We start from the raw sequence: 72,089 nt of genomic DNA, 5'->3' as shown, positions 1-72,089 counted from the left end.
AGAGAGAGAGAGAGAGAGAGAGAGAGAGAGAGAGAACAATAATACCACCCCGACATGATAAGGTCAAGGTCAAGGTCAAAGGGTTTTACGTGCACGTTCAGAGCAAGCTGTTGTAGCGCACGCCTGTCGTGGGCACAGGTGCCGGCCTTGGCCGGCCTCTTTGTCCAAGACAGGAAAGGCCGACATGATAACAATATTCACCCTTATATAACCCAAAATACTTCCGTAAAATCACACAAAGACGGCCCTGATATGATAGAAGGTTTTCCATTCTAATAGGTCACAAAGACCATCCCGATATGATAAAAAGGTTCACCCTGATATAACCCAAAAACCATTCTTATAGGACACAAATTGAGAAAGACCGTTCTGATATTACAAACACTGTCCATATCATATGTTATTTCTAAAGAAAGTGGTGTGTGGAAAGGTGATTTAAAAAACAATAACTATAGAGCACATATCCAACAATTAGCAAAAAATAGGTAAAAAAAAAATTAAAATTAAAATACAGATTTTAAAAGTTGCACCTGTATTGAGATAACTTCTTTTTGCGTATTTTATTTTTTTGATTAAAAATTCAAGTCTCCCTGCTGGTGAAAACTTCGCCCTCTCTAAAGATTGAGAGAGAAGTGACTTCGCTCAATGATTTTGACCTCGCGTGAGGCCTTCATATTTAAAAAAGACAATTCGGAATAACGTAAAAATCACCCACACTGTAAACAACACACGTTTTGATTTGACACAAACATCATCGTGACATATAAAGAAAATCCCGCCTCTACACAAAATTACAAAGATATAATACAAATTTGAAAAAAAAAACCAAAAACCTGACATGATACAAAGGCCACCTTAATATGACATACGGATCGCACTGTCATGATAAAAGACCACCTCTGGTATGTGAAAATGATATCCGTATACCATCACATTTAGTCATTCTCTCTTGAAACAAGTTTAGACAGTTCACTAAACCAGCTTAGACAGTCAACTAAACAAATTTAGACCGTCCACTGTATATCTAATTCAAATCTGAAATCAGAATTGCACCTTCGTTATTATCCAAGTGCAAGGTGCACTTACAAAACTCTATTAGCAAAGGTTAGATTACCGTGTGAACAGTAACTGGTGTGTAAAACAGTTAATGGGTTTTCTCACAGTCGATTTATTGAAGGCGTATCTTCATTTTTTAGAGATACAATATTCCAACAAAAAAACATCTTGAACGAGCTATGCGCAAGACTTTACACAAACATTTACTTAGTTGGCGATGATGATGATGATGATGATGATGATGATGATCACTTATGTTCGTGTTTATATATAATTAATATCCAAGCACGCTGTCTTGGGCAATCGCTTCGTTAACTGGTTAGTTTTACAGGTGAAATATGCTATTTTTTTATTTATCTTTTAGTGGCAAAAGGTATTTTAATACAAATGGACAGTTTTCAGTGTAAAATTGCTATTGAAATGTTTTTATTTGATGACTATGAATGCATACATCAATTATGGAATGTCACCCTAGTATGTTTGCTTAGATATCAATAAACCTAGTGCCGTGACCTCGATTAATTTACATCTAATTTGCAAAGTTATGAAATTCTTAAAGTATGTAATCTGAAAAATATCTCATATTTTGATTGCACTGAAAATGTAAGATATTCTCTCTCTCTCTCTCTCTCTCTCTCTCTCTCTCTCTCTCTCTCTCTCTCTCTCTCTCTCTCTCTCTCTCTCTCTCTCTCTCTCTCTCTCTCTCGTCGATGTCCCTTTGTCTTTTCCCCACAGTACTTCAGAAGATGAAGTCCAGATTTTAAATAAAAATCCACTGCCCAAAGCAAACAATTTGAATGTCATGACCGTTCTGTCTGGGAACAAAAGCACTCGAACACTAACCGTCCTTGTTGTCTTTCCTCTTTGTCTTTGTAGAATTAATTAAGTAGTCCAGAAATAAACTTTACAGCCTAAAATGTCAGCCCTTGCGAAGTTACCCTAACCGACATGGTCGACTGGTACATCAGCTCCGGTGTTAATTGTCCTATCTATGGGAAAAGGTACATGTATATACAAAATATCCTTGCTGGTTTATCGGTAGGAGTAACCCATGTGCCGGTAGCGAGTTTCTACTCTATGTTCTCTCTCGACCAAGTGTCGAAATTACGATATGTTGACATCCAAATAGGCGTAGTGTCAAATGTTTTCTTTTCTATATTCGATTGGTTTGGAGATACAGAAACATGGAAATGAATTTCGTAAATTCCAAAAGTAAATTCTTTCAAATCAGTTTTAAGATTGATATTAGATATATGCAACATGGAACCTTGTTAAGACATTGTCATAAATGAAATGCGAGAGAGAGAGAGAGAGAGAGAGAGAGAGAGAGAGAGAGAGAGAGAGAGAGAGAAGAGAGAGGGGGGGGGGAGAGAGAGAAAAGTGGAGAGAGAGATGGGAGAAGAGAGAGAGAGAGAGAGAGAGAGAGAGAGAGAGAGAGAGAGAGGAGGGAGAGGGAAGAGAGAGGAGAGAGAGAGAGAGAGAGAGAGAGAGAGAGAGAAAGAAGGGGAGAGAGAGATATAAGGGGAGAGAGAGAGAGAGAGAGAGAGAGAGAGAGAGAGAGAGAGAGAGAGAGAGAGAGAAAGAGAGAGCTGAATAAGCAAGCACCTCTCAAGCGAAAACTCAACTGACTGAGCTAAATCCCGATTCCCATTACAGAGTCAGCCATATGTCGTGGTGTCATCCTTGAATGAATTTTTCATTCGGGTATATTTTAAAACATGGACATGACGTACAGTCAGGCATGTTTCACAGTGCTGACATTGGGTCAGGAATGCACACGTCATAGCTTTGACGTGAGGTTATTGTCAATCAAACTTATGCCATGGTGTTAAAGCAGACATGGGGTTATTCAACAATCAGGCATTTTTCCTTTTTACATAGACCATTGTTCAAAAAGGCATACTCTATAGTGTTGACATGGTGGTTATTGTACATTCAGACATATTTCATAATGTTCACCTGGGGTCGGAGTACAACGAGACATCATTCTGTTGACCAAAAATACGTTTGCAGTCAGGTATCTTTCATAGTTACATGTGTGATCTAGGGTTAATGCACAGAAATGTATATACAATAGCATTAACATGAGGTTGATATACAGTCAAACATCCGTCATAACGTTAGCGCAAACAGATCTGAATAATTGGTATCTTAACAACGATTGGCTTGTCTTGATCTTGACCTACGGAATTTTGAAGTTTTTAATAGTGCCTGCATTGTGGGAACGAATGAGTTTTATATATAACTTGCATAAGAGAACTTGCTAGATAATTCCTTGCATACACACAGAATGGCCAGTACACAATTATGTGACCCCTGGTCGACTTAAGAGAAAGAAAGAATGACAGGTTGTTCACACTGCAGGAATCCATTGGATTTGTCCATTACTAAGTGTTGATACAATTTAAAATCGTGCTTCTTGTAATGACGGCGGCCACTGATTCCGTCCACTAATCGGATTACTCTTCTAAGCCCGGGTCTAATGAGTATTGGAATGGATTTCCCTCTCGTTAAGAAACCCTTTCTCCCAGCGACACCTCCAAACAGCGCGCTGTGACCGACCTGTGCTGTTTGCTTTAGATTAAGGACAAAGATTTAATTAGCAACATTTATATTGCATTATAAATGACCTTTGGTGAGTGTTACGGTAATTCCCCGAGACACTGGAGATATTATGAGTACTGCAATGGATTTAGCGAAAAAAACTAGTATTATCGATGTGTTTTCGGTGTTTGTGTTTTTGGGGTGGGTTTTTTTAAACTATTGGTCTCTCTACACAGATGTCATCTACCATTGAATCGCATGTAAAATTGTTCGACTTCAAATCGACCGGCCTCGGTGGCGTTGTGGTTAAGCCATCGGAGATAAATCTGGTAGGTACAGGGTTCGCAGCCCAGTACCGGCTCCTACCCAGAGCGAGTTTTAACGACTCAATGGGTAGGTGTAAGGCCACTAGACACTTTTCTCTCTCACTAAAGACTAACAATTAACAACTAACCCACTGTTCTAGACAGCCCAGATAGCTGAAGTGTGTGCCCAGCACAGCGTGCTTGAACCTTAATTGGATACAAGCACGAAAAAATCAATTGAAATGAACGAGTTCTGTTTGGCACTAACATGTACCATTTCGACGATATATTGTAGCTGCGTGTAGGTTTACTCCACAATTAAGAACACTGAAGTCTCAGGATTGATTTTTGTCAGCATAATCCCATGTATGTGTGATAGCTCATGCAGAAACCAATTCGTATTGGCCACCTAATCCGCTGTACACTCAAAAGTAAATGCACGATATTACAAAAATATCAAGGGCACAAGTCCCAACTAGGGGACCTACAATTTAAAAGGTTCAGATAATTCAGTTCATCTTCTATTACTAGAAACATTTTGTTTGTTTAACGACACCACTAGAACACATTGATATATTAATAATCGGCTATTGGATGTCACATTTGGTAATGTTGACAAATAATCTTAGAAAGGAAACCCGCTACATTTTTGTTCATTTGCAGCAAGGGATCTTTTATATACATCATCCCACAGACAGGACAGCACATATCACGGCCTTTGATATACCAGTCGTAGTGCTCTGGCTGGAACGAGAAATTTACTAGAAGCCGACATGTGCTCATTTTAAAAACTATCATGGACTTTGGTTAGTGAACTCTGACCCGGAAGTTAACTGTACAGTGAGATCATTGGTTTAGATGACATTATGTGCAAGACGTCTCTGTCTTGCGACCACAGGGTTTAATTTATTCTGCATCTTTTGGTGTTAGACTGATGATTATTAACACATATAGCGGTTAAACAAAACAAGTTTTACTTTACTTTTGGTGTTGACTTAGAATGTTCCGTATAAACTGTTCGCTTTAACTGTCTTAGTTTAAAACAATAATTAGTAACCGAGAGCTGATCCCAGCCAACAAAAACAAATATTGCGTTCAGGCTAACGTGTGAAATGACAAATATCTTTCTTCATCCGTGTCCTAAAAGAAAGTAAACCTCTAAAAATACCAGTAAATAAAGAATCAGCAGAAAGTTAATCAGAAAAAGGAAATTATTTTCGTACATATGTCCAATTAAGGTTCAAGCAGGCTGTCCTGGGCACACACCTCAGCTATCTGGTTTGTCTGTCCAGGACAGTGAATTAATTGTTATTGGTTAGTGAGAGAGGAGAGGGTGTAGTGGTCTTACACCTACCCATTGAGTCGTTAAAACTCGCTCTGGGTGGGAGCCGGTACTGGGTTGCGAACCCAGTACCTACCAGCCTGTAGTCCAATGGCTTAACCACAACACCACCGAGGCCGGAAACAGGAAATAAACAGAGTAGACATTATACTGAGTAAGCGATAGACAGGTGTTCCTAATCGATAGCCCGGACATTCTTCGTTCGTCTACCAAAACCTCCGACAGTTTTCATTCTTAATTTTAATTTGTTTAAGCACGCTATTCAGGACACACATATTAGTTATTAGAATCAGTGGTTAATAGTTAATAACTAAGAAGATGGTAGTGTTTCTTTGAACCTATACAATGTACTTTGTAACATACATTGTTGTTGATAAACATCGCAGACACTAGTTTCAGCTTGTGAAAATGGGCAGTAAAGTTTTGTTCATCTACAAACCTGTAACTCATTTGGATAAAGTTACAATGGAGTGAAACAAGTTTCTGTATATTGAAACGGGAAAATACCCTTTAAAAAGTAGACTAGAACTCGTCTTCATAACCGTTACTTCTCAAAGTAACGTTCGTTTTAAAAAAGAGAGATGTAAAATGCATTTCGTGCAATTAAAAAACATGAAGATGACCCGAAACAAACACCGGATGTACAGAAATGGATAATCTTTATAATAAAATACAAGTAATGTCTCATTTTAATATTATTATCAAGAAGTGTTCTAATAGTGAAAAATACAATACACTGTAGTGTTTAAAAAGAGAGAGAGAGAGAGAGAGAGAGAGAGAGAGAGAGAGAGAGAGAGAGAGAGAGAGAGAGAGAGAGAGAGAGATAGAGAGAGAGAGAGAGAGAGAGCGAGAGAGCGAGAGAGAGGAAAGAAAGAGAGAGGATAGAGGGAGAGAGAAGGCGGGGGGGAGAGAAGAGAGAGAGAGAGAGAGAGAGAGAGAGAGAGAGAGAGGGGGGTATGAGAAGAAAAAGATAATGTGAGAGTTAAGGAGAGAGACAGGAGTGAGGGAGAAAGGGAGAGAAAGAAAGAGGTTAATGGTTAGTGTAGTGGACCTCCACCTGAAGAGCTATCCAGTGAGTGATTACATCTTACTCTGGGGTGTAGCTCTAGTGTCTTCTAGTCGTATTCTGTTTGCATGTGAGACCACAGCTAGAGTGTACTCTATGCAATAAATTGTCAATATCCAACAGCCAAACGGTCGCCATATAATGTGTCTAAAATACACACACCTTATTAGAATCAGTGGTTAATAGTTAATAACTAAGAAGATGGTAGTGTTTCTTTGAACCTATACAATGTACTTTGTAACGTACATTGTTGTTGATAAACATCGCAGACACTAGTTTCAGCTTGTGAAAATGGGCAGTAAAGTTTTGTTCATCTACAAACCTGTAACTCATTTGGATAAAGTTACAATGGAGTGAAACAAGTTTCTGTATATTGAAACGGGAAAATACCCTTTAAAAAGTAGACTAGAACTCGTCTTCATAACCGTTACTTCTCAAAGTAACGTTCGTTTTAAAAAAAAGAGATGTAAAATGCATTTCGTGCAATTAAAAAACATGAAGATGACCCGAAACAAACACCGGATGTACAGGAATGGATAATCTTTATAATAAAATACAAGTAATGTCTCATTTTAATATTACTATCAAGAAGTGTTCTAATAGTGAAAAATACAATACACTGTAGTGTTTAAAGAGAGAGAGAGAGAGAGAGAGAGAGAGAGAGAGAGAGAGAGAGAGAGAGAGAGAGAGAGAGAGAGAGAGAGAGAGAGAGAGAGCGAGCGAAAGAGAGAGAGATAGAGGGAGAGAGAAGGCAGGGGGAGAGAGAGAGAGAGAGAGAGAGAGAGAGAGAGAGAGAGAGAGAGATATAGGGAGATGAGAAGGCAGAGAGGGGAGAGAGAGAGAGAGAGAGAGAGAGAGAGAGAGAGAGAGAGGACGAGGAGAAAAAGAGAGGACAGAGAGAGAGAGAGAGAGAAAGAGAGAGAGATAGAGGGAGAGAGAAGGCAGGGGGAGAGAGAGAGAGAGAGAGAGAGAGAGTATTTTTTAGTTTTACTTAGAGGACCTCCAGAGAGAGAGAGAGAGAAGAGAGAAAAAGAGAGAGAGATAGAGGGAGAGAGAAGGCAGGAGAGAGAGAGAGAGAGAGAGAGAGAGAGAGAGAGAGAGAGTATTTTTAAGTTTTACTTAGAGAGACAGAGAGAGAGAGAGAGAGAGAGAGAGAGAGAGAGAGAGAGAGAGAGAGAGAGAGAGAGAGAGAGAGGGGATATGAGAAGAAAAAGATAATGTGAGAATTAAGGAGAGAGACAGGAGGGAGGGAGTGAGGGAGAAAGGGAGAGAAAGAAAGAGGTTAATGGTTAGTGTAGTGGACCTCCACCTCAAGAGCTATCCAGTGAGTGATTACATCTTACTCTGGGATGTAGCTCTAGTGTCTTCTAGTCGTATTCTGTTTGCATGTGAGACCACAGCTAGAGTGTACTCTGTGCAATAAATTGTCAATATTCAACAGCCAAACGGTCGCCATATAATGTGTCTAAAATACACACACCTTCCTAAATCTGATAATACAGATCTTAAGTGTAATCCGTTACGTGTTTGCTCATAACATAAACTTGTTAGTGATACCGCAAACGCTGTAGTATAAGAAGAAACCCAAACACCACTGTCCGAAACTGGCTCTTTATTTCAGCAAAAATGACGGTTGCTATTAAAAACAATAATTAAATCTCTTAATTAAATCCCCACCCCCATTTTCTTGCATGTAGATTAGATGTGAGGTGTCACACTTTTTATTGCTGTACTTCCTGGGTGTGTTGATATGCAGCTTATATCAGTTTTATCAGTAAAGGTTAACATTATCGGCAATAGGAATCGATTTGGTCTATTAGAACCACTAGAGTGTCTCGAGCTATCTGGATGGGAGCCGATACCGGGATGCGAACCCAGTACCTACCGGCCTTACACTCACTGACCGGACCACCATACAAGCAAGGACAACTGAGTCGGACTTAACCTCTCCGTGTGTTATTCCATTAGATCCTTTCACACGGGCTATTCACTGGTGCTACAGCGATCTTATTGATTCCTATTGGCATCATGTACACTTCCCAAGCTAAACCTAATTAGTAATGGGTTGCACTTAATAGTCATTTTGCTATCCAGATACACCAGCGAAATTAATTACCGGCGTGTGAATGTAGGTAGCAGGTCAGATAAAACCGGGACGTAAGCGAATTAGACGATATTTTGACTGAGGCCGTCGAAATGTTTAAACGCTATCAATCATCGATAAATAACGTGAATGAATGTGAAATCTTATAAACCGTCGACAAACGACGGGTCGCCCGAGGAATCCCAGCTCCCAAGACACATGTTTCGGATCCAATTGGCTCTATCAATATTGCATCCATTTATTGACAGTGTTAGTTGTTATACATGCCGGAGATGAAATGCCAAAAAGAGATTCCTATTTGTGCGCCAGTGTAAACAGTCGGGGTTTTAATGGATGGAGTGGGGAAAGAAAAATCGATTAAATTTTCCTGAATGTACTTTAGTTTTAAAAATACAACGAACAGAGGTCCTCTGTACAAGCAGAAGAGTATAGTTCCAAGTCCCAGTCTCAATAGAATGGGGTTTTTTTTGTTGCCGTGGACAGTTGCTTAATAATTGCAGGGTTGTTCATGCCAAGATGTCCCGACATATCATCTTGGGCAGTAAAGACATTTTGGCCGCTACAGTCCTCCTTTTATGACGTAATCCACAAACATTAAAAAACCGTTAAAGTTTGTTTGTTAACGTCACAACTAGAGCACACTGATATTCAACAGTCCCTCTAAAGCAAGAACATTTTATAGAAAATATTACACGCAATCACCCCCGCCCCTCCTACAGTTCTTAGATTAAATGTATGTTAAAATTCTACATCCGGTTTTAATTGTTCGTTTGCGTAAAGCGAATAATGATATTAAACTGCCCATCCAAAGAAAGAACATTCCAGTGAAATAGTAGTCGCATTCGCAAAGTTCTTAGATTAAAATGTCCTAGTATGTTGAAAATTCCTCAACCGACTGTAAGGGGGCGAGACGTAGCCCAGTGTTAAAGCACCCGTTCGATGCGCGGTCGATCTGGGATCGATCCCCGTCGGTGGGCCCATTGGGCTATTTCTCGCTCCAGCCAGTGCACCACGACTGATATATCAAAGGCCGTGGTATGTGTTATCCCGTCTGTGGGATGGTGCATATAAAAGATCCCTTGCTGCTAATAAAAAAAGTAGCTCCTGAAGTGGCGACAGCGAGTTTCCTGTCTCGATATATGTGTGGTCCTTAACCATATGTCCGACGCCATATAACCGTAAAATAAAATGTGTTGAGTGCCTACTTCCTTCCTTTAACCGGCTGTAATTGCTCGCATTTTTTATTTGCGTAAAACGGATAATGATATTAAACAATGAACATTCCAGTGAAATATTAGTCATTCGCAAAGTTCTTAGATTAAAATGTCCTAGGATGTTAAAATTATTCAATCAGCTGCAATTGCTTGTATGTTTTGTTTGCGTAAAGTGGTTAACGGTTTTAATCTGCAGAGCCCGCTCGACATTGTGGGGGACGGTGTGATAAGTAATGATGGCAGACTGGTCGTGGAGACAAATTGAAGAGAGGCGGACGCGATCCTTTAATCGAATGAAAACAGGATTACAGTCCACATCTCAGACAAGTCAATACCGGCAAGCTGTATGTAAGGCACCGTGTCAGCGGACCTCGGCAGACACCGGCTTCAAAGAACTGTCATTAAGCGCGTCACTTCCAACTTGTCTTCACCGTGAAGAACGACAATGGTACAGAATCAATTAACAAGTAGTGTCGTGGTTAGGCCATCGGACATGAGGCTGGTAAGTACAGGGTTCGCAGCCCGCTATCGGCTCCCACCCAAGAGCGAATTTTAACGACTCAGTGGGTAGGTGTAAGACCACTACACCCTCTTCTCTCTCACTAACCGCCAACCAGCTAACAAGTAACCCACTGTCCTGGACAGACAACCCAGATAGCTGATGTGTGTGTGCCCAGGACAGCATGCTTGAACCTTAACTGGATACAAGCACGAAAATTATTTAAAAGAAAGAAAGAAAGAAAAAAAGAAGAAAGAAACCAAACATGTGGACATTGCACATTAATTTTGGGAAACATACTGCCTAACACTGCAGTGAACCATCGCTTGCTGACGGTTTGACTGCACATGTAAGTTATCTGTGGTTCGTTTCGTGTACATTCATTTCATTTCAACTTAGTTTCGTTCTTATACCCATTTAAGGTTCAAGCACGCTATCTAGGCTGTATGTCCAGGACAGTTGGTTAGTGATTAGTTGTTAATGGTTAGTGAGGGAGAAATCGGTGTAGTGGTCTAACACCTACCCATTGAGTCGTTAAATCTCACTCTGGGTGGGAGCCGGTACCGGGCTGCGAACCCAGTACCTATCAGTCTTATGTATGATGGCTTAACCACGACACCGCCGTGGCCGATTTCTGTGTACACGTATCTCTAGGTTCATTCAAAATCCAGTTGTATATAATACCCTCTTTATTTCCTCAATTTGATTTTTATCGAAATAAATTTATTTAAATTTTATATGTGTGTATGTATGTATGTATGTATGTATGTATGCATGTATGTATGTATGTATGTATGCATGTATACCTTACTATTATATAATAATCAGTGGTCTCTCTAGTATTCAGGAAAGGGATGGAGGGAATTGGTAGAGCTGGTTCCACTTATAGGAAGGGATGGTACCTAAAATTTGCAGGGTACAAGTACTTCGAAAATGTCTTGTAAACAACGATGAACCTGATTACTCTGGTAGTTCAAGACGATGGCATGCCTTGTGATTTTGGATGGCGTCCTAAATAAACGGATCGCTGCCAGTGGATGGCGGGCGTATTGGAAATTAGTCTTAAGAGATGGCGGGCCCGCCATTGCTTATGACATGTAGCGAGACACCTGATTACTAATTATGTAATTGTCGCCATTAGTATTATATCGTATATATATATAGGAGAGGTTCTACAGAGTTGGCAAACCTGTGCCTAATCTGCTTGTTGTTTGTTGTATGCAATGAAATATGCTTTCAATCAAGCTTACTGTGGCATTCCGTATAATGCAAGGGTGCGCAACGCAAAGTCACAAGGCACCGCACCACATTACATTCCAAACACTATACGCACGCACATGTTTTTACAACACACAGCTACACTCACACAGAGGGATGCATACATATTACACTAACACCACGACCAGTGTCACCACGCCATGCGTGTGCTGAACATTAACACAGACGTTACGAATACGACAGCTAGCGTGTTAGTACTGTTATTACCGGCCTAGGTGGTGTCGTGGTTAGGCCATCGGACATAAGGCTGGCAGTTGCAGGGTTCGCAGCCCGCTACCGGTTCCCACCCAGAGCGAGTTTTAATGACCACTACACCCTCTTTTCTCTCTCTCTCTCTCTCTCTCTCTCTCTCTCTCTCTCTCTCTCTCTCTCTCTCTCTCTCTCTCTCTCTCTCTCTCTCTCTCTCACTAACCACTAACAACTGACCCACTGTCCTGGACAGACAGCCCAGATGGCTGAGATGTGTGCCCAGGACAGCGTGCTTGAACCTTAATTGGATATAAGCAAGACAATAAGTTAAAGAAGAAGAAGTACTGTTATTGATGCTTGAGGCATAAAGGAAGGACATTTTTTATTTAACGACGCACTCAACACATATGGTTAAGGACCACAGATACACACTATATCACACAAAAAAACGTGAGCCAACAACAAACCACCAAACTACACCACATTTGACATCCCCCACCCCACTCCCCATCCCGAACAAAGCAGTATACCTCTTCACAAAATATCTGGCATAAGAACATACCACTCAACACCTGGCCCAATACAACACTACACATCTGATCACACAGCACACCCTGTCACCAGGCACGGCGGAGCAGGGGGAGGGTCTGGGGAAGGTGTTTTAGTAGCCTCCCCCCAATAATTCTGAATCAAAAATATTATTGGTAGAAAATCGTAAGGCAGAGATGAATTTTACTTGTAGAATGCAGGGAATTGGATTTCAGGACATCTATATAGTTTTCAACATTTTACGGGGGAGCATACATCGGAACCCACTAGAAACCTTTCTTTGCACCCTCGGTCTCTGTCAGCCCCACCAATGTCCACTTGCTTCCGTCGTGCCTGCATGTCACGCCACATGTGCACCCTACGCAACACGATAGCACATCAGACATCTGTCCAAAAAACACACCACATAACAGAACATCTGCCCAAACAACACACCACATAACAGAACATCTGCCCAAACAACACACCACACAACAGAACATCTGCCCAAACAACACACCACATAACAGAACATCTGCCCAAACAACACACCACATAACAGAACATCTGCCCAAACAACACACCACATAACAGAACATCTGAGCCAAAACTACACCATACTACACGTCGCAGCAAACAAAATGTGACCCACCAACGCACCGCCCCACGCCACACCGTAAGAACAGACTGTCAAACCATGGACAGCCACAAATAAAAACAAAAACCCTCGTGACAAAAATAGGTGCCTGTGCAAGACAGTTCCGTGGATTACGAAAGTCAGACACAGCATCTGAGGCTAACAGTCTAACGGTACATTCTTAATTGGCAGGATTGTCTGCAACAGATAAATGTATTCCCGCATTAAGGCAATCGAATATGCGCCGTCAGTACAAAAGTAGATCTAAGTTGATTGCAAGAGGCGCTAAAGAGTGTAGTTAGCATAATTACGTAAAAGAACACGACACAGGGGACCAGTGTTTTATTGAAAGAAATACTCCTCCTAAGATTGGTTATGATGATGAACGCTTTAAACATTTTAAAATTGAATCCTCACTGTATCTTGCCGGTAATAGCTCGTTCTAATAATCAGCATGAGATGATCACAAGGATGTAAACACGCCAAGAATACATTCCCATACTTTCATAATATTTTAGCAAATTCATTAAAGATAATTTTTTCAAATTGTTGCTGCTGTTATTTGTGGGAGTGGGTGTTATTTGTGTCTAGATATAAATAACAGTGTTTATGAGCTAATACATTGCAATACAGAATTATTTCCTGTATTAGACTTAACTGTCTGGAGAGGTCAGAAGTTATGGCAATGGCAGGTGTGCTTGGAGAGTTCTCTGACCAGAAATTATCCACACTCCCACACACAGTTGACATTTAAAAAACATTGAGTTTTGCCAAGTGACACATGTCGCTATTGCGACTTTAGGTGTGAATGTGAACGCTTGTGTGTGTGTGTGTGTGTGTGTGTGTGTGTATGCATGTGTATGTGTGTGCGTGCGTGAGCGCGCGCGTGTGTATGTGTGCATGCATATAAATTGTTTTGCTTTTCTTTTCTTCTTCTGTTTTGTCCTCTGTGATTTATATATATATATATATATATATATATATATATATATATATATATATATATATATATTTAATGTATATTTTATTTACAATAGTCACGTTCTTTGGCATTGACCTGTCAACGCATCGTACAAAATTACTTGCGTAGGTGCAGACATAATCAGGAGTGCCCGGAGCTATTTTCTGTTCCTTCTAATTCTTTATGAATATGGACATAATTTCCTTGAACCAGCAAACAGCGTGCTTTGTAGTTCTTAGTGACGTGTCAAAAGCCAGCGCTCGCGCACTACCGGAAGTTTTGTCGCTTTCCGTGACAGTAGACAGAAGCGGCGCAAATGAAGCATAGAAAGCGTCTAATGACGAGCAGGATGCGAGAAAGAGAAAACTAAATGCAGCTTGCTAACTGAATAAAAACGCCACGACAAGGGCAGACATACCTCGCGTCTTCTCTTGTCAGTACGGCCGTCAGTTCCCTTTCGTCGCATTCCGTCGATTCGTTCGGCGTGGAAATGATTTTAGCGACGACCATCATAATGAGGACAGTGGCGTGTGCCACATGCAGTTTTATACGGTCGATCAACGTCGGACACTCCTTGGGGGGATAGTCCATCGTTTCAGACATATTGTTGACCAAGACTGCTTCCAGAATTGTGCCTTCATTGAGTTTGATTTGGCAGGACCTACAAGATTAGGCAACGATTTTACTCCAAAAGAACCAATATTGATCGGGGAAAATCCAATTGGTGGCCAGTCCGAGCATTATCCTCGGGTGCTTTAGTGTCCGAGATTGGCGGTTTCTCGCGGAATCTTATCTCCACCAGTCTAAAGATCATCAGAGAGGAAATTGCGAACGGAGAGAATCGTTGCATAGACAGTTAATTCAATAGAAATAGTCGTAATAAGTTAGTAGTGATATCGCCTGTATGGGACTCGTTACTCCGGCAAAAGACGAATGGTCTGTCGATATGATGAGAGATTCTGGACGAATTGACCATGGCGCTGAGCTCTTGAGGTTGTGCTTGGTCAATAGTTAGGGACATGGGCAAGGCGCACAGTCTTCTGTGGGAGATTGGGGTCAGAAAACCAAGAGGCACGAAGAGCGGGCATTTGTGACAGGATGATTCGGGGTTTGCTGATGGCAGAAGAGAGATCAATTTGGAGCAATTTGTCAGATAACTTTCCATTAACAGAGCACATTGTTTGGCTCATCGATCCGATGTCAGTCTGCTAAGCACAACACGCGGAATGCTGAATCCCCGAATCAAACGTTTATGTACAATCGAGACCAGACAAGCCTTGGTCAAGCTGTGATGTATTAGGGGAATAAGTCTCTTTGTACAAATGGCATTCGACTATTAAACGTCTATGTTCAAGATGAAGTATCTGCACAGCCTTTGAACTAACAGTGTCTACTCGTCACAAATCATCGCGGTCCGTCGTCGGCCGGGTTTAACTGGACTGAATAGTGTCAAAGCTGTTGATCTGCATTGTTTCCTGTTTTTACCCCCCCCCCCCCCCATCCCCTCACGCAACGTACGCACAAATAATGCCAAATATGTACGCACACTACTGTATGATGTTTTGAAAACGTAATCTAGTGTTAAGAGAGGATACACGGGCAACTGGCACTTGTTCGAGTAAATAATATATATATATATATATATATATATATATATATATATATATATATATATATATATATATATATATATATATATATATATATAAATCAAGATGGTTAAAGAGTGTTCAATATTTCTTATATATTTATACGGAACTAGGATGTGGGGATCACCACACCTTTGATTTTGTGACTCTTATATATAAGCCTTGCTCCTTAATTCCAAAGGGGTATCAAGTTAAAAAATTTATTAGCTATTATGTGAAAAAAAAGTGATGAAAATGAGAAGCACAAAGCATATCTCTACCATGTGTTAGTATTATTGCATTAGCGAGCTACGCGTGGAGCCTGTGTATCGTTTGTAACATAAACATATTAGGACGTGTAAATTACATTAAAGTACCGGCTACGCAGCTACTGCAGCAGATCACAGAGGAATGCATCATACAACTGGCATTTTATTTCCTATGACGCTCAATTATCTACGATTAGAACGTGTCTTCTGGAGGAGAGGTCACACAAAGCGGCTTAACTTAGCCCCGTTGCTATACCCAAGGCCATACTCAGCCTAAAATAACAAGAAGGGCACTAAAAATAAAAAAAATAGTCTGGAAGTAGGTATACAGGGTGTTCTCTTCTGGCTATAAACAAAGTGGCACCTTTAAACTAAACAGTTAACTTTTTCTATTTTCAAAGACTCGTATTTGAAGAACTGTTGCCAATGGGAGGAACAACCATTAATGTCTACTGACAATGCATAATTAAGATTATGTATGTATATGTGTGACAGTGTGTGTGTGTGTGTGTGTGTGTGAGAGAGAGAGAGAGAGAGAGAGAGAGAGAGAGAGAGAGAGAGAGAGAGAGAGAGAGAGAGAGAGAGAGAGAGATAGAGAGAGAGTATATGTGTGTATGTAAGAGTGTGTGTGTGTGTCTGTCTGTCTGTCTGTGTGTGTGTGTGTCTGTCTGTCTGTCTGTGTTTATGTGTGTGTGTTTGTGTGTGTGTGTGTGTGTGTGTGTGTGTGTGTGTGTGTGTGTGTCTCTCTAGCTGTTTGTGTGTGTATATGTGTGTGTCTGTGTCTGTGTCTGTGTGTGTGTGTGGACGCTATAGGTTATTTTCATTTCCAACCAGCAAACGTAATTCATTTTAGAGACACCCTTCCTATCCAGAATCCATCTAGAATGATCTTTTTTGTTTGTTTTTGCAGAGAAATTATTCTGAGTGTCTGATATAAATATATGCTGCCTTCTAATTAGAGGTACACTTTCATTGAATTTGATTTTCGTGCCGATATCCAATGAAGGTTCAACCATTCAGCCCTTGGCTCAAACCTCAACCATCTGGGCTGTCTAACAGGGGTTAATGAGTAATTGTGAGTAGTGACGGAGAAGTTGATGTGGCGGCCTTACTCCTCCCAGTCGAACCGTTAAAGCTCTATTTAAGATACGGGTACTGGGATTCGAACCCAGCACCTACCAGTAACATTACGTTTTACATTGATTTTGCTGTCTTGTCACCGTGGATTTGTACAGACATTCCCTGAACAGATGGAAGGAAGGAAATGTTTTATTTAATGACGCACTCAACACATTTTATTTACGGTTATATGACGTCGGACATATGGTTAAGGACCACACAGATATCGAGAGAGGAAACCCGCTGCCGCCACTTCATGGACTACTCTTTCGATGAGCAGCAAGGGATCTTTTATATGCACCATCCCACAGACAAAATAGCACATACCACGGCCTTTGATATACCAGTCGTGGTGCACTGGCTGGAACGAGAAATAGCCCAATGAGCCCACCGACGGAGATCGATCCCAGACCGACCGCGCATCAAGCGAACGCTTTACCACCGGGCTACGTCCCGCCCCTGAACAGATGTGTCCTCCTTAATAACTCTGATGGTTCATTTTGTGTCTGGAAGAGAACATCAGTACCAGTATAGGTAGAACCGTATCATATGCAAAGAGTATGGAAATACATTAATGAAGACGGTAATGATCAATAAAAACCACAAGAATATTTAAAGCACTAACGAGCACCTTGATGCCTAATGATGCTGTGGTGACGTAACCGTACAACATTAATTACGTAACAGCAACCATCGAGGTAATGGTGCAATATTACATGTTGGACGCGTTTGGTTCAGTGCTATTCTGTCTGTGGGATGGTGCATATAAAAGATCCCATGCTACTAATGGAAACATGTATCGGGTTTCTTCTCTGTGACTGTATCAAAATGTCCATATGTTTGGCATCCAATAGCCGATGATTAATTAATCAATGTGCTCTAGTGGTGTTGTTAAACAAAACAAACTTTTGGTTCATTTTAGAATTTTAAACAGTGATTAATTGTGTGAGTGCATGCCTTCACAGCTATATGGGGCGGGACGTAGCCCAGAGTTAAAACGTTCGCTTGAAGCGCGGTCGGTCTAGGATCGATACCCGTCGGTGGACCCATTGGGCTATTTCTGGTTCCAACCAGTGCTCCACAACTTGTGTAACAAAGGTCGTGGTGTGTACTATCATGTCTGTGGGATAGTGCATATAAAAGATCCCTTGCTGCTAATCAAAAAGAGTAGCCCATGAAGTGACGATAGCGGGTTTCCTCTCTCAATATCTGTGTGGTGCTTAACCATATGTCTGACGCCATATAACCGTAAATAAAGTGGGTTAAGTGCGTCGTCACAGCTATATTTTAGCATATACTCTGCCATGAGTACATTTTGATTTATTAAACTGGCGAAACATGAAAGATGGATGAAAAGTATCTCATGGGGAGTGGCACTCCTGTAGACGAGGCACCTGATATTGATTCATGGAAGAAATCATGACATTGCCAAAATACCCTTTCGACTCTGACGTGTGCCGAGATACGGTTTTAATTTGTATCTACTTTCAATGGATGTACGTAATTGTTACATGTTTTCATTACGATTGCTGAAATATTTCTTAGCTCGAAAAAGAGAAAAACAAAGGTTCCCAGTGACAAACTATTTGACCAACAGTACCGTTTTGAGGCACCAACTGTAGTTTTTAAACCATTAAAATATGTTCTGCTAATTCAGTCGTTTTATCATTATATTGCCACATTACATATTTATAGGATATTAAACGAATTTCGTATCATGTTTATGTCCTGAGTGAAACCATTTTCAGTTGTCACGAGCTTTAGTGAGTGATAATGAACATTATTTCATGAGGGACATAAACATGATACGAAATGGTAGCGAGTTTAATATCCTATTTATTACCCATAATCGATCTTTATTTTATATCACTCAACTCGTTTGGCAGACGTTCCTGCAAGATTGTAGTGCGCCAATCGATGACGTCACGAAGTGTTACGTCCCACTTGGCGTTCTAGTGGGACGTATCACTTTGATATGTACCAAGATATTTTTAACCATCAGGGTAATAAATCTATTTGCTACAACGTTAACATTTGGCAAAACCAATGCATTCAAGCCGTCCTGGTCTTTGTTCTAAATTAAATTTTATACGAAACAAAAGATACGTTCCTCGGAAACTACAATCACTGATTCTAACTGTTACCTCAACGTGGTGCGGGGGTGTAACATTCTCTTTGAGAATGGCCAATACAGCACAACTCCCCTTTTGGGGGGTCATCACTTCATGTTTGCATTAACCATAGTTTGACACCCAATAGTATTTTTCGTGCTGGGATGTCGTTAAACATTCATTCATTCATTCATTTTCTGTTGGTTTTTTTTTTGTTTTGTTAAAATATTCTATTGTCCCTAGAAACACATGCACACTCAAGGTAGGGGGTCGAGAGGCCACCATTTGATGTTTTGCAATCTTGCAAATTGGATTCCATGTATGGACATATCATAGCTGTCCTTTTTTTTTTTTTGCCCAACAGTAATTTTGGTGGAATGCAATTTCCATTTGAAGAGCAGGATCATTAGCTTTCAGCAGACGACCCCTGGGCTTGTCGGGCTGTTGTGTGCACACACTGGGAGTCACGTAGAGTGGATCCCCCGTCGGAACCATTGCTTTAATATCCGCTGCAATTTCAAGAAACCCTTCAGTGCAATGTCCACAGAAGAAGGGCGTGTTTATTCCCGTGGTTGGAGGCGTCTGGGCAAACATCTTCTGGCAGCAGAAGCACGGACGCTTGCTATCAAGGTATTAAGTGATGGTGCAGGCTTGAGCACTTGGACAAAGGCGAGATTGGGGACTGCGGTGTATTTTTCGGGGGGTGATTACATTAGTGCCGATATCGGAATTCTCGGAAAAAACCTGTAGACGTAAAGTATTCGAACGGGGCGAAGATTTATGTTCGGTAATTTAACGACATGGTGATTTCCTGCTAAAATAGATTGGCTGGTGCATTTGCCTGATTGTTACAGCTGTCTGGCGTTTCGCACTCTTCTTAAAGATACCATATCTCTTCTCTGCGCATGGGGTGGGATGTTGTGCAGTAGTAGAGCGTTCACCTGAGGTGTGATGGGTCGTAGGATCGATCGACCTCGATGGAATCTGGGTTTTGTTTGTTCCCCGTCGCAACCAGTGCCCCATAACTGATACGTCAAATGCAGTGGTGTGTACTGTCTTGTGTATGGGGAAAGTGTCTAAGAAAATTGTGCATAGCTTAAAAAGGGGTGAAGATGGGATATTTCGTGTTCCAGTGTACCACGACTGGTAAATCAAAGGCTGTGGTATGTGCTACCATGTCTGTCGGATGATGTATATAAAAGATCCCATGCTACTAATAGAAAACTGTAGCGGGTTTCCTCTCTAAGCCTGTATGTCAAAATGACCAAATGTTTGACATGCAATAGCCGATGATTAATAAATCAGTATGCTCTAGTGGTGTCGTTAAACAAAACACAATGTGACGGAACATGCTCTTAATTTCTTTTCGCCTGTGGCGATATTAATTGTTTTAGAGGGCCGTGTACAGTCCCAATATGCACTTAGACTAGGTGGGCACTTTGTTACGTAATACCTCCGCGCGACGGTGGTCGAGCTGTTCACAATACACACCCAGACCAGTTACGGAGGCCATGTGGCCAGTAGTTACGTAATACCTCCGCGAGTGCGGTTTTTACGACCGTGATTTTGGCGACTAGGCGACAGTAAGTCTGGCCATCTAAGAGAAAATTGCCGTCTTGGTCTCTGTGGAAATATCACTTGTAGGTATTCGGTACCGCGATGTGCCCCCAGGCGATATTCGGATTTTTATAATAAATAGCTAGGGTTTTAGAGATATCGGGGAGAAACATATTGGAAGGCTGCCAGGGAACGTTAGTCCGTTTGGACTTGGTAAATATTATTTCTGCCCTGTTGTATAACCTTGATGTGATTGATGTGACTTTAAATATTTTAATACTGTATTATACCAATATTATTTAGACAGTGTTTCCGGTAATCTGACGAAGTAAACTGTAGGCTTCACTGTTCTAAAATTATTAAGGCTTAGCCAGTCATCCTAGAGGACCTAGGTAAACTGTAGGTTATTGTCTTTATTGTGATAGGTACCAGTATTAAGTCTGTATTACAAGGTTACTGAATGAGAATTAACCAAGTAGGAATCGAGTTGTAATTCCTTTATTAATTAAGTTCCCCTGGAAGCGTTTCTCAATTATCACACGTGTGGGTGTTGTGTCACGGTGAAGTAATTAGAATATTGTGTAAACTAGACACCTAGTGATTAACTAATTAAGTGATTAGTTCTGGGTTGTTATTATATTGTTGTTGTTAATTAACTACTGCGGCAGTACATTTGTCAGCGTAGTATTAATACAGATTCTAAAGTGTATTGTGTTTTTGTTGTGTTTTCTAGTGAACTAAACGTGCTATAATAACACATATTTATATATAGATCTATCTCTGATTATACCTAGAGACGAGCCACTAGGGTTTTAAACTGCCCGATACAGAGAGATCTAATAGATATACAGTTAGGAGAGATATTTGGATAATCGTGTTTTATTCGGTTACGGGTATTATAGGATCCCCGTGACACACACTTTAAAATAAGCGTACGAGACGAGGGGAGGGGGTGATGGGGGGGTGGGTGGTGGCGGTAGGGGCCACTGTCCTAGTGCTGGAGCAAATCCTCAAATTCGGACAAAAACGATAGAGATATTCGGGCTAAATGAGCAGGGGCCTAATTCACAAAGGTCTCTTAGGCTCTGTTGGGTCGGGACGTAGCCCAGTGGGGGAAAAAGGGAGATCGTACGTCCATGGTTCTGACAAATAAACATTAAAACAAAAACAAACAAACAAACATAAAAAAACAAACAAAAAACAATCAACCAAACACTTACCTCATTTCTTATATCCAGCCCATACAGAATTTCACAGCAGTTAACAGTCGTCATTAGTTAGTATTAGATTTTACATTTATACTCATTACAAAATAAATATGATTATAAATGTTAAAAAGCTATTCCGTGTGCACATTCAAAAGAATGTACGTAGTATCGCTTCAAACATCAATATGCATATTGAACGTCAAAGCATTATGACGTCAGTTTTTTTTTTTTTCACGGTAACGTTTCCGGCAATTTCCTTAACTTAACGGAAAATATCGAAATACCAATGAAATGAGTGTTGTAATCTGGCATATGTTCATAAAATCAGACTACTATCATGGTACAACTTACAAGATAAGAGAGCAAATATAGCTATACCAATTTACATAACCAATTCAACATAAGAGATAACTTTAAAATAGATAAATAATTAAAAACTAAATATTATATATGACATATAGCTTTACAAAGACAGAATTATTCGGTCTAAGGGTGCAATTTAAAAAATCCCCTCCCCCCAAAAAAACCCAACCCACCAAGCCTTGTAAAAAACAACAACAACAACAACAAAACAAACAAAAAACATGGACAAAATACCCCGAACGCCCCCCCCCCCACCCCACCCGAAACCCCCCTTCCCCACCAAAAACATCCCACGAACAAACAAAAAAAAAAACAAACAAACAAACCTAACAAACAAAAACAAAGGAAGAGATAAAAGCACCTACAGTAGTTAAAAGTATGCTAACATGTATTACATAAAACAAAATAGGGGGCGGGACGTAGTCCAGTGGTTAAGCGCTCGCCTGATGCGCGTTTAATCTAGAATCGATCTCCGTTGGTGGGCACATTGGGCTATTTCTCGTTCCAGTCAGTGCGCCACGACTGGTATACCAAAGGCTGTGTATGTGCTACCCTGTCTGTGGGTCGGTGCATAAAAAATATCCCTTGGACTAATGACAAAAATATAGCGTGTTTCCCCTCTAAAACCATATGTTAAAATTACCAAATATTCGCATTCAATAGCAGATGATTAATAAATCAACGCGCTCTAGTGGTGTCGTCAAACAATGTTATGTTATAGATAAAGATAACATTAACTTTTATTCGTGATACTATGATTTAGAGGTACGTACGGAAGCTTTTACTTATTACAAACATAGCGTCAACGGGTAGGGGTGCGGTGGATATATTATATAGCCGGATAAATAAAGTTTTCTTCAAGATAACCCAAATTTATAAATTATCACGTAAAACGTTCTTAGATTAATTTGTAGGTCGCCTGAACGTGTAGGGCATCACGTACCAAATGGTTGGACTAGATCAGAATTGAATTTGCATTATGTAAATACAGAATTATTTTTAGACCCATTATCATATGGGTAGGTTGAGATTCGATCACATAGTCTCGTCACTGAAATGCTGTGTTTAGACCGTGCTAAAAAATTCTTTATATTGTTATTAATATTTATACTTGTGATTGTGATGATCACGAATTATTTAAGTGGGTCATACTGTTGTTCATTAGAATTATCTGACCGGATCCAACAAACGTACATTGCTGCTATCTATGAAGTACGTACGCTCATACACACACACACACACACACACACACACACACACACATACACACACACACACACACACACACGCGCACACACACACTCACATACACACACACACACGCGCGCGCGCGCACACGCACACACACACACACACACACGCACACACATACACAGGCACATGCACACACAGACACATACACAGAGACACACACAGACACATACACAGACACACAGACATACACACATACACACACATACACACACACACACATACACATACACATACACGCACACGCACACAGACACACACACATACACACACAGACACACACACACACACACACACACACCATGTACGCATTTTGTACGTAACGTATCATCAGTATTCCCAAAACTCATCGAGTACGTGCTTACATTAATCTTACATACCAACTGATAGACGTACGAGCTCGCATTTTTGAAGGGGAACAGGCCGATTTTTGCCCGAATTAAATGAAAATGTCGGAATCTGGATAACACCATTTATTTATAGTACTGTAGCATTACTGTCAAACAATAAATAGGGTTGCAAACGAATCACTACACATTTATACATGGATTACAACTAATAATATAGTTAGAATGATGGAAATACATGGTTTCAGGCAAGCTCGTTTTGTCCAAATATCTCTATCATGTTTACCCCAATTTGCGAATTTGTTCTATGGCCAGGGGACAGTTCCCCCATCCCCCCGCCCCCCTTTCGTCTTGTACCATTATGCATACTGAAAAAGTATATTAAATACAGTTAGCAACTGAAAACGTATATATTTATATAAGAAATTAACAGAATTTACGTTTATTGACCTAATTTTATACAATGATTCAACAATATGTCTGGTGCATCGTTGAGATATAAAATATATATTGGAGGGGGGGGGGGGGTGGGGGGTGGGAGGAGGGGGTGCACAATATATTTTAATAGCAGGTATTGTGGGATGGTTATGGGTTGATTTTATAAATTGTAATAGTTTTCAAAAAAAGGTTTGATTGGGGGGGTCCCGCCCCCTTCCCCCCCCCCGCCCCGGCTGCGCCACTGGAGGGGGAAGCGTTGCGGGGGCATCACGGGGCTCCTAGATGCTATATGCGTGTGTTTATATATGTATATGAGTATGCATAGCATAACATAAAATAACAATACAAACAAATATGATGCGCGGTCGGTCTAGGATCGAACGTCGTCGGTGGGCCCATTGGGCTATTTCTCGTTCCAGCCAGTGTACCACGATTGGTATGTCAAAGGCCGTGGTATGTTCTGTAATATCTGTGTGATGATGCATATAAAAGATCCCTTGCTACTAATGAAAAAATGTAGCGGGTTTCTTTTCTATGACTGTCTCAAAATGACCATATGTTTGACATCCAATAGCCGATGATTAATAAATCAATGTGCTCTAGTGGTGTCGTTAAACAAAACAAACTTTAAACGTTTTAACTTTGTAGAAAAATAAAATAAAAATATGTTGCGAAAAAACTAAATAAAAAACTAACAAAAAAAATCTAAACTATCTTACAGTTAATTTAAATCCCAGGACAACATCCTCGAAACGTAATTAGATGTAAAAAATGTATCCTCATCAGTACCTCAATGTCCAAGGGTCAGCGCGGAAAGACAGAAATACCACATCCTGTGTACTAAGTAGAAAGTAAATCCGGGCCGGATGGAAAAAAAAAAGAGTCATTAAGGTACACTTGGGATATATGAAAGAAACCAAATACACCTACATTAGGTAGAAATATTATATTATATGAAATATTAACCAAGGTGTAATTGAGACTGCTGAAAAGAACACAAGAAACACACGCACACACGCACGTACGCGTGCGCGTACACACAAATGTATACGTATATGTATGCTGACGCCATATAACCGTACATAAAATGTGTTGAGTGCATCGTTAAATAAAACATTTCTTTTACGTATATGTATTATGCATATATCTGTATGTTAAATAGAGATTGAGACACAGCAAAAAAACAAGGAGAGTGACACATATACAGATTCGGAAAGACATAATAGAATCAGCCAGCTAGAAGAGAGAGAGAGAGAGAGAGAGAGAGAGAGAGAGAGAGAGAGAGAGAGAGAGAGAGAGAGAGAGAGAGAGAGAGAGAGAGAGAGAGAGAGAGAGAGAGAGAGAGAGAGAGACAGAGAGAGTAAAATGTTTGTTTTTATTTAATGACGCCACTAGAGCACATTGATTTTTTTATCTTATCATCGGCTATTGGACGTCAAACATATGGTCATTCTGACACTGTTTTTAGAGGAAACCCGCTGTCGCCACATAGGCTACTCTTTTTACGACAGGCAGCAAGGGATCTTTTATTTGCGCTTCCCACAGGCAGGATAGCACAAACCATGGCCTTTGTTGAACCAGTTATGGATCACTGGTCGGTGCAAGTGGTTTACACCTACCCATTGAGCCTTGCGGAGCACTCACTCAGGGTTTGGAGTCGGTATCTGGATTAAAAATCCCATGCCTCGACTGGGATCCGAACCCAGTACCTACCAGCCTGTAAACCGATGGCCTGCCACGACGCCACCGAGGCCGGTGAGAGAGAGAGAGATGGAAAAGTTTATTTTTTACACATATAATAGATACAGTCAACCAGCTCAATACAGCGCCTGTATTATATATCATAGGCATTAGGCGTCATTATTGGTGATGTCACGATTAACTGACTTCGCTCGACCCGTGTGACAAATTACTCGAGTGCAGGCCGAGAACAAGACAATTACTGTTCTAGATTTACGTATAGATTTACCGTTACCGGCCTCGGTGGTACAGCGGTTAATGTTTTGGTTTGTTGTTTAACGACACTACTAGAACACAATGATTTATTAATCATCGGCTACTAGATGTCAAACATTTGGTAATTCTGAAATAATATAGTCTTAGATCGAGACGGGAAACCCGCTATATTTTTCCTTTAGTAGCAAGGAATCTTTTATATGCACTTTTCCACAGACAGGACAGGACATACCACGGCCTTTGATATACCAGTCGTCATGCACTGATTGAGACGGGGAAAATAACAATCAGTGAATGGAATTATTTAATCTTGTTATTTTAAGGGTCAACCGAGGGGCCCTCTCTGGGCTGTCTTCGTGAGTCGGCGGGGTGCGTTTCGCTCTTCACGGCAGGCTGGACACGCACAACTTTCAGACGATTCCTCTTCTCAATAACTACACCAAAGTTGGAATCTTTTGTGCGACTTTACTAGTGGCACCAACAATGGAACTATTTTAATTAAGGTGTGACACCATTAATAAAAGTCCTAAAAACCTCTTACTAAAATAGTGAATTGCCATGATTGGATCGAGCTGCGGTTGGACACAGGGGGGGGGTGGGGGGGGGGGGCGGAGAGGGGTACAAGTGGTTAGGGTTTTGGGGGTCATAAGGCGTAGGCGGTTTGGCTTTAGGTTTCTGTGTAGGGTCTGGCCTCTCCTCGTCCCCGGCCTCCATTTGGGCACACCAATGTTCGAAATATGATTGGTAATTTTATTCTTCGAAATTTATTAATCAACTTTTCTGGGGGCTTGGGTCAAACTTCTCATCCTTGATCCGAACCTCTTGGGGTATAAATTATATTTATTTATAGTAAAAATTATATAATATATTTAGACTACCCCGTCAAACTCAGTGGGTATAGATGTAAAACCATTACACTGGCTTCTCTCACACTGACCGCTAACCATTAACAAGTATCCCACTGACCTGGACAGACAGTCTATACACCTGAGATGCGTGTTCAGAACAGCGTGCTTGAACCTTAATTGGTTATAAGGACGAAAATAAGTACAAAGGAAAATGAAATGTTTACCGTTAGATTACATCCAGTTTACGTGTACACTGAATTTAAAGCCTGGTGACGATATGTCCATTTGATCACAAATGGCACGTGGTTTTTAATTAAAATGAGGAAATGAAACATTATTAGAACTATATATAAACATTTAGGTAATACTAAACCAAATAGCTTACGGATGGGTCAAAGTTCGAGGAGCACCCAACTTTTGATAGAGAAGTGAACACCACAAGTCCTGTGATTGGTGATAAATGTGAGTGTGTTGGTTGTAAAAACAAATATAGTTTCACCTGTGTGTAAAACGAATATGCAATTTTAATTCATCCAGTATCACTGTGTCAAGTAGTCTTGTTCTTGAACATGTATGGGGTACCTGTAAAAAAAAGTACTCGAATTTTGTGCGGAACTAGGGTAGCTTGACCCCCCATGTTTTTCTGATTCACTTTAAGGATGAGGGGTGGCAGTATTTATATCCGTGGCGTTTATGTCGATTCATACGCTGCAAGTTGGAGTTTTAGCCACATATGTTACTATTGTCGTCTATGGGATTTGATTTGGTAGTATACACCCTAAAATTATGGGGTTGGGGGGGGGGGGGGGGGGGTTGTATTATTTTATTCTTTATGATTATTAAATATAAATATAGAGAGACTGTACATGGTGTGTTTGGAATAAAAACAGCGAATATTTAGCTTCTCCAAAACACAATGCACATTACTTTTTAATCGATTATTAATATCAATCAGTCATCGAGGGTTTTGTACTGACTATCGATAACACAATTTTATCCGAACAGTAAGTTGTCTTAAAGCTGCATTCTCGAGCATTTCTGTAGTAGATAAGCATTACGAATAGACCATACTCATTGATTTTGATTTTGGCTCATATATATTACATGTTCTATCAATGTATATTAAAAATACAAGAAGAAAAAAATCTGAGGTAATGAAAAGCGAACCACGTTGCCAGCTGTTATCCAATAACTGTGCCACGTCAAAGCTCGCTCATGCTCTTAACAAGAGAACCTGTTCATTGTTCTCTATAATATTGATCGAATAAGAATAAGAATTGTTTTTAATTGCTTTTTTTTTATTTCCACAGATATTCTTTATGGCCCGATTACTAAAAACCGCTACTTGACGTGCGCTACACTTTCCGTTTAATTGGAACAAACAGCCATTCAGGATCGCAAATCGCGGCGTACATAAACTTAAATTAACATTAAACCAGTAATTGGAAATCATGAAACATTATATCCTGCCAACTCGAATACCATGTCATAAATTGGCTGTTTATTTACACGTTAGCCAACGTCAGTTTGGAGCAGTTAGCTCAACGGGCTTCCGAAAAGATTTACCGTCGCTCAGTCATCATTGATTTAATGCGGAGGCCAAAACCCACACCAGTGCGTTAGCTAGAAGCCTTCGATAGCTTAATTGGAGAAAGGAAACAATTACTGGACACGTTGTGATGAATTCTGACTTTGATGGCCATCTGGAGAAGCAGTGGTGTTTGCTGGCTAAAGTGGCCAGCAGCTAATAGCCGATTCTTTCGGAAGGAGATAGTGTTTACGTCTTGTTGCAGGACATCAAACGATGTTTGAAGAGAATCTGATCATAGCCAGCCAGAGGACTAAAGCCATAGCTGGTATTAAAGCCTGATAAATAAGAATCTACTAAACCCATCATCCCACTCAAAACTCAGAAGTCTGTATAAGTCAAAATTCTAATGACATTTCCATCCGTCTTTGACAGAACTCTCTGGCGAATCTCGGGGTTGTGTCCATGACAGGTTTTTTTTTCAGGCGGAAGCATTTCAGACATTATCCAAAAACATATTCTGATAATTTTAACCTGTTGATAGAAAGAACGAAAGAAATGTTTTATTTAACGACGCACTCAACACATTTTATTTACGGTTATATGGCGTCAGACATATGGTTTAGGACCACACAGATGTTGAGAGAGAAACCTGCTGTCGCCACTTCATGGGCTACTCTTCTCGATTAGCAGCAAGGGTTCTTTTATATGCATCATCCCACAGACAGAGTAGTACATACCACGGCCTTTGATATACCAGTCGTGGTGCACTGGCAGGAACGAGAAATACCCCAATGGGCCCACCGACGGGGATCCTATTGATAGATGCAAGATAAAAAAAATTCAAGAATAATCTACGCATTCAAAATCGTACTTCTGTACCAGCAGATTCCAAAAGAATCTTTGATCTGTGAGACAATTGATAGACATGTATCCGACTTTAAAGAATGAACGAAATGGGCGAATTTTCAATGCCTGTTTACAATGCTTAAACGTTTGCAATTAAGAAAAACAGGTTTCGTAAATTCGACTCAGTCTGTGTTTAAAACTAATGCGTATAACTAAAATCAATATTAGCGGGCCAATTGGGGTAGTGAGGGTGGTGGTACATACATACAGATTTTTCTCTCATTAACCACTAAAAACTTACCTTTGACCCCTGTTCTGGACAGAGAGAAAAGGTAGAGTTCGTGTTCAGGACAACGTGATTCAGTTTTATTGAACACAACTGTTTTGCGTTCACATATCGAAAAACGACAAACCCCCGTCCCGCAGTACTTGTCTGCATTTAACTGGATTAACCAGGCACCTACATTTGGATTATGAATATTTGGAAAATGTACACCGAAGATACGAAAATATGGACTTTAAATGAGACTTAAAAATACACATTTTTGCATACGGTTAATTAATGGGGGACAAAAAGAGAAAGTATACGAAGTAGAAAAATATATTGATCAAAACAGTCGTCGGAAACGAACTGACAATGATCTGGGAATGTAGGAACAATCACATCAGAAACTTCAAGACCTTGGCCTACAGCTGTCAACCAACATGTCACCTTCAAATCAACTGTCTGCACATCCATGAAATTTAACAGAACAAAACACATCGAACAATTCCTGTATGTTGCAAAAAAACCACCACCCCCTAAAAAAAAAAAAAAAAAACAAGAACAAAAAAAACAAAAAAAACAACAAACAAACAAAAATCCCCCACCAAAAACAACAATGACAGAATTTAAAATTGGTGACATGTTCAGAATTTATTCAGAATGTTATTAAAATAAGCTCAAAATCGTTACAAAGACAGATATTAAATACCATATAATCATATAAAGAAATCTTTGTTTCATACTCAGTATTTTCCATGTATTTATCTTAAAGAAAATAAAGATGTGAAAAAGACACAATCCAAATGAGAAACCGGTGATCTAGCATATGATGATTACTTTCTTCCTGGTTCGAATTACACGCAGTTTCGTATATCACAAGCTTTGATGGAGGAGACATTGAAACGCTTCCGAATATGATACTCGTGGTACAGATGGTAGTATCGAACACAGCTTGTTAATGGTATGCATGCTCAAAGCGATGCATCTTACGGACAAAAGCTATCACTATTGAAGTATATGGTCATGTAGTAGAAGGAAGTGGAGTCTTTTATACTCGTCAGTTAATGTGCCATCGCATCGTATGCTGTTCTTGTGTACGAACATCTGAAAAGCATTAACCTTTTTAGATTGAAGTCTTCATGTAGAAGTAAACGTAGACGTCGTCATCCACAAAGTGGCATGTCACCTCTCCTCCGTCCGTCCGTCCGTCCGTCCGCCTGTCTGTCTGTCTGTCTTTTTTTCATCTGTCGTTGTCTTCTTTCTGCCTGTTTTCGTAAACTCGCAAACACGTATACCCACAAAGATACGCAAACCACTGAACTTCTGATAATGTTCTCTCCCGAACCCCCCCCCCCCCCCCCCCATCTCTCTTTGCATTCACCAAGACTGTTTGAGTGTTCATGTCCAGTACAGGGTTTAATAATAAGTAGTTAATTGTCAGTAGTTAATGACAAGTGGCGTAGCATCTTTCCAATAAGCTGTGCTCTCTCTCTCTCTCTCTTTCTCTCTCTCTCTCTCTCTCTCTCTCTCTCTCTCTCTCTCTCTCTCTCTCTCTCTCTCTCTCTCTCTCTCTCGTGCTGTCCGGCTACAAAAACATAAAAAACAAATCGAAATTCATTAATTTCAGTGAGAGTGTCTAGACGGGATGCGTTCTTCTGCAAAACGCATGCGGCCAGTCGTAATGAAATAATCGTAAATAGATTATATGTCTAAAATGCTAGCCACAGACGCATCAGACGCAAACGCGTGGACCGCACGCACGCGTAGCATCCAATCTGTTTGAGCCTTTGATGTTGTTTTTCATGGGCGTAGCTTTTGACGCGGCGCGATTTCTGCGCGTAGTTTCCGCACATAGTTAAACACTGCTACTGATAGCCACAGAATCTATTTATTTTGTGCGTCCTTTCTTCGTATTCCGCCCCTCAACAACGCCTGCACAACGCCAAAAAACGCCGCGTACTTGTGGTTCCAAAAGTCAACTCGAGAATAACGTACACCCCGTGTAGACCTAGGTCTCACTACACAGTTCACTTCCGGGTGAGAGCTCATTGATCACGGTCCACTATAGTTCCTAATTGTGACACATGTTGTGGTTCACATATTCATATCTAGGAATTGGGGAAGAATTAAAACAATATGTATTTTAATGGTACGCCTTCTGGCTGTATTTTGCACATATTGTTTTGAAATATTGTGCATGGGACATGGGTGTATAGCGCAAGAGACAACCGGAGTGAATTGGTTAATGAACCACCTGTTCGGACCGGTATTACAGACAGAAGCGGTTATATAGCAAAACAAAAATGAGACGGAAATGTTCTCAATTATGGAGAGAAAGTAAATGCTTATATAATGTATGTTCGCAATGGTGTATGTTGTTAGTGCCAACGAGAACCCGTTCTATTGGCAGTCTTCATTTGAAGTTGGGCAATTTAACATGGGTTTCAATGGCAGATGACATCTGTGTAGTGAGACCCTACCCTATATTACAGAGCACGTAAAATCATCGATGAGAATCATATAGAATTCCCTCTGCTGTAGACCGAACGAAACGTGTTGATCGACACAACACTGATGTGCATATACTTTTCTTCTAGAATCCAATATAAGAACAAGCAAGTTCATTTTGTTCAACAACACAACTAGAGCACATTGATTTATTAATCATCGGCTATTGGATATCAAAGATATGGTCATTTTTGACACAGTAATAGAGAGGAAACCTGCTACATTTGTTTTCATTAGTAGCAAGGAATCTTTTATATGAACCATCCCCCAGACAGGATAGCGCATACCACGGCCTTTGATATACCAGTCGTGGTGCACTGGCCAATGGGCCCACCGTCGGGGATCGATCCTAGACCAACCGCGCATCAGGCGTGCGCTTTACCACTGGGCCCCTAGAACAAAAACGAGAACATTTAATAATGTGTATTACTATGCGTTTAATGCTTAAAATGTTCACTGTCTGATGTTAAATTTCTGCCTTTCAAATATACTGATCTCCAATGAAAACGCACCACCTAATATTTCGCTGTTATTGCTTTCGCTTGATTGAGATTGCTATAAAACACATAATGAACCTACCCCTTAATATACAATTTCTGGTTATTTAATGCCTGCCAGAATACAAAATCAGTTAAATCTATTATTATTAACAACTAAAAATCTGACTGGTGTGTTTTCAGTGGAGATGAGTATATTAAAGGGACAGTCCTGAGTTTATAACCATTGTAAAATATTTTTGATGACGTAACATACAAATTAAATACATTTTCTTATTTAGAATGTCAGTGTCTGTATTTACAAGGTGTTTGTTGTTGTTCTAATGCTTGTAATAGCCCAAACCGGATTTTACCTCCCAATAATTTCGTACGTACGAAAAAATATATATCACGAATTAAAGTAAAACCTGAGTGCTACACACATTAGTATACGACCGCAAACACATTCGATATACAGACACTGGTATTCTAAACAAGAAAATAAATGTATTTAGTATGAAACAGTAGTCGCCAACAAGGCTCTGTTATCGCAAACATCTTACAATGGCTGAAAACTCAGGACAGTCCCTTTAAGGAGAAGTGCAATATGAGGTAATGGTATGCACTCGCACTTCTTTGCATTTGCCAGCTTCCGGCTTTTTTGTTCATCAGTGGCCAGACCAAGCCTGACCACAGAGTTGACCACAGACATAAGGGAGACTACAAACACAGATCAGATAATTAGAGTTTCACGACACGAGTCACATAGCCATGTTGATAAAAACCAGATAAAACGACCGAATGCACGTGGTGGTTACGAACTGGAATCTAAATTTTAAGTCCTTCCCTCGTTATATTTTGATCATTTCAATTAAAAGCTGGGGGGGGGGGGGGGGGGGGGGCGGATCAATTAAAAAGATATGGATGGGTTATGTAGTTGATTTATATTATTTTATTTTTATTTATTATCAGTTCTGTGTTCTATTTTTTAAACTTATTTTTACATTTTGTGGGAATTTTTTCAGGCCTGTAGGAACGCTATCTTAAAGCCGCACACTCTAGTTCCATCCAGCGAAAATAAATTATAATTTGGTTAATCTACAAACCTGTAACACACTTAGATCACGTTTTTATCAAATGGAGTGAAAAAGCATGTTTTATATCGATAAATACCATGGGAATCCCCATGTCCCAATTGCTTGAAATAATTTTGAAAGTTAGTATTCTGATGTCACCGGTAGATGTCGCTCGAAGCACAACAATGCCTACGTCACGACAAATTTCACAGAGAGCGCACAGACTTGGGGTGCGTTCTTTTCACCTCTCCTGGACATATTCCAACTGTTCTGTCCTGGTTGTATCCTCTCTCCAGATATCGTAAGACTTAGAAAAATTATTGGTTTTAAGGGTTTGTAACGTTTTGTATTGAGACACTTACTTGTCTGAACTTTATTGTTACTGAAAATGTTCACGAACTGTGAAGAAAAATCTCACAAATGAACAACAACAAATCGGATGTTGATTGCGCGAACCGTGCACGAGAAAACAAACCGAACCAAAATGATAACGGTCACGTGGTATACCAACGTCTGTGACATTGAAATGGAAATATCCCGTCTAAAAATAAATTAGACCTTGTCTGCTCAACGTTTTTTTCTCAAACATACGTGCGTTTTTAAGAAAAAAAAGAAAGAAGCATTTTATGGTATTACAAAAACAAGGATTACCAGGATTACCAAAAAACACTTCAGGTGAATGGAAATGTATATTCTAAATAATAAACGATAAGTAAAGTGCAATTTTATTTGTGAAAAAATGGGTTTAATAGCGAAAAACAACGCCGTAATGGTTAACAACTAGCCGTAACTAGGGTGTGTCCCTTTAATGTGTGTGTGTTTGTGTGTGTGTGTGTGTGTGTGTGTGTGTGTGTGTGTGTGTGTGTGTGTGTGTGTGTGTGTGTGTGTGTTAATCTCTAGTGGAAGAGGCACAGTCTCTAGTGGGGGAGGGGCGCAAGCCAAATGTTATCATTAATTATACAGAAAACACCAACAACAAAAAACATTAAAAAAAATTCCTTAAGATCCCCCTCCCCCGTCTCCCCCTTCTCCGGCCTCCCGGTTCCTATGGGCCTGTTGGGTTTTTGCGTGCGTATCTTTTGTGTTTTTTCAGTGTTTTTTTTTTCTTTCTGTTATACCGGAATTGATTCCCACTCATAAAGAGTGCAATGTTTTACGGATCCATTGTTCTTCAGTTAAACACACATAACAGCTCTTTAGCACCGTTTGAGATACATGTTATGCCGCTTGCTCGCATCAAATGTGCTATTAAGTCCATTGATGCATCAATAAACTGGAACAAGCGCAGACAGTTGATAATTACATAAACATGTATAAAGAAGACATGTTAGGCTAGACGGCGCATGGCTATGGCAACCGATCATAGCAACGGAATTGGAACCACGCTATTTAGTGGAAAGAGCATATAATAAATAGTCCAGTTGATGCTACCCTTTTTCAGATGTTTAAAAAAAATTTTTTTAATGCAACCGGAAGACATGATCTTGTATGAAAAAAAGGCAATAAAAACGACTGGCTCTACTATTGTCTGCAGTCTCACTCCACCATATTATAATCCAATCTGTAAGTACTACATCGTTGGGTTGGTCCAGATGACATCACCAGACTTTAAAAAAAAACAAAAACCTACAAACAAACCCACCGACGATGACGTTGTATGAATCTCCATTTTGCACGAGTTTCGGCATTGCTTAAAATACCAAATATATCGTTTTAGCTGTTTCACCTGATATCACCACTGTTATGACAGTGATTCATGAGTGCATGTCATCACAGCTGTACTTATTCAAATGAGCTCTGTCAGGTGCTAGGTTTGATTTAGTAAACTAGTCTGGGAGTGGCAATCCTCTTTTTGGCGGCGCCAAAGGGATGAACTCTCCATTAAACGATCTCCTCGGGGCACTAGATAGAGATTCATGGAATCAACCACTCTTTTGCCAAATACCCATTCAACTCTGTATATTACAGAAATACGACCCTGATCTTGTGTTACGGTTTTGTCGTTCAGATTCTGTATGGTTTTAAAACTAATCAAATAACTGTTAATGTTTATTGGGGAAAAAACCCACCACGCAGATATAGCTTTTAAAATGTTAGAATTGTATTATTCCGCTACTGACAACTGCCTCCAAATCCGTTACCCAGACACCATCAGCAACATCGACTTGTGGGAGAGAACACACCAACTGGCTGCTAGAGATGAGATTAGAAGAAGACGATGGGGGTGGATTGGTCATACGCTCCGCAAAACAGCATCGAATATCCCCAGGCAGGCTCTGACATGGAACCCACAATGCAGATGAAAAAGAGGCCACCCAAAGAACACATGACGAAGAGACCTCCAGGTGGACACCAAGAAGACAGGATACACCTGGAGGCAGCTTGAAACCAGAGCCCAGGACAGACAACTCTGGAAAACTGTAGTCAACGGCCTATGCCACAGAAGAGAAGATGGGCATAAGTAAGTAAGTAGGTACTGACGGAAAATGCCGAACAAATGCTCCTTGTGCCGTGTATTAACCCCCTCAAGAAAAAGTTCGAATATTTAATAGTATTTTATACTGATGTAGTAGTTGGAATTATAAAAACTGAACGCGATAATTTGTTGACGTTCATGGAAGTTACTTAGTATGAACCGTAGAACCGCTTTACACTCTGTTTTAACTGATGTGATACTTTAATAAACCATTTTACTTACACACCCGTTGGTTAGAACATTATTAGTTATTTTTGATAAAACATACCTGTTAAAGGGACATTCCTGAGTTTGCTGCATTGTAAGATGTTTCCGACTGATAAAATACTTCTTCGATTAAACTTACAAATTAAATATATTTTCTTGTTGAGAATATCAGTGTCTGTATATTCAATGTGTTTCTGGTCGTCTTAATATTTGTAAGAAGCCCAAACTGGATTTCGTACGTACGAAAAAATTATATTTTAGGAAATAAAATGAAATTTAACCTGGTACAAATATTAGAACGATCAGAAACACGTTTAATATACAGCCACTAATATTTTATGCAAAACAATATATTTAATATGTAATTACAATCGTTTAAAAGTCTCTGTTAGTCGATTACATCTTTAAAATTGCAACAAACTCAAGAATGTCCCTTTAAAACATGTACGTGCTGCCGTTAGATGGTGACCAGGTCACCAATGCCATACCATCCAATGGATTATCACGGTAAAAATCGATCACTAGATGTGACGTACAAGTTAACCTGAAATTGACTTGTCTGTGACGCACACGTTAACTTTAAGCGCTAGGGCCATACATAGGTTTTAGTTTTTAAAAGGCGTTAAAATTTATTTTAAAACTCTTTTCTGAAGATATGTAAGAAATAGAATACTACATTCGTGTCGGTTAGATACCATTTATCTTACAAAACGTTGTTTAAAGGGACATTCCTGAGTTTGCTGCAATTTTTAAGATGTTATCGACTAACAGAGACTTTTTAACGATTGTAATTACATATCAAATATATTTTTCTGCACAATATATTAGTAGCTGTATATTAAACGTGTTTCGGATCGTTCTAATATTTGTACTAGGTTAAATTTCATTTTATTTCCTAAAATATATTGAAGACAAAATCCAGTTTGGGCTTCTTACAAATAATAAGACGACCAGAAAGACATTAAATATACAGACAATGATATTCTAAACAATAAAATATATTTAATATGTAAGTTTAATCGTAGAAATATTTTATTAGTCGGAAACATCTTACAATGGAGCAAACTCAGGAATGTCCCTTTAAAAACGTTTCTTACACTCCCGTTGGTGAGAACACCATGCGTTATGTTTGGTTACACGTGGTTGTTAAAACATGTACGTGTGTTAACAATTTCAAGACATACGACTGGCTGCTCCTGGGAGATGACCAGGTCACCAATGCCATACAACCAATGATAAACTACACGATGGAAATCGATTTGACTGTGATGTATAGTTAACCTGACATTCATGTGTCTGTGGCGCGTAAGTCAGCAACAAGTGCAACGGCTGTAAATAATTTTAGTCGAAAAAGTTCGATATATATCTCGTTAGATATATTTTAAAACAACTCGTTGTGAGATAAATGGTATCTAACGGCCACTCATGTATTATTATTTATATCCAACTCGCTTTTGCTCGTCTCACATGTAACGCGCTATGCTGTTCATACAGTGCATGTAAAGCAGTTATGTGGTTCAAACTGGCATTAACGCCAGAGACTATCAAGTTCAGTTCTTAAATAACATCAATCACTAATGTGCAATACAGACACAAACACAGTCTCAATAAACGTGTTATCGCTGTTGTCGATTATTGTTAGCTGTCTTCACTCAACATGCAAGTCTGTCACCAACATTTCGTACCTTGTAACACCAAACTAGTGTTGGGAATCGGTTTGATATTTAATGATCGATCATCGGTTGTAATCATTTGGCACCAACCGATTAACTTTCTATCACATAATCGTTTAGAATTTTATGAACATTATAAGGATTTGAATTATTATATAATGACCATGTGTGAACCCTTCAAATGGCTAATTTTACTTTTAAAGGGACATTCCGGAGTTTGCTGCATTGTAAGATGTTTCCGACTAATAAAATATTTCTACGATTAAACTTACATATTAAATATATTTTCTTGTTTAATATATTAGTGTCTGTATATGCAATGTGTTTCTGGTCGTCTTAATATTTGTAAGAAGCCCAAACTGGATTTTGTCTTCAAATAATTTCGTACGTACGAAAAAATATATTTTAGGAAATAAATTGAAATTTAACCTAATACAAATATTAGAACGATCAGAAACACGTTTAATATATAGACACTAATATTTTATGCAGAAATAAATATATTCGTTAAAAAGTCTTTGTTAGTCGATAACATCTTGAAAATTGCAGCAAACTCAGGAATGTCCCTTTAATAACTATTAGTATCTTTTTTTATTTATTTATGTACACGAATGAATGAACGTTTAACGACACCCCAGCACAAAATTACACATCGGCTATTGGGTGCAATATGTATGTACACATAAAAACCCAACACCCCCCCAGCCAGCATATTTACATCAATTCTATCATCTAAATATCCCTCTCCCCCACACAGTCAATTGTGGATTTTTATAATTGATCATAACATTGGTAGATCCAAACCGATCAATGTTCGATTATAATAGACCAATGCAATATCGCTACGTAAAACAGTGGAACAGCGCTCCGCTTCTGAATGAAAAAATGCAGAATAATATTTTCATTGCTTTGACAGTGAAACATATCTTGGATATGATTTGCAGGGGCGGATCAAGGATTTTAAGAAGGGGGTGGGTACGTTTAGGCTGTCAAAGTGTAGCAGGTGTTAAAACACCAGCAACCCCCAAAAGACAGAATACCAAGCGCACTTGAGAGAGTTATATTGTATTGTGTGCACCCAGCAAGGAAGGGCCATGAGTTGGTGCCGGTTGAGGGTAGACTCATTGTTTAACTTGACAACTATAGGGGGAAGGGATTAAACCCCCTAACACCCATTGGATCCACCACTGTTTTGTCAATAACATCACATGCATTATCCGATACAAACCGGCCTCGGTGGCGTCGTGGTTAGGCCATCGGTCTACAGGCTGGTAGGCACTGGGTTCGGATCCCAGTCGAGGCATGGGATTTTTAATCCAGTACCGACTCCAAACCCTGAGTGAGTGCTCCGCAAGGCTCAATGGGTAGGTGTAAACTACTTGCACCAACCAGTGATCCATAACTGGTTCAACAAAGGCCATGGTTTGTGCTATCCTGTCTGTAGGAAGCGCAAATAAAAGATCCCTTGCTGCCTGTCGTAAAAGAGTAGCCTATGTGGCGACAGCGGGTTTCCTCTAAAAACGGTGTCAGAATGACCATATGTTTGACGTCCAATAGCCGATGATAAGATAAAAAATCAATATGCTCTAGTGGCGTCATTAAATAAAACAACCTTTACTTTACTTTCTCTCTAATACTAAATGTCAAAATTACCAAATGTTTGACATCCAATAGCCGATGATTAATAAATCAATGTGCTCTAGTGATATCGTTAAACAAAACACTTTTTTCAACAATAACTCGTGTGAGGCGCGACAAGTCCAACGATCGAGCCATCTCGGTGAAAATACCCACATGAACTGGGTTTTTTTTCATCCAGTGCTCTAAGATTTTACGAGAAATGTAGTGGTATGTGCCATCGTGTCTCACTGGGATGACAACTGCTGTTAATCGATAGAGAGAGTAGGCATGTGGAGACAGGTGATAAATTGTTGTATTCCCTAACCAGTGCGTTTACATGTTGTACGTCTAGCGGCTGATGTCTAAACAAGATACACACTAAGTACATGCATAGCGCATAACTATGCACACACAGACAGATACATAGATAGATAAACAGACAGACAGACAGTCATAGATAGATAGATAGATAGATAGATAGATAGATAGATAGATAGATAGATAGATAGATAGAAAGAAATATATTTAGAAAGATAGACACAGAGAGAGAGAGTGAGAGAGAGAGAGAGAGAGAGAGAGAGAGAGAGAGAGAGAGAGAGAGAGAGGAGAGAGAGAGAGAGGAGAGAGAGAGAAGACACACGAGAGAGAGAGACAGAGAGAGGGACAGAGAGAGAGGAGAGAGGAGAGAGAGAGAGGACGAGGAGAGAAAGAGAGAGAGAGAGAGAGAGAGAGAGAGAGAGGAGAGAGAGAGAGGAGAGAGAACGAAATATATTTAGAAGAGACAGACAGACACAGAGAAGTTTTTTTTTTTTTTTTTTTTTTTTTTTTTTTTTTGTTTGTTTTGTTTTGTTTTGTTTTTTTTTTTTTTTTGTTTTTTTAGAGAGAGAGAGAGAGCGAGACGAGAGAGAGAGAGAGAGAGAGAGAGATGGAGAGAGAGAGAGAGAGAGAGAGAGACAGACAGGACAGACAGAAGACAGACAGGACAGACAGACCAGAGAAAATATATGTAGAAAGATAGACACACACAGAGAGAGAGAGAGAGAGAGAGAAAGAGAAAGAGAGAGAGAGAGAGAGAGAGAGAGAGAGAGAGAGAGAGAGAGAGAGAGAGAGAGAGAGAGAGAGAGAGAGAGATGTTGATCGATGGATAAAACATAATAATATATTTTCGAACAGACCTTTTCCCACAGTGATAAGTCCCGTGTGCCTATGTGCATAACAAATATCACAATGTTTCCACTTACTACAGCACGTTAATAATCCCGACAACACGGCGATACCGTTGATTCGGTTCACACCACACACCACCACCATCACACGTAGCAAACAAATACTTAGAACACCGCATGCATATATAATAAAACGAAAGTGCTCTCGTGAATGAATATTCTCACATCATATCGCTTATTTATCACTCAACAACAATAACAACCTAAAAAAAAAAATCGCAGAATAATCCATCATCAAATAATATTACACATATTTTCTGTGTTGAACTAAACGAGAAAAAAACAGAGAAGAAGACTGAAAGTGTTCTACTCACCTGGCCTGTTGCAGAAAGTGACCTGGATATACCTGGCTAAACATTGTTTATAATTCGTACACGTGGAAAGCTAAAACACGGACGCAAACAGTCACGACATATTACCGCGATCATTGTGCGTACAGTAGCATTGATTTGACTTGTACCGTCGAGAATACGGATCGCAATAGGAATGATCCGAATTCACCGACATAACGCTGTTAATAATGTGTGAAAACGCATTTAGCTTGACGTTTCGGACTTAGATTTCAAATCATACAGTAACCATAGAAACAACAGATCTAAGAAAATACACCATGGAAACTATATACGATTGTTGTTTTCTTTTAGACAATAATATACAGGTAATAATGTAAAAAGAAAAGAAAAAAAGTCATGTTTGTAATGTTATACAGAATATGTGTAATTGATAGGTATGTTGTTCCACAAAAGACAAATAAATCACTTCTGCTGGACAAACTGGAAGTCTTAATGATATTTAATTAGACATGTGACTGAAGACAAAACCACACACATAAAACAAAACAAGAATACGACCCCTAATCACCCCAATACAGGAAAAACCCCAGAAACAAACACGCAAAAAAAAAAACCGAGCAAAAACCACCAAAAAACAAAAATAAAAATACCAAAAAAAAATTTAAAAGAAGAAAAAAGAAAAAACCCAAACAAAACAACAAACAAACAAATATAAAAACAAACAATAATAATAATAATATATATATATATATATATATTAAAAAAACCCAACTCACACACAAGCAAACATCAGCCACAAACAGTGGTCTCATTGTTTAATCAATACATTATAATTAAGTCTAACAGTGTGTATTACAATTTTCATAATGGTTTTACAGTCAAACCTGCTCTACCGGCCACCTGTATTGAGCAGACACCTGTGTTGAAACTCTGTACTTTAATTCTCCGAAATCATCTAAAAGAGAAATAAAACAGAAACCCACTCACACAAAACACCTTATAACGTTATAAACGATTTAATGTGCTGCATGGTTTGTAAATTGACTAAACTTAGTGTTAATTTTCACGGGCTGAAACCAGGGTCTGCGCCTTTAACAATGTACTGAGGTGATGTTAAACAAACAGCCCTTGATTCGATACGCCAGGTGGTGGGTTTTTTGTTGCTGTTTTTGTTTTTTAATGAATTACGTAATTAGCAGGTAAAAAAACCCAGGTATTGGATGTTATAATGAACAAAAACCTATTGAAGAATAGCAGATATCAGACGTGTGGTAATAACATATTTCTTTTTGTTATTTACCACTACCAATACTGTTACTATTACTACTAGTACTACTACTACTACTACTACTACTACTACTACTACTACTACTACTACTACAGCTACTGCTGCTGCTACTACTACCACCACCACCACCACCACCACCACTACTACTACTACTACTACTACTACTACTACTACTACTACAGCTACTGCTGCTGTTACTACTACCACCATCACCACCACCACCACCACTACTACTACTACTACTACTTCTACTACTACTACTGCAGCTACTGCTGCTGCTGTTACTACTACTACCACCACCACCACCACTACTACTACTACTTCTACTACTACTACTACTACTACTACTACTACTACTACTATCACCACTGTCAGTACTACTACTACTACTACTACTACTACTACTACTACTACTACTACTATTACTACTACTACTACTACTACCACTGTCAGTACTACTACTACTACTACTACTACTACTACTACTATTACTACTACTACTACTACCACTATCAGTACTACTACTACTACTACTACTACTACTACTACTACTACTATTACTACTACTACTACTACTACTACCACTATCAGTACTACTACTACTACTACTACTACTACTACTACTACTACTACTACTACCACTACTATTACTACTACTACTACTACTACTAACACCACCACTACAATTACTACTACTACTACTACTACTACTACTACTACCACTACTATTACTACTACTACTACTACTACCACTACTACTACTACTACTACTACTAACACCACCACTGTCAGTACTACTACTACTACTACTAACACCACCACTGTCAGTACTACTACTACTACTACTAACACCACCACTACAATTACTATTACTACCACTATTACTACTACTCTGCAGGTAAGATTTAAAAAATTGGGACTATGGAGTTCCCTACAAACAAATTGCAATAATTAGATGTGAAAAAAAGAAAGAAACTGTTTTAGTCAAAAATGCCACACAGTACTGTAAAAAGAATAAGTAACTACCCAAGAAGCGCGAAAAACAATACTTATCGACCCAAGTATTTGATGTTGTAAACAGATCTTAATTAGTAACTGCATAGTCTTCACAAGCTTCCAATGAACTTAACATAAGCTTTATGTTGATAAATATTAATACTAATAATAGTATAGTAGTAGTAGTAGTAGTAGTAGTAGTAGTAGTAGTAGTAGTAGTAGTAGTAGTAGTAGTAGTAGTAGTAGTAGTAGTAGTAATAATAATAATAATAACAACCACACTCCTATTCACGAATAAAACCTAAAAAAAACATTTCCGAAAAACACCACCAAATACAAAATACAAAATAAATACAAAATAAAAATAAAATAAAATAAAATAAAATAAAATACACAAATTAACTTATAATAAAAATAAAATAAAAAACCTAATCGCCGCCAACACCCCCCCCCCCCCCCCCCCCCAAACAACAATGACAGTAAGGTAATATAAACCTTTATTACAACATTGCATTCTGTGGGGGGTTGGAATGGAAGTGTGGATGGGTTAGAGGTTGTAGGTGTGTGATATCTTTCGTTTTTCACAAACGTAAATTAAATTAACTTAAATTAATGCATTGTATGTGTATATAATATTATTCAGTATTCTCACATCATCTTAAAATATAAATTTCGAAACGGTGGGTTGTTTTTGTTGTTTTTTCATTTTAAAGTATATATAACTTTAACAACACACGACAATGAATTATTAATGAAAACAGGCCATGTTTTGCTTCATGTCTCCATCCATGCATTTTGAGGAAAAATGCAGAAATTACAATCATATTATACAATGGCTGGTACTTATTGATTACATTTCCGATATTTTCTGCACTTAGCGAATAAAACTCTTGCAGACGAGGGTTATCATTAACTTGCCAGTAGCTATTGGGTTGAACTCACGTACTCATATTTAACCCTTTATTTAATTTTTTATTTTATTTAATTTTTTATTATTATTATTATTATTATTAATTATTATTATTATTATTATTATAATTTTTTTTTTTTTTTTTTTTTTTTTTTGTAGAATAGCACATCAACTTTAATTTCTTCCTGTGACGTGATACTCTATTCCCCCCCCCCCCCATATACCTTTATTCATTCATTCATACAATTTATTTTCGTGCTTATAGCTAATTAAGGTTGAAGCACGCTGTCCTGGGCACACACCTGGAGCAATCTGATGCATGTTCAGAAGGGCGAGCCATCGCGGCCGCTCGCTTGACTTGTTTTTTTTGTGTCTGGCGTAAGATGAAAGTGATGTGATACAAGACGATGGTACCAGTTAAATTTTTCGAGAGCGCGGGACGGTCTTTAATGGTTTGTTGTTAGTGGTTAGTGAAAGAGAAGTGTCTTTAATGGGTTTATACTTCCCCCAAACAGCCGTTAAACTCATTTCTTGGTGGGAGCCGGTAACGGGGTGCGAACCAAGTACCTATCAACCATAAGGCGTAGCCCAGTGGTAAAACGCTCGCTTGATGCGCGGTCGGTTTGGGGTCGATCCCTGTCGGTGGGCCTATTAGGCTATTTCTCGTTCCAGCCAGTGCACCACGTCTGGTATATCTTAGGATGTGGTATGTACTGTCCTATGTGTGGGATAATGCATATAAAAGGTCCCTTGCTACTAATGGAAAAATGTAGCGGGCTTCTTTCTCTCTAAGACTATATGTCAGAATAACCAAATGTTTGACATCCAATGGCCGATTATTAATAATCAATGTGCTCTAGTGGTGTCGTTAAACAAAGCAAACTTTAACCATAAGGTAGATCTATGTCTTAACCACTGCGGCGTTGAGGCTGGTCTATTCCTTATATTTTGAAGCAGCCTAATTTAGCTAACACAAAAATGCAATATTCGTCATTTCAAAGTTTAAAATGGAAGGACCAGTTTAGACACACTGCAACCAACGTTTACAAATTGATTGCTTCCCAGTGGTAAAGCGCTCGCTTGATGCGGCAGCGCGGTCAGTCTGGGGTCGATTCCCGTCGGTGGACCAACTGGGCTATTTCTCATTCCAGTCAGTGGTCCACAACTTGTGTAACAAAGGCCGTAGTATGTACTATCCTGTCTATGGGATAGTGCATATAAAATATCTCTTTCTGCTAATCGAAAAGAGTAGCCCATGAAGTGGCGACAGCGGGTTTCCTCTCTCAATGTCTATGTGGTCCTTAACCATATGCTCGACGTCATATAACCGTAAATAAAATGTGTTAAGTGCATCGTTAAATAAAACATTTCCTCTGATGACAATGATTAATTAATCAATGTGCTCTAGTGGTGTCGTTAAACGAAACAAACAAAAGAAAGAAAGAAATGTTTTTTATTTAACGACGCACTCAACACATTTTATTTACGGTTATATGGCGTCAGACATATGGTTAAGGACCATACAGATTTTAAGAGGAAACCCGCTGTCGCCACTACATGGGCTACTCTTCCGATTAGCAGCAAGGGATCTTTTATTTGCGCTTCCCACAGGCAGGATAGCACAAACCATGGCCTTTGTTGAACCAGTTATGGATCACTGGTCAGTACAAGTGGTTTACACCTACCCATTGATCCTTGCAGAGCACTCACTCAGGGTTTGGAGTCGGTATCTGGATTAAAAATCCCATGCCTCGACTGGGATCCGAACCCAGTACCTACCAGCCTGTAGACCGATGGCCTACCACGACGCCACCGAGGCCGGTACGAAACAAACAAGCAAACTGGCTGCGGCTTGATGTAGCTCAGTGGTAGAGCGCCCGCCTGAGGAACAGTGGGTCGCAGGATTGATACTTATGGACTCTTCTCCCATCCCAACTGGTGCCCCAGCACTGGTACGTCAAAGGTCGTGGTATGTACTGCCCTGCCTATCGAAAAGTGTAAATAAAAGACTCAATGCTGCTTTATCGGTTGGAGTATGCTATGTGACGGCTATAGGGTTTTTACTCTTTCTTTCTCCTGACAAAATGTCGAAATATTTATGCTTGAAACCCTACCACTGATACACTAAACTTTAAAGTTCGCGGTATGTACTACCCTGCCTATCGGAAAGTGTATATTAAAAAATCAATACTGCTTTAACAGTAGAAGTAGCCTAACAGTAGAAGCAGCCTACGTGAAGACAGCGGATTTCCTCTCGTTCTTTCTATTGATCAAATGTCGAAATATTCATGCTAGAATTTACTGTCCTATTTTTCGGAAAGTGCATATAAGTTCATGCTTCTTTATCGGTAAGAGTATAATATCTGGCGGTTGTGGGTTTCCTATCTTTCTCTAAAAATAATCACGCTAGAATCCAAATAACCATAGTTTAAGATGTGCTGAGGAGTCAATTCATTTAATTTCAACTTATTTTCGTGCTTATATCCAATTAAAGTTCAAGCACGCTGTCCTGGACACACACCTCAGCTATCTGGGCTGTTTGTCCAGGACAGTGGGTTAGTTATTAGTTGTTAGTGGTTAGTGAGAAAGAAGAGGGTGTAGTTGTCTTACACCTACCCACTGAGTCGTTAAAGCTCTTTGTGGGAGCCGATACTGGGCTGCGAACCCAGTACCTACCAGCCTTATGTCCGATGGCTTAAACACGACACCACCGAGCGCGGTGAGGACTCATTAAACAAACCGAATTTACAAAGTCTGTGTATGTCTTACACGTGTTTAACAACATACACTTGCAATGATTAAAACACCTGTGTTTAAGAAAAAAATAATCATCGTAAATACGGCCCATGCTCTTTTCCTTCCGTTCGAATCTGTAACTATAATTTATGTATTAGAAAATGCCCCGTATTCCTTTGATTTAATTACGCGAGATCATCAAAGGTACATGGATTAGCTTTTATCGAGAATACCCATTAAAAACTGGAGATAATACGAATTCGCTGAAACAAAATCTGCCCGTGAACATAATGGTGATGAAATTCGACATTTACCGTCTTCTGTCACACTTTTTCAAACGAGTTTGATTAATTGACTTTGCGCCAGTTAGGAGGACTAATCAAACAAGCTAATATAAAACATCTTTTTCTGTAGAAAAGAAAAGAAAAACGTCTTGATTATTGTTTTTCAATATATTATGCGATGTCACATGAAGAACGTTAAAAATAGTTAATGGAATTTATCCAGCTGTGTGTGTATGTGTGTGTGTGTGTGTGTGTGTGTATGTGTGTGTGTGTGTATGTGTATATATATATATATATATATATATATATATATATATATATATATATATATATATATATATATATATATATATATATATATATATTCAGGTGGATAAATTCCATTAACTAGTTTTAATGTTCTTCATATTTGACATCGCATAATATATTTAAGGCCAGGCGAACGAAATTTATAGAGGGGTCGAGTCATGCTCCCCCGTGAAATGTAGTGAACAAACAAAGAGGAAAATTGCTGGGGGTGGGGGTGAGGTGGGGTGGTGGTAGTGGTGGGGGAGGGTGTCACTGGTCATGATACCTCCAAAAGGAATCTACTGGTATTATTGTTTTGTTTGTTTATAAGTATAATGCATAGTAAACAAAAATATATATAAAAAAAATTGTTTAACGACACCACTAGAGCACATTGATATATTAATCATCGGCTATTGGAATGAATGAATGAATGAATGTTTAACGACACCCCAGCACGAAAAATACATCGGCTATTGGGTGTCAAACTATGGTAATGCAAATAAATAAAGTGATGATCAACATCAATAGAAAAATTCAAGATATAAATAAAAACAGTGTAAAGAACTGTGCAAAAATACAAATACAAATATCACAGACAGATACTGACTTTTATTCTAAACTTCAATTTGTGCTGTATTGGCCATTCTCGTAGAGAATGTTACACCCCTGCACCACGGTGAGGTTACAGCACACGCAGGGGCGGCTATTGGATGTCAAACATTTGATAATTTTGATATATAGTCTTAAAGTGGAAACCCGCTACATTTTTTTCCATTAGTAGCAAGGGATCTTTTTTTATGCACCATCCCACAGACAGGATAGCACATACCACGGCTTTGATATACCAGTCGTGGTGCAATGGCTGCAACGCGAAATAGCCCAATGGGATCGATCCAAGACCGACCGCGCACCAAGCGAGCGCTTTACCACTGGGCTACGTCCCGCTCCCACATAGTAATCGAGTACATGTATATTTCATTCATAAAAATATACACTTTGTTGTAGTTGTACATGTATTATAACAGAAATATTTTAAACAAGCCTATGTTTCGTATCAGTTGTATGCCCTGAGTAAAATACTAATTAAATACTTTGTCGCATGGTTTTTGCTAGCACTTTGTAGCATCACCGTTTCCACGGTGATTCATGAGGGCACGCAAATAAATCTGTCAACTGTCCATTGAACTCTTGTCTTGTTTCGGGTTAATATCTGTTAAACTGGTAGGCCTATTTGAGTGGCGTATGTTTAAGAGACGAAACAGGAAGAATGTATCGTCCTGGGGAGTGGCAGTCATATATGGGAACATCTTTTGAACTCTGCCTTGTACAGATACACGATCTTGCATGTGTTAATGGTTTTGGTCGTTCGAAAATACTGAAGGAGGCGTATTTCACTGGGGGATATAATATGTATTATTACGGGGCAGCCTAACTGAATTACAGCGATCGCGTCCGCAGATGAAGTGAAAAGGTCAATTTTGATTGAAAGTTGCGGCGAATACCGCAATTTTCCGATATACGCCAATGCCTAACATGGAAATTACATGATTTAAAATGATTCTTTCGAAATATTTGGAATATATTCTGATGATTTTCGATTTAATACTAAGAGCACTCCAAAACCAATGTGAAGCAAACTAAAATATGCACTAGTGAAGTTTATGACATGTTTTAATGCATTTTCACTTCAGCATCATTTCATTTCATTTCAACTTATTTTCGTGCTTATATCCAATTAAGGTTCAAGCACGCTGTCTGATACTTTAGCTATCTGGGCTTTCCTGGGCACACACCTCAGCTATCTGGACTGTCTGTCCAGGACTGTGGGTTAGTTGTTAGTTGTTAGTGGTTAGTGAGAGAAAAATGAGGGTGTAGTGGTATTACACCTACCCACTGAGTCGTTAAAACTCTGGGTGGGAGCCGGTACCGGGCTGCGAAACCTGTACCTACTAGTCTTATGTCCGATGGCTTAACCACTACACCACCGAAGCCGGTACTTTAGCTTAGGTCAGGTCAGGTCGTAGGGCTTTACGTGCACATTCAGAGCAAGCTGTTTAGCGCACGCCTGTCTTGGGAACAAGAGCTGGCCTCGGCCAACTCCTCCGTCCAGTACAGGAAAGGTGTGTGTGTGTGTGTGTGTGTGTGTGTGTGTGTGTGTGTGTGGGGGGGGGTTATGGTGCTATGCAATTTTGAATGGAGCAAGAATTATGCCAAAAGAAAAAAGGTGCGCAAGTTTCATTGAGGAATTTGGGCGCAATTTTGAACGGTCGGTCAAAAAGAAAGTTCCGGAGCTAATATAGGTTTTGACATTAGTGAATCGAGAGTAGCTCGTTAATTAGACCTCTATGATGCTGTGGTGTCTCCCTAGGTTGCCCATAGGGCCCTTAAAAGGGCCTGACTGCTTCCGGTCGTTGCATGACAACCCAGGGGAGACTCGTCCAATTGTGTAAACACCGGTAGGCAAGGCGCTGTTGTTCCGGGCGTACTTTAGCTTACTGAAATCCTAACAGTTCATGTCATTGGCGATTTTTTAAGTCTAGGTATCACATTATGATTTCTTTCATCCATGCATCCATCCATCCATCCATCCATACATCCATCCATCCATCTATCTATCCATTCATCTATCCATCCGTCCGTCCGTTCATTTTTTTTGTGTTTATAATACATAAACGATTGTATTTCACTTACTCCTACCTCTGTACACTGTATATATTATCATATTATGCTTTAAACTCTTGATAAAATTGGCAGTGATGAAAACAAAAAATGTACGCGAACGCATGCAGTTATGCATGGGCAACAGAATACAGCACAAAACAGGTGTACAATAAAGCTATCAGTACAAGGACAAGGACAAGGACAGACATGAACGTCGTAGACAAACCACGCGTGCCTGCAGTAGACGTTAACAGGTATCGTGACAGATCCCTGGTCTTTCCCAGACTAATTTGCCTCAAAGAGAACAAGACGTTTCTCTAATCTAACGGAGGATTAATTCATAAAACACTGACCGTACGCTGCAGTCGTCTTCCTCATCGTCATCGGTCCATTCAAAATCGAATTCTTCAGACTGATCTTTTTCTGGGAGTGTCCTAGCAAACGCCGCCAGTTTCAATATTGCATTAATAAAGACGAAACACGCTTCAAAGCACATGAACCTAAAGGGGACGATTCTCCTTCCGCCCATGTCGCTGTGTTGCCATCAGCCAAAAAGACTTCTTGGCACGCGAGTCAACGTTTCAATATTCATCCAGTTGAAATTTCCAAAGGATCAACCCGATTATCTGCCGACTTGATCTCGAAAAGAAGTCCAATCGATTGCAATAATTCAATCAGCTTCGCAAATCTCTGCTTTATCCTCGGGTATTTTGCTCAAAGTTTCCCCCCAAAATCTAATCATGTCGCTGCTCGAGATTATCAGAGAGGGGAATTGGAAACGGACAGAATCATTGTCGCCGGGTTAATCCGATAGAAATGGTCGCAACTAGCGTGGAATGATACGCTTTTCATCACAGTCTGGCAAAATGTTCTGCGGAAATGGCACTTGGAAATGTGATTACCAACAATGTTATCAGGTGGAAAGTGTGGCGAGAGTGTGGCTATTTGGACTTGACAAATAAACGGACTAGGTGGCTCAAAAGGAGAGAGAAAGCGAGAAGAGATAGGGTCACATATCTTTATTATCTGGTAAACTTGGGCTAAGCCAGACTGTTTGTTTTGGCGGAATGGACCGGAGTCATTTAGCATAATAGTCGTCAAATTGTATGTGGGATAGACCAACAGACTAATAAATGGGTGTGTATTTTCGTTAGTACTGGCCACTGCGGTGTACAAGTCAGCTGTCGATTCTGAGACGGCACGTTGTTTAATTAGTATCCCAGTACCAACTGTAATCCAGAAATCCAGACAATGAGAAGGGAGAGGGAGAGGGAGAGAGAGAGAGAGAGAGAGAGAGAGAGAGAGAGAGAGAGAGAGAGAGAGAGAGAGAGAGAGAGAGAGAGAGAGAGAGACAGAGACAGAGAGAGACAGAGACAGACAGACAGACAAATAGAGACAGACAGACAGATAGACAGACATAGAAACACACACACAGATATATATATATACATATATATATATATATATATATATATATATATATATAGAGAGAGAGAGAGAGAGAGAGAGAGAGAGAGAGAGAGAGAGAGAGAGAGAGAGAGAGAGAGAGAGAGAGAGAGAGAGAGAGAGAGAGAGAGAGAGAGAGAGAGAGAGAGAGAGAGAGAGAGAGAGAGAGGGTACATCTCATTGGGGAGATGCTACCCTATTTTTCATTAACTACTGACAATTAACTACTTATTAAACCCTGTCCTGGACATGAAAACCCAAACATAATACAACGAATATAAAGTTCAACATCCATAAAATAAAACAAAACGACTTGATGCACTGAATAAGATCAACTGGGATAAACAATATACACACTTTCTTTTAGATAGTTTGGCCATTAACCGTAATCAAAAGAGGCCGTGTTAAATTTACTTGGAAAATAAGTAACTAGTTCAGATATCCTCGGATCCACCACTGCTTCAAACGACAACTAGGGTCAGTTAAAGTTTATATTTAAAGACAGCACTAGAGCACATTGATTTATTAATCAATTGACTATATGATGTCAAGCATTTGGTAATTCTGATATATAGTCATGCAGAGGAAACCAACTACATTTTTTTCCATTAGTAGCAAGCGATCTTTTATATACACCATTCCACAAACAAGATAGCACATGCCATGGCCTTTGATAAACCAGTCGTGGTGCACTGGCCGGAACGAGAAATAGCCCAATGGGCCCACCGACCGCGCATCATGCGAGCGCTTAAACCACTGGGCTACGTACCGCACATTAGGATCGGTTAAGTCAATAATAAAAAAGGCTCAAATTTTGTAGTAAACAACACTTTTATATATCATGCATACAATCGTAAAGGTCTTAAATCTGAATGCACCAATTTTTATTTTTATTATTTTTAGTTCCAAATTTCGTTTAACTTTCAGGTTGTTGAATGCTGTAAGAAGCAATCTGACAGGATGAGGCACAACACGATAAGTTTGTTTTGTTTGACAACACTACTAGAGCACACTGATTTATTAACCTTCGGCTATTGGATGTCAAACATTTAGTAATTTTGATAAAACAGACTCTCTATCTGTCTGTCTATCTGTCTATCTATCTATTTATCTATCTATTTATCTATCTATCTATCCATCTATCTATGTCTGTTTCTTTGAGGAAACCGCTACATGTTTTCCCCGTTAGCTGTAAGGGATCTTTTATATGCAATCTCTCACAAACAGGACAACACATACCATGTGGGGTGCTGATTGAGACGGGGAAAAAGACCAATCGCAGAATAGGTGATTCGATCCTACGACGCAGGTACCTCGTGCGAGCGCTCTACATACTGAGCTAACTATGATTAAAATCTTGTCAGAAAGGTTGAAAAGGTGTATTCTATCAAACTTAGAAGAATTAAAACCTAACAATAATATCTTTCTAGTTACCAATGCAATTCTGACATACGTTTCACTTTCTTTAGTTTTCTTTGACGTAATATCGTAGTACTGCACTACACTTTTTATCTGTGGTACTGTTTTGTTGAAGCTTTCTTAGTTATTGTATTTGCAGCTGATATGGGGAAACGTACTTGTAAATGTTTTACCAACATACTGGTTAAATATGTAATCGATACAAGGACACGGAGCGAAGTTTAGCCTCTGTCGCAGATAACGGATAATGATGGTATTCCATCGTACGCTGGTCGACCTTCAACGTCAAAAACTTCAAAAGCTTAGCTGCCAGGCACTAGATATAGTGATACTCAAGGTGTTTTATGAAGCTTAAAACAATATCCACATGTATTGGAAAATAACTGGAAAACAAAAGTCCCTATCATTAATCTACCTGTACGTTTATTGTGATTATGCATTGATTGATGTGTCTTTTATATATTTATTTGTTTGAAGGTTTCACAGCCATCTGTATTTTCTCAGAAATCTATATTCATCTGAAGAATTTCTGTCATGAAACTTCTTTTTTTTTCTGCAGAATTTATTTAATCCAAATAACAGAAGGCGTGGGCAACTAAAGCAGATATTATAGTTTTAAATGATTCAGAACAGTTTTAGTTTCCTTATTAATCCTTGGAATGAAATCCTGAAAATTGTATTAGCATCATGATGACATGTTACTCTACACAAATAAAATACCTGATCAACCAGTCCCACGAATCATACATAATAAATATTGTTTGTTTTGTTTAACGACACCACTGGAACACATTGGTTAATTAATCATCGGCATTTAGATGTCAAACATTTGATAATTCTGACTCGTAGTCTATCAGAGGAAACCCGCTATATTTTTCTAATGCAGAAAGGGATCTTTTATATGCACTTTCCCCACAGACAGAATAGCACATACCATGGCCCTTGACCTGGTCTGCGTTCAGCCAGACCGAGCGGAAAAACGTCCGCCACACAGGTTTGTGCGCTTCACGGTAAACCAAATGGCCACGCTGAGAACTAATCAAATCGTTCGCGAACGTTAGCGAAACGTTTGCTGGATGAACTCGGAGCTGTTGTGGTGCACTCGATGGAACGAGAAAAAAACCCATACAGTTGAATGGATCCACCGAGGTGGTTCGATCCTGTGACGCAAGCACATCAGACTAGCAATCAACTGACTGAGTTAAATCCCGCTCCTAATAAGCTAAAAGGACGGTTGGGTTATCTTAACGCTAAAATTTCTTCATAAAATGGGGATCTGATCATGAACTTAAGTAGTTGTTTCAGCGAAAAAATATAATGAAAAATAAATAATGAAAAGAAATGGAAGAAAGAAAACACTAAAGAATGATGAAGAAAACACGAAAAGCTAAAATATAGAAAACAAGCAAATTATGACAGTGGTGCCAGACATTTTATTTTCGTGTTACTTTCAACCCACGTACTCGAGCTCGGTCCTTGACTCTTGAGTCTCAAACTTGGTCTAAAGTCAAGTTGCACACCCCGTATGACTTCAGAGCAATAACTCAAAAACTTGACCAAGAACGGGCCCTGGAGCCATACACATTTCTATATGAAATTGCTGGAAGCGGTAGGAACTGCGCTTCCCAACCGTGGTGTGATCAATAACGTTGTAATTGCGGCCCCATCTCTGGCAGGGCGAACCAACCGGGAGCAATGAATGCAGCCCACTTAGTAGACGAAGAACCCAATAACGAGATAGTTTTATAGTCTGATAGGGATATGGTCAAGTATTAATGACGCTCCACTGCCATGACTGATCACTCAGGATCGGATCCACGTGGATGTCAAGGGGATGGTGCCTGTTCTTTGTTGTCATAATTATTTCAAGTCCACATTGTCATGTGCGTCATAAGATGTAAGTTACGGGGGAGAGAGGGCGGGGGCGGGTAAGTTATATAATAATTCGCCTTTCAGCCGAAGGGTGCATAGTCTGCTAAGTTAGGGGAGCCAGTACCCCTCTGTCCCCCTCCCCGCTTCCGACTCCTATGATGGTGATGGTGATGGTGATGGTGTTAAAATGGTGTGGGAAAACCCCCACATGCATAGCCGTATGTATATGAGGTGGGGTGGGATGTGTGGAGATGACACTGGTGGTGGCACGGGCTCCCCAACCTTTAAGCAAGAAGGCCAAACCACATCTTTGCTTCTAACCATTATAAAGAAAGAAAGAAGTGTTTTATTTAACGACGCACTCAACACATTTTATTTACGGTTATATGGCGTCAGACATATGGTTCAGGACCACACAGATTTTGAGAGGAAACCCGCTGTCGCCACTACATGGGCTACTCTTCCGATTGGCAGCAAGGGATCTTTTATTTGCGCTTCCCACAGGCAGGATAGCACAAACCATGGCCTTTGTTGAACCAGATATGGATCACTGGTCGGTGCAAGTGGTTTACACCTACCCATTGAGCCTTGCGGAGCACTCACTCAGGGTTTGGAGTCGGTATCTGGATTAAAAATCCCATGCCTCGACTGGGATCCGAACCCAGTATCTACCAGCCTGTAGACCGATGGCCTGCCACGACGCCACCGAGGCCGGTGTCCTAACCATAATAAAGACAAATCCTACTGATTTGACCACGACTGGTATATCAAAGGCCGTGGTATGTGTTAACATGTCTGTGGGATGTTGCATATAATAGATCCCTTGCTGCTAATCGAAAACGAGTAGCCCATGAAGTGGCGACAGCGGGTTTCCTCTCTCGATATCTGTGTGGTCCTTAACCATATGTCCGACGCCATATAACCGTAAATAAAATGTGTTTACTGCGTCGTTAAATAAAACATTTCCTTCCTTCGTTTCTTACACACCCGTTGGTGAGAACACCATGCGTCAGTTTTGATAACACATAGTTGTTTACACACGTACGTGTGTTAACAATTTCAAGACACACGACTGGCTGCTCCTAGGTGATGGCGTGTTCGAAACCCTAGTGGTATGTGAGCACGTTAAACTAGTTACCTACCTACCTACCTAGGTGATGATCAGGTCACTAATGCCGTACGTCCAATGGAAAAGCAACGCGATGGAAATCGATTACATTGTGACGTATAGTTAACCTGACAACCATGGGTCTGTGACGCGTAAGTCAGCTACAAGTACAACGGCTGTAAATAACTTTTAGTCGAAAAAGATGTAAAAATTTGCTTAAAAGCTGGGTGTTTATTTTGTGTGTTTTTTTTAGGATATGTAAGAAATAGAATAATACATTCGTGTCCGTTAGATACCATTTTTAGCTCGTTGGATACATTTTAAAACAACTCGTTGTGTGATAAATAATGGTATCTAACGGCCACTCATGTATTATTCTGTTTAACACGACCGGAATAGACAATTATTACTCCACGCCTCCGCCGTGCCACCTATTAACATCACCCCATAAGCCGAGGACACACAAAAAGAGGATTAGACTGATGCTAACCCTCTTACCGTTGTTCTCGATTCGCTCACACAGCCGCTGAGATGTATAAGCCAGATGTGTCCAAGTTTTCGATTCCCAAATGTCAGGTTTAATATTCAGTATCACAAAACTAAAACTAACCTAGACAAATAAATTGGACTCTCAATCGTCTGTTAGCCGAGAGCAGCCCGTCTTAAAAAAAATTATTGTGGGACAAAACGTAATTGATATTCCCTGGCCCGATAAGAAAGTAGGTCGACCGGAATCGCTGTCCTTTTGGTGTCCTCTTTTGGGATTTTATTTTCAAGTAAAGTAACGACCTTGCCGACTTCTGCCTCAGGTTTAATCACCAAAAGTGGACTCGACTTTGCCCCCGTCTCAACCAGTGCTCAAAAGTTTGTTTTTGTTTAACGACACCACTAGAGCACGTTGATTTATTAATCATCAGCTATTGGATGTCATACATTTGGTAATTCTGATATATGGTATTAGAGAGGAAACCCGCTACATTTTTCCATTAGTGGAAAGGGATCTTTTATATGCACCATCCCACAGACAGGATAGTATATACCACAAACTTTTCATATACCAGTCTGGAACGAGAAATATCCCAATGGATCCACCGACGGGGATCGATCTGAGACCATGCGCGCATCAAGGGAGCGCTTTACCATTGAGTTACGTCCCACCTAAAAACCAGTGCTGCACGACTGGTACATCAAATACCGTGGTTTGTACTGTCCTGTCTGTGAGAAAGGGCAAATATAACTTCCATGCATGTTTTACATCATTGATGTATTTACCTTTATTTAATACCCAATAGACGATGTGTATTTTTATGCTAGGGTATCGTTAAACATTCATTCATTCATTCATTCATTCATTCGGTGATTATATTGCAATAATTGTAGTGCATGTATATTGGTGAATCAGCTTTATTTTACAGTGCTATAGAAAACATGGGTGGGGTAGGGATTAAGGAATGTTTTACGACACATCAGCACTTTTAATATTAGTAGAGAGGATATCCGCTATCACCACATAAGCTACTCTGACTAAAACGCAGCAAACATCTTTTATATGCATTTTCCAGACAGAACAACACATACCATCGCCTTTCCTATACTCAAATATATCAGTTGGGGTTTATCTAGCTCATATAAGGTGCTTGAGCCGGATGTTGAACCCCCATCATGGAGCCATTCTCTGGTTTTTAGGGGCGAGACGTAGCCCAGTGGTAAAGCGCTAGCTTGATGCGCGGTCGATCTAGGATCAATTCCCGTCAGTGGGTCCATTGTGTTATTTCTTATTCCCGCCAGTGCACCAAGACTGGTATATCAAAGGCCGTGGCATGTGCTATCCTGTCTATGGGATGGTGCACATAAAAGATCCCTTGCTGCTACTCGAAAATAATATCCCATGAAGTGGCGACAGCGGGTTTCCTCCCTCAATATCTGTGTGGTCCTTAACCATATGTCCGACGCCATATAACCGTAAATACAATGTGTTGAGTGCGGTCGTTACAAAAATTTAATAAACCATTTCCTTCCTTCTCTGATTCTGACAACCAGTGTCCAGTTGGTCTATTGAAGGATATGGTATGTGTTGTCCTGCATTAGGAAAAGTGTATATAAATGATCTCGTGCTGCTGTTGTTTGACATTCATTTTGAGAGCATTATTAAAAAAATGTGGGGGCGGGACGTAGCACAATTGTAAAGCGCTCGACTGATGCGCTGTCGATCTAGGATCGATCTCTGTCAGTGGGCCCATTGGGCTATTTATCGTTCCAGCTAGTGCACCAAGATTGGTATATCAAAGGCCGTGGCATGTGTTGTGCTGTATGTGGGATAATGCATATAAAAGATCCCTTGCTACTAATGCAAAAACAATGTAGCGGATTTCCTCTCTAATGCCATACCTCAGAATTACCAAATGTTTGACATCCTATAGCTTGATGTGCTTGCGTCGCAGGATCGAACCACCTCGGTGGTTCCATTCAACTGATTAAGTTTTTTCTCTTTCGGTGCACCACAACTGGACAAAGGCTGTAGTATGTGTTTTCCTATCTGCGGGAAAGTGCATATAAAAGATCCCTTGCTGCATTAGGAAAAATGTAACGGGTTTCCTCTGATTATTATGTATCAGATGATTAATGAATCAATGTGCTCTAGTAGTGTCGTTAAACGAAACAAACTTTACTTTATGTTTCATATACCATTTGCACCGAGGGCGATTGGTCCCACGAAAGCTCTACATTTGGAACTATTTTTCGCACATTTCTTTACACTCTTTTTATTTCTCTTGAATTTTTATATTGATGTTTATCATACCATTATATTTACATTTACCATAGCTTGACACCCAACATCTTCATAAATCAAGGCTAATATTCGTTCCTCGTATTCAGCCTTGATACATGTAGTCAAGAAATCGTGCCACAAAATGCTTAAATTTCATTGGATGCGATGAGATCTAATTGCAACGAATCGCAACGCTCCTTAGAGATTCCCTTGTTATTGTAAACAAAGATGGCAGCGTCAGCGTCCGGCGGTTAATTTTTGATATTGCTTTCAAGATTGTCACATGTTACCGATGCTGTGATTGGTCAGCGATGTCATCGTGTAAGGGACATAATCGGTGTTACAAATTTTCTTCCAATAGAGGGCGCTAGTAGTGGATACCAGTAATGTTGACTACATGTATCAAGGCTGAATACGAGGAGCGAATATTAGCCTTGATAAAATTTATGAAGATAGACACCCAGTAGCCGATGGATTTTTCGTGCTGGGGTGTCGTTAAACATCTATTCTATTCTATTCTGAACTACATGATGTTGTCTACATCCTCTCCCCCCACCTATCGAACAGAATGTTGAACAGAACACGAGTGTTTAAAGGGACAGACCATAGTTTTTAAACACTACAGCATATTTTTCACTGTTAGAACCGTTTATGATCACTGAAATCAAACATTACTTATATTGTATTCTTTAGATTATCCATTTCCGTAGAAGCGAAGTATTTCTGGTCATCCTGGTGTTTGTAGTACCAAAAATTGAATTTTTTCATATTTTTAAAAACGCACGTGCGTCTGAGAAGTAGCGGTTTATTGATTCGAGTTCCAGTCTATTTTTAAAGATATTTCTTGCTTTAACGTCACAGACTCTTCTTTCACTCTATTGTAATTTTATCCAAATGAGTTACAGGTCTGTAAATTAACTAAACTTAGTGTCCATTTTTTTTACGGGTTAAAACTAGGGTCTGCGCCTTTAATAACCCATAACTGGAATTAGCGCGCGATGTTAAATGTTTGAAAATAGAGAGAGCATGTTACAATACACGGCTGTATGACAAACCAGACGCAGACAGGCTCTCTATACAATGGCTGCCAATCAAAAATGCTGGGTCATCGAGTTAAGTCGCTGGAGTACATATTAAAATTGCCATCCATTGAGATAAATGCTACATGACGTTGCCATAGTAACGTAGGTCCTATCTGACATGCAAGAAACACCATTTGTAATCTAAACTCGGACGCTAATCAAGACCATTTGGATGATGATGCAGCCAGCAAGAAGTAATGTATAATTAAACGGACCCCAGGAATTACAAGTCCATGCCTCACGTCGTCTGTCACGATCTGTACAGGCGATATACGGTGAACGAAACCATCTACTGGTGGTAGCAGACACTCGAGGACCGTGTTTCGGGTTCCGTCCCAACTAGCCAGTGTTCAACGGCTGGTACGTCGAAGACCATGTAAAGTATTGCCCTGTCTATGGAAAAGCTCTATGACCTGACCTGACCTGACCTGACCTTACAACGGGGTTTTCCGTTTCTCTATATTTCTGTCTCTCTCTGTGTCTCTCTTTCTCTCTCTCTCTCTCTCTCTCTCTCTCTCTCTCTCTCTCTCTCTCTCTCTCTCTCTCTCTCTCTCTCTCTCTCTCTCTCTCTCTCTCTCTCTCTCTCACTCTGCAACTGTCTCTCTGCCTGTCAATTTATCACTCTATTTCTCTATCTAACTATCTATCTGTCTATCTATCTATCTATCTATCTATCTATTTATATATATTCGTTCCAGCCAGTGCACTACGACTGGTATATCAAAGGCCGTTGTATGTGTTAACCTGCTTGTGGGATGATGCATATAAAAAATACATTGCAACTAACGAAAAAAAGTAGCAGGTTTCCTCTCTAAGACTTTATGTAAAAATTACCAAATGTTTGACATCCCACAGCCAATTTTTAATTAATCAATATGCTTTAGTGGTGTCGTTAAACAAAACACACTTTAACTATCTATCTATATATCTATCTATCTATGTATGTATGTATCTATCTATGTATGTATCTATCTGTCTATATTCGTTCCAACCAGTGCACCACGACTGATATATCAAATGCCGTGGTATGTGTTATCCTGCCTGTGGGATGGTGCATATAAAAAATTCCTTGCAACTAATGAAAAAATGTAGCGGGTTTCTTCTCTAAGGCTATATGTCAAAATTACCAAATGTTTTACATGTAGTAGCCGATGATTAATAATCAATGTGCTCTATTGGTGTCGTTAAAGAAAATAAACTTTAACCATAAGGCAGATCTATATCTTAACCATGTGCTCTAGTGGTGTTGATAAACAAAACACACTTTAACTATCTATATATCTGTCTGCCTGTCTGTCTGTCTATCTATCTACGAGCTGTGTCAAAAAAGAAACGAGACTATGTCAATAAATCATTTATTATTTAAAAACTGAAGAAATTAAAGATTATGTCTTTCAAAATAATCCCCATTTTCCATTCTTTTCTGCAATGCAGCAAAACGTTTTTGGAAATCCTCTTCTGGGATGCTCTTTAACTGTTAGGTCAGGTCAGGTCATCGGGTTTTACGTGCACATTCAGAACAAGATGTTGTAGCGCACGCCTGTCCTGGGCACAAGAGCCGGCCTTGGTCTGCTCCTCCGTTCATGACAGGATTTACCTGTTCTGTCGTACGTCTCTTTATGGCTTCCACATTTCAGTTTTGGGAACAGAAACAAGTCACATGGGGCGAGATCTGGCGAATAGAGTGAGTGTTCCATTGGTGTGATTTGCTTCTGTGCCAAAAACTGTTTCACCGATAGCGCTGAATGAGAAGGAGCATTGCCGTGATGAAGAATCCTCTTGTTGGACCACAGATTTGGTCTTTTTGACGAACCTTCTCCCTTAAACGCCCTAGAACATCTCTGTAAAAGTGCTGGATAACCGTTTGCCCAGGTGGAAGATATTCATGGTGCACAATACCTTTAATGTAAAAAACACACAATTAAGATCGTCTTCACTTTGGATCGGGACATTCTTTCCTTTTTCGGTCGAGGAGATGTTATCGTTGGTTACTGGAGGCTTTGTCTTTAGTTTCCGGGTCATACTGGAATACCCATGACTCATCCCCTGTGATAACACTGTCTAGAAGGTTTGCCTCTTGTCCAATTCGCTCAAGAAGATCAAATGTCCACTCTTTTTCTGTTGTTGTTCCTCCGTCAGACAGAAGTTTTGGCATCATCTTTGCGCACACATTTCTCATGGACAAATCTTCAATTAAAATCTTCCGAATCGATTCCTTGTTCATGCTAAGCATTTCGGCCATCATTCTAATTGTTAAACGTTTCTGTTTTCATCAGTTTTGGTGGTTTCTGGTCGACCTGATTTTTGGTCATCGTGCACATCTTCTCGACCATCCAAAAATATTTTATGCCACTGAAATACCCGAGCAAGGACATTGTCTGATCACCATAAACATTTTTTTAACATACTGTATGTTTCAGTCGCAGTTTTGTTAGATTTAGCTAAACATTTAATGTTAATGCGCTGTTCCAAATTTCTTTTTCACTCATTTTCTGACAAGGACGATGACACATGTCTTCTTATCAAAATGAACGTAACACAATTTCTATTTACCTGAAATAAGAACTTGAGCACTTCTTGGAACCAGGAAAGACCGTAATAAAACAACATAAAAGCAGTTTGATAATATAGTGGGTAGAGCCTAAGCTAAACGTTTAGTCTCATTTCGGTTTTTGCCATACCTCGAATATGTCTATCTGTATGTCTGTCTGTCTGTATATTTATCTTATCTTATCTTATCTTATCTTATCTTATCTCTATCTATCTTATCTTATCTTATCTATCTATCTATCTATCTATATCTATCTAACCATCTATCTATCTATCTAACCATCTATATATCTATCTATCTATCTAACCATATATCGATCTATCGATCTATCGATCTATCTATCTATCTATCTAACCATCTAACCACCTATCTATCTATATCTATATACCTGTTTATAAAAAGTCATGTGGCAGCAGATAGTTTGGGGTTTTTTTTTAATACGCTTGCACGTGTTTCACATTTATTTAGTTTTACACCTACTAACAAGGGCCTATTACAAACAATGCGCATGCGCCAGTCTTTCTATAATCAACACACCAAACGCTTTATCCAGTATCCGATTCCGTGAATGTATGACAGTATGCGTTGTGGAAGAGACTGACTGGCCAAGTCGTTGGACAAATAATTATTTTAAAGGCTCTATCTCGCATTTCCACGTTCGTTGATTTTTTTATTGATGCGAAAGACAAACAGAAATTCAGTCTGAACAAACTGACATGTTTGCCCTGTCAATAGTCATAGCGGGCTGCTGAGGCCATTCAAAACCAACCGTCGTCATCTCAAAATATTTACACAAAACATATGTGCGCGCGGTCACAAACACAGACATATACAGACAGACAGACTCATACACACACACACACACACACACACACACACACACTGAGACAGACACACACAGAGACAGACATACAGAGACACACAGACTCATACACACAGACACACACACAGACAGACACACACAGAGACATACATAGACACGCCCACACACATACACAAACATACACACAGACACACACACACACACACACACACACACATACACAGACACACACATACACAGACACAGACACACACACGTACTGAGACACATAGGCCAACTAAAGAAAGAAATGTTTTATTTAACGACGCACTCAACACATTTTATTTACGGTTATATGGCGTCAGACATATGGTTAAGGACCACACAGATTTTGAGAGGAAACCCGCTGTCGCCATTACATGGGCTACTCTTCCGATTGGCAGCAAGGGATCTTTTATTTGCACTTCCCACAGGCAGGATAACACAAACCAAGGCCTTTGTTGAACCAGTTATGGATCACTGGTCGGTGCAAGTGGTTTACACCTACCCATTGAGCCTTGCGGAGCACTCACTCAGGGTTTGGAGTCGGTATCTGGATTAAAAATCCCATGCCTCGACTGGGATCCGAACCCAGTACCTACCAGCCTGTAGACCGATGGCCTGCCACGACGCCACCGAGGCCGGTTATAGGCCAACTAATTCTAGAAAACAGCAAAAATAATTTGTTAGTGTTCGCGATCGGTTAGTTTTTTTTAGAACAAATAAATTTAGTAGAAGACCTTATTTTACACTTTACACGTTAAGAATAATTCTGTAAGCCTCAGTATTAAAAATATCTAATTACTGGGCTTTAAAAGACCCCCCCCCCAAAAAAAAATAAAAAATAAATAATAATAATAATAATTGCAGACACTACAACTTTCAGCCCGTAAAAATGGACACTTACGTTTGATTAGTCTGTAAACCTGTATAGTAACACATTTGGATAAGGAAGGAAGGAAGGAAATGTTTTATTTAACGACGCACTCAACACATTTTATTTACGTTTATATGGCGTCCGACATATGTTTAAGGACCACACAGATATTGAGGGAGGAAACCCGGTGTCACCTTCGTGGGCTACTCTTTTCGATTAGCAGCAAGGGATCTTTTATATGCACCATCCCATAGATAGTATAGCGCATACCACGGCCTTTGATATACCAGTCGAGGTGCACTGGCTGGAGCGAGAAATAGCCCAATGGGCCCACTGACAGGGATCGATCCCAAACCGACCGCGCATCAAGCGAGCGCTTTTACCACTGGGCTACGTCCTGCCCCCCCCCCCCCCCCCACATTTGGATAAAGTTACAACAGAGTGAAAGAAGAAGGAAGGAAGGAAATGGTTTATTTAACGAGGCATTCAACACATTTTATTTACGGTTATATGGCGTCAGCAACCACACATTTAATTAATACCGACAAGGGCGTCTGCGTCACACAATCGGAGTAATTTCTAATAAATTCTTTCACTCTGATATTTTGTAATATAACACCTTGATGAAATGCTTAAGTTTGCAGTTACCAAAATAATATGTATCCAGTTCAACTTTCTAACTGATGGTACGGAAATATCCGATGTTGACAGAATGGTACGGTCGAACTACCCGATGGGTCGAGCTCTTTCTCTTTCCGACGGAGTTCGAGCCAACGGGATTCAACTATATATATATATATATAACAATAACCTATCTTGATATTAAAAACACTAAACCTTAAAATCTAAGTGCTGTCTCATTTCAATTATCACAAACAGAGAGAGAAGTCGGTGTAGTGGCCTTACTCCTACCCATTATGCGTTGTTCATTTCATTTCAACTTATTTTCTTGGTTATATCCAATTAAGGTTTAAGCACGCTGTCCTGGGCACACACCTCAGCTATATGGACTATCTGTCCGCCCAGGAAAGTAAGGTTAGTGACTGGTTTTGTTAGTACTTAGTGAGAGAGAGAGAGAGAGAGAGAGAGAGAGAGAGAGAGAGAGAGAGAGAGAGAGAGAGAGAGAGAGAGAGAGAGAGAGAGAGAGAGCGAAGCCTTACCCCCTACCCATTAAGCCGTGAAAGCTCGCTGTAGTTGGGAGCCGGTACCGGGCTGCAAACCCAGTACCTAGCAGGCTTTGGTCCGATGGCTTAACCACTACATCATTACACCACGAGGCCGGTGACACAGAGGAAACTAATAGAACACTTTAAGCGTTGTTGGCTCGTCAGGTTGTCGCTTTGAGTGTGAGAGTTAAGTTGGGAGTACAAGGTAATCGATGTGAACTAGTTCTCAATTCCCCTGCCGGTCTCCAGCTCATTACTGACGGGCTTAAATTACCCCCATTTGTTTCGGGGTCTTCAGAGGAAGCACCGGCCATAAGGCACTTACCACGCAGTTAGCTAACGAGTCTAAAATGGTTGTATCATCTCTCGTAAGCTTACGGAAGGTAAAGGTATACACCTGGAAAGTAATTAAGCACCATCTGAATTGCATTACAGCCAACACACCGGCCTCGGTGGCGTAGTGGTCAATCCATCGGACTACAGGCTGGAAGGTACAGGGTTCGCAGCCCGGTACTGGTGTTCGCAGCCCGGATGGTGTGAATAAATCATTTATGAGAAGCACGTCAGCTCCCTAGTTAATTACCACTGGCGAAGCTGGTGGGTGGGGGAGGGGGCAAAGGGGGGAGGGGAGCATGCGACTCCCCCACTTGTCTTGATCCAGTAGCAGATTAATTTCAATGTTTCGTATCCACGATATGAGCACAATTACTTGTGAAGTATGAAGTATAAAGTTTGTTTTATTTAGCGACACCACTAGATAACATTGATTAATTAATCATCGGCTATTGGATAACAAACAGTTGGTCATTCTGACACGTAGTCATCAGATGAAACCTGCAACATTTGTCTTAATGCAGCAAGGGATCTTTTATATGCACTTTCCCACACAGACAGGAAAGCACATACCAGGGCCTTTGACAATTGTGGTGTACTGGTTGGAATGAAAAACGAAACAAAAAACACAATAAGTTGAGAGATGGTTCGATCTTGGGACGCAAACACCCCAAGCGAGCACTCAACCGACTGAGCTAAATCCCGCCCACCTGCGAAGTAGAAGTCACATGGTCAAAAGTAGGTAGTGCTTAATTAATTTCAGTGTGTATATTTACATCAGCGTGATTACTGTGTCGATGGTGTGGTGAATCCCAATACGTGTTTTAAAGCCAGTCTTTTAAAGGGACATTCCTGAGTTTGCTGCATTGTAAGAGGTTTCCGACTAATAAAATATTTCTACGATTAAACATACGAAAAAAATATTTTTTAGGAAATAAAATGAAAATTAACCTATATTAGAACGATCAGAAACACGTTTAATATACAGCCACTAATATTCTAAGCAAGAAAATGTATTTAATATGTAAGTTTAATCGTGGAAATATTTTACTACTCGATAACATCTTAAAACATTGCAGCAAACTCAGGAATGTCCCTTTAATAGTTTTAAAGTCTCTCATAACTCCAAAGGAGTGGCTTGTGTATTTTTATTGCAGTATTATTGCATTATTACTGTTAAAGTCTTGCTTTCATTTTAATCTGCACACAAGATGAGACGTAAACAAAGAATATGTCTGTCTGCTTGTCTGTCTGTCTGTTTGTCTGTCTGTCTATCCAAAGCCAGAGTGGGTTCTAATGTCGCCATATAGAAGTATTGGACAAATGTGTGAGAAAGTTACTAGTTCTAACAGGAGCTTTGTCTAGTGTCCTATGCATTATAGTAATACAGTTACACTATACAGCATTATGGTAATCCCACTAGCCCAGACAAAAAATTGCATTTGTCGAACCCTGCTCCATCGGGAGACGTGAGCCTTCTACACGCCACGTTATGTTTCTTTCGCTGTCCAGCGTTCATGGGAAACACAAGACTTTAAATCACCAATTTGGATTACTGGCGATGGGAATTATAAATAATTTAGTACATTTAAGATCGGTTCAATATCTCTAAAATAGAACACAATGATTTGTTTACTTCTGTGTCGAGCGTACCGTGGCACGTTAACGACTTTGCCGCGGCATTAGAGCCGGTGTAACGAGTACAATCGTGATTATCTTCCTTTGGGGTTGAGAGGTGGGGAATATTTCACCATGACCTTCGGATGTTAAGTGCACTAAATCCAACTTGCGTGAACAAAAATGGAACCTTATATTTAATTGCCTACTTTCTGACTCTCGAACTTCCAGCAGAGATTAATGCTTGGTGCGAAATAATTTTGCCATAGGTGCTTGGGTCTTAGGATCGATCCTCCTCGGCGGACAACCAATAATTTGTGTTGTTTTCCGTCCCAACCAGACCCTATGACTGGAGTACTACAGGCCGTGGTGTGTATTGTCCTGTCTGTTGGAAAATGCGTGTGATAAATCCCTTGATACTAATGGGAAAAGTTAGAGGGTTTTCTCTGAAGACTGTCATAATTACGAAATGTTTGACATCCACTGTCTGATGATTAATTAATCAATGCGCTCTGATAATGTCGTGAAACAAAACAAATTTTAAAGGGACTGACCCTAGTTTTTAAACACTACAGCATAATTTTCACTATTTGAGCCTTTTATGATCACTGAAATCAAACATTACTTATATTTCATTCTTTAGATTATCCATTTTCGTAGAACAGAAGTGTTTCTGGTCATCCTGGTGTGCATTTTTCATATTTTTAAAAACGCACGTGCGTCTGAGAAGTAGCGGTTTATTGTTTCAAGTTTTAGTCTATTTTTCAGGATATTTCCCGTTTTAACATCACAAATTCTTCTTTCACTCTGTTGTAACTTTATCCAAGTGAGTTACAGGTTTGTAGATTAACTAAACTTAGTGTCCATTTCTTACGGGTTAAAACTAGGGTCTGAGCCTTTAAGATATTGGCTTAGAATGGGATCAGGGATCCAACTATTAGCATTGTCTGTAGATAATATTACTAAATCACAATACAATTTACCCATTTTAAATTAACTGACTCTCTTTTACACCAAAGAACAGCCGTAACATAAACTAAATAAGGAATACCTGACTCTCTTTTACACCAAAGAGACAGCCATAAAATGGATTAAATAAGAAATACGTTTTTGTTTAAAACGATATAATGAAGTTATCCTAGGTTTCGAATGCTCAGACAATCTAATTATTGATCTACTTTTAAGATGTGATATTCGTTTCCTATTCTTCTATAGAAGAATATGATCAGACATTTCAAGTTCAGGTTCTCCGTTAAATTTGACAAATTGCCAGACCAAGCACTGAAATAACGAAGAACATTTATATACGGTATTCACCACGACTGGTACATCAAATGCTGTGGTATGTGCTATCATGTCTATGGTATGGTGCATATAAAAGATCCCTTGCTGCTAATCGAAAAGAGTAGCCCATGAAGTGGCGACAGCGGGTTTCCTCTCTCAGTATATGTATGGTCCTTAACTATATGTCCGACGCCATATAATCGTAAATAAAATGTGTTGAGTGCGTCGTTAAATAAACCATATCCTTCCTTATGTACGGTATTCTGCAATATGAAACAATGGTGGAGAATGACTTATACAAAAATATATAAAGAGTATCGAAAGGTGGCCTTTTGAGAGAGGTGGTTGCTTAATACAGGTCAGTTTGTACAATATTAGATGATAATAAAAACGAGGCCTCTTAAAGGAACAGACCCTAATTTTTAAACACTAAGGCATATTTTTCACCTAGACCCTAGTTTCAACCCGTAAAAATGGACATTAATTTTGGTTAATTTACAAACTTGTGACAAATATGGATACAACAGAGTGAAACAAGAGTCTGTGACGTTGAAATACCCTTAAAAATAGACTAAAACGCGACTCCATAACTGTTACTTCTCAGACGCACATGCGTTTTTATAAATATGAAAAGTGCATTTTTTTGTGGTATTATAAACACCATGATGACCAGAAGCACTTCAGTTGTACGGAAATGGATAATCTAAGGAATAAAATTTAATTAATATTTGGTTTCAGTGATCATAAGCGACTCTAATAGTGAAAATTATGCCTTAGTGTTTAAAAAACTAGGGTCTGTCCCTTTAAGACAAAATGTTATATTCACCATCAGCAGTATAAGAGTAACACAAATGGAAAAGTATACTTATAATTTTGTTTGTAATAGCGTGGGCACAGACGTAACACAAGTTGCAACTATAATGTCAATATTCCACAGCTGCACTTCATCAGAAGACGATATACACGTGATGGTAATTGCAATAACTGGAATTAAGAAAATGTCTACGGCCAACAAAATCGAACATAGTCCACAGCTAAAAACGTGCCACAGAGAATTAAAAACTCCACAGCAATCTCCACAGCTTTGCCGATTGTGGAAGGCAATTGCAGGACTTGCCATTGTAAACTGTTTAATCATGTCTACAAAGATATTTCAGTTATTAACGATTTAGCTTCAGATGTAATAAAATAAAATAAAATATAAAAATATAAAATTGCGTTTTATCAGTAAAAAAAATCATGCATGCTTTAGTAACTTCCGTTACAAGGTGTAATGACTGAATGAATGAATGAATGAATGAATGACTGACTGACTGACTGACTGACTGACTGACTGAATGAATGAATGCATGCATGGATGGAGGGAGGGAGGGAGGGAGGGAGGGAGGGAGGAAGGGAGAGAGGGAGGTTCAACGACAACCCAACATCAATGAAAATCGTCCACTGGGTACCAGAATAAGGTGCTGAAGGTATAAAAGTCGATACAAAGAGTTTGCATTGTATTGCAACAAAACGTGATCAAACTATACTCAAGACAACACAAACTGTTAAAACTGCAGAACAAACATTTAGAATGTAACGAAACCTATATTAAATGTAGAAAAAAAAAGTATATATGTATAAATATCACAAAGCTTAGAAATCTTTTGAAACCCTTTTCAGAGATTCTGGTGAGAGTGTCCTGTCACCACTCTAATACCCCCCCCCCCCCCAAAAAAAAAAAAAAAAAAAAACCCTAAAAACAAACAACTCCAAAAAACAAACAACAAAAACACAACAACAAAAACCCTCAACAACCCCCCCCCCCAAAAAAAAAAAACCCAACAAAACCCACCCCACCCCAACCAACCTAACAAAACAACAACAAAATCAACACACACACAAACAACAAACAAACAAACAAACAAACAATAAACAAACAATAAACAACTTACACAAGAATATTTGCACCGTGGCACCACAGTAAGGAGCAAACACTTCCAGGAATTTAGGTAGACAATACCCCAGACACCAATAATACTGGAGTGACGTAATTTCTCTTACCTGCTATCTTCCGTCTGCTGCGATAGTTCATCTTCATCTTCTTCCACGATGGTCGGCCAAATAGCTAATGTTTCCATAATCCTCATTAAGAACACGTGCATGGCCGAGAAACACCTCCACAGACACTGTGCCTTAAGTGTCCCGGCACCCTCCATGGGAGCCATGTCTGACATCATCGCACAGCATGGGGGGAGGACCGATGTCAAATCTTTAATAATTACACACTTGGAATTTTGAAGATTAACACGATTACAATAGATTCTGCGCCCTGCCACCGCTGGTCGATTGGAGAAATCTAATTCTTTGTCTAACCTGGGCATTATCCCTAGGTGTTTTGGCCACTCGAAACAGACTTTTCTTTGCAAACCTAATCATGGCCCTGCAGCAAGGTTATCAGGCAAGGAAATTGGAAATCTGCAGACAAAATGTTTGAAGGTTGTTCAATCAATATAAATAGCCCGAATCGGTTTTATGCGATGTCTCCTCACGAACCGAAACTCGGCTTGTTCGTCGTCTTCTTCAAAAGTGATTTCCGCCTCACCAAGTCCTCTTCTTCATCGAGCCCTGAAAATATCGGTCAATCGAAAACATTTTGTCCGGGTTATGGCTAGGTTAGGATCCCCTCCCAACCTCCAAAAAAGAAAAAAAACAAAACTGAAAACGCCGAATAGAGTTAACTACAGAAAACTGTTTCTTATTGGCGCGGAAGAATGGAACATTTGTGGCAATTTGCTGGACATCCTTCTCTCGATAGAACACATTGATTTTGACATCGATCACTGGTAACGACCAACGTCTATTCCGGCATCGGTCAATGGGCACATTAACTGTCGTGTCGGTCTTATTGTTGCAGTTGACTAATTAACTATCATTAGGCGCAACGTAAACGCCTGGTTTCTTGATATAGTGAAAACGAAAACTGCGTGCTGTGTTGTGTTCAAACAAATGAGACGGGCAGAGATTTTAATGGCGTGTTAGTGCAGTTGAACGTACAATTAAGTGGACACTTAAAGAAGAATAAAAGGGGCACTATCCCCCAAAACGTTAAATGTCAATTACTGGTATATATTAAGTGATATACTACTGCAGCTGCTACTGCTAGAGCTCCTGCTTTTGTTACAGCTACTGCTACTACTGTTGCTACAACAACTACTACTACTACCACCACCACCACGACTATTGCTGCTGCTGCTGCTGCTGCTGCTGCTATTGTTACTGATACTATTGCCCCCTGCTACATTATTATTATTATTTTGATTATCATTATAATGATGATGATGATGATATGATGATGATGATGATGATGATGATGACGATGACGATGATTATGAGTTTGAGTTTGAGTTTGAGTTTGAGTTTGATGTTGATTTTGATTATTTTGATTATGATTATTATTGATGATGCGATTTTTAACAAAGGTTTTACTAACTCTACTAGTTACACTACATGGTAGTAAGACCAGTTTTAAAAGTTGATTGAACATTTGATAATTTTGAAAC

General features: G+C 39.6%; 1 protein-coding gene and 1 long non-coding RNA gene across 3 annotated transcripts in view; both read right to left on the bottom strand.

The window, feature by feature from the left end:
- LOC121382726 overlaps nt 1-21,791 on the bottom strand; it is a 64,475-nt gene extending 42,684 nt beyond the window's left edge. Inside the window, exon 1 of the long non-coding RNA XR_005959212.1 lies at nt 21,628-21,791. This is a non-coding gene — a long non-coding RNA (uncharacterized LOC121382726). The remainder of the gene's footprint in view (nt 1-21,627) is intronic.
- A 19,213-nt stretch (nt 21,792-41,004) lies between these two features.
- Nucleotides 41,005-71,148, bottom strand: LOC121384636. Of its 2 annotated transcripts, none has more exons than XM_041515108.1 (2): nt 70,591-71,148; nt 41,005-41,970 (listed from the first exon to the last, which is right to left on the bottom strand). In XM_041515108.1, the coding sequence occupies exons 1-2, from the start codon at nt 70,908-70,910 to the stop codon at nt 41,967-41,969; spliced, it is 324 nt and encodes a 107-aa protein (XP_041371042.1). In that variant the 5' UTR covers nt 70,911-71,148; the 3' UTR covers nt 41,005-41,966. The 2 variants fall into 2 exon arrangements, with proteins under 2 accessions (XP_041371042.1, XP_041371041.1); XM_041515107.1 differs by lacking the exon at nt 41,005-41,970 and adding an exon at nt 69,402-69,687.
- Between the last annotated feature and the right edge of the window lie 941 nt (nt 71,149-72,089).

Source organism: Gigantopelta aegis, chromosome 10 (genome assembly GCF_016097555.1).
Source record: "Gigantopelta aegis isolate Gae_Host chromosome 10, Gae_host_genome, whole genome shotgun sequence".
NCBI classification, from domain to species: domain Eukaryota; kingdom Metazoa; phylum Mollusca; class Gastropoda; order Neomphalida; family Peltospiridae; genus Gigantopelta; species Gigantopelta aegis.
Note: the sequence above shows the minus strand (reverse complement) of the source record. Positions and strands in the feature narration are given on the sequence as shown.

Coding starts and splice junctions, on each gene's coding strand:
- LOC121384636 (XM_041515107.1), bottom strand. CDS start 70,910: ATGCCCAGGTTAGACAAAGAATTAGATTTCTCCAATCGACCAGCGGTG.